Genomic DNA, 72,089 nt, shown 5'->3' with positions numbered 1-72,089 from the left:
GTTTAACAATCCCACAAATCATGGTTATTATATTTGATTAGAATTTCTTATCAAATATGTACCTTCTTTGCATCTCATCTATCTTCTCTCAATTATATATATATAAACGTAAATGTATACAAATACTGAAATTATATAAATAAATAGGTGGAACGTAAACTTGTTGATAATATACAAATACAAAAAATTAATTGTGTATAATTGATGAAAAAGATACAAATAAGGTCTAAAAAGTAAACAAGCCACTACAAACATTGTTACACTAAATCTATATAATCGTATACAATAGAATATGACATTTATTGATAGAAATACAAATCACAAAAAATATACAAATACCTAAATAATGTTGATATTATATAAGTAATAGTTGAAACGTATACTTGCCAATAATATACAAATACAATTCTTTTGTGTATATAATTGTTGAAAATATACAAATAAGGTCTAAAAAGTATAAAAATGTCAAAAAAAATATTGATACGTTAAATTCATAGAATCGTATACAACATAATGTGAAATGTAGTGATAGAAATATAAATCACAAAAAATATACAAAATAAATTATATAAAATACCTCAATTTCTTCACCGTGATTTTGGTTCATTGACCTAGATTCACCATCTTCTGCCAACAATACCGAAGTCCAGCAAAGTGAAAGACATTTAGATTTTTGTCCATTACAGCTATTCCAGTACTGACACTTACATGACGGTCGATACCTGGAATTGATTTTGCACGGTTAGGATTCAAAATTTGAACATTGATTAGGTTGAGTGATTTATGGGGGGATTGAGAGATTTAAGAAATAAATTAAGTGCTTGTGGAAGAGATATAGTGTGTAGATTTGTATAAAAGGAGAAAAGTAATTCTACACGTCATGATACAAAAATGTGGGACTCAACTTAGCCATTTTCTTAAACAATAACCGTTTTCCATAATTAATTTAAATTGTAGTCATATAACATAATTAATTACTCAATGCTAACTTAATTATGTAATTTTTCCTAAAAAAAAGTTATTATATTTAACTCTTTGAAATTATTCATTTATTACGAAATTGCCTAATTATGAACTTAATTCATTAATTGAATTAACAAATGATTAAGTGCTAAATAAATCATTTTTTGAATAAGATCTTTTTAATTCATGTTTTTTTTTTTACAAATGAGTGACACTTTTTTAACCGCAATTTTTTTTTAAATTATTAGTAATTGTATCTGTAGATTTATTTTGACATCTCTAACGCCTTGCTCAGAAGCTCATTTGAATCTTTACCATTTCTCTAGTTTTCAAACTGTAAAAAGAACAAAATAACAGAGAAATTAAAGCTTTAGGCGTGAAGGATCAATATCTTTCGAGAGTTATTGCATGTATATTCTTTAAGGGATGACAACCAATTCTCTATCAGAATACAATAAAGCCTGAAACATATATGCAATTGAATATGATGCTTCTCGAAATGTTCGTATTTATAGAACTTACGAGATGACTTTTAATAGCAGTCGTGTTCTTCATGAACATATGACTTTTCATAATAGTCATGTTCTTTCATGAACATATGATTTTTCATAAGGTGAAATTGTCTGATGGACCCTTACACTTGTCTGTGTTAGTATTACGAACCCTCCTACTCAACACTTTGTCAACTAAACCCTTAAACTCGTTAAAATACTATATTTTAAATCCTTTTCTCATTAGATCAATGTGTGTAATCCAACCTCTTACACGTGTATATTCATGTCATTTTTCAATGACACGTAAGAAGTTAACTATGAAGAAAATAAAAAAAAAAATCAAATATTTAACTTTTCTGAAATTCTGAATTTTTTTTAAATAGTCATGTTCTTCAATCCTCACATATGCTCACAATTCGAACATCAAATTCATGTCAGATAGATGAAATTCTTCTTTATTTGACTTGAAATTTCAATTACAACTTGAAATTTCAATTACAAGTTCACTAACACAAATCTAACGATCCCCAATCACAAATTTGAATTAATTTCACAAATTCATGAGAACCATTTGTTGTCCTTCAAGCTTTTATCATTGGAGTTTTCAACGTTTTCAATACCCACCTTCACCCTTAACGTTAATCCATACCATACCTCCTCTTTGAATCTAACACAAACAGTGGTTTCAACTTTTAAAATTAAAAAAAAAACACTCAAAATTTAGAAAAATGGGGGTTGAAAAAAGAAATTAGGGGCGAGATTTTGATTTGTTGCAAAGAGGAGAGTGGGTTGAAGAAGAAGAAGAAAGAGAGTGTATGATGGGTGATTGCGAAGAAAAACAAGAGAATGGGTGTGGTGGGTGATTTTGTTGAAGAAGAGAAGAAAGTTTAGGGTTAGGGGTGGGAAGAGTGCTGGGGAAGAAGATAAATTGGGGTGGAGCGGAGGTGGAGTAGGGTAGGGTGGGAGAGGGTTAATGAAACAATAAGTTTTTTTTTAATTAAAAAATAGTATTTTTTAAATATAATATAGTGTATTTACGTGTAAGAATTATTATTAATTATTTCTTACTTATGGCCCAAGTTTACCTGTAACCCAAGTAATACCATAAATAATATTTAATAAGGAATAGATCTCGTCTATACATTGATTACTTGATGAACGTACCAAATTAAGTCATAACCTCTATAAATTGGTCCTCCCTCCACCCATTAGGGTTACCACATATTCTTTACAATAATTCCATCGCTGACGGTTGTGGTAACATAAGGCTAGGGCAAGGAGGCAGAAACCAATTTACGACTAACACTTTCGTTTTTCTCTGTGATGATGTCTTTCGCATCAGGTATGTGCCTCTAACGATCTCTATGTAAGATTATTGTGTTCAGGATTCTGATATTATGTATTAAAGTATTTAATCTTACATGTGGTATCAGAGCCTGAATTGTTTGAACGGATAATCTTCGTATATCTTACCTCTTTATAGATAATATTTACATAATATGTATATGTGAAATTATATTTATGGTTCATAATTTGTGGTTCAAAAGTCGTGTGATATGTGAAGATGATTATAAACTGTCGTCGTCCTTTTAGTTTTATTTTTGAACAATTTAGCTTGAATGTTTCATAAAAAACTTTGATCGTTAATTGGTTAATTTAATGAAGTAAAAAAAATTGAAAAGAGGGTTATATGGAGGCCACAACCTTTTGAGAATTGTTTATTATTATTTTTTTAATCTCATAGTGGATCTGCTCATTATTTCCTTATAATTAATTAACTTAATTTCAAGGTATTTCATTATTTATTATTAAATAATAATAATATGTGTACTTAGTGCAATATAGTTTGTTAGTCATCAAAGTGGCCAAACTAGAGAAATTAACGTCTACACATATAATATTTATGATCACTTGACATATGTGGATTAGTACAATTCATTATTTATTGGCATATTCAGTATTCCAAGAGAGACTGGGTCTAATTTTTCAATCTGATGCATGTATTATGTTTCTATAGTTTGTTAGTCACCAAAGTGACCAAACTAAAATGTATAAAATTATTCACATGCACACAATTTTATGATATTATGTATGCATTTGTATCTATATAGTTTGTTAGTCACCAAAGTGGCAAAACTAGAGAAATTTGCGTCTACACATATAATATTTATGATCCCTTGATGTATGTATTATGTTTCTATAATTTGTTAGTCACCAAAGTGGCCAAACTAAAATGTTTAAAATAATTCACATGCACAAATTTTTATGAGATTATGTATGCATTTGATATAACTTGTTAGTAATCAAGTTGGCCAAACTGGTATGGTTAAGAGAAATATGTGTTATGCCATAATTTTCTTAACCTTAGAAAAATCACTTTTTAAAATGTTCCAAGTATAAAACATTTTAAGAAAAATACTTAGAAAAGAGTTGTCACTTAATTTTTTAAAGAAACTAAGAAAACTTAAAATTTTCAAAGATTTAAACAGAAAAAATCATTTGAAAATACCAAAGGGGGTTCGGGGTTCAATTTACACTTCGAGAAGGGTTTAAGCATTCGAAGTGTCCGCTAACATGCGGTTGACCTGCGACTTAACTAAAATATATTTGATTATTTTCAAAAAAATAATGATTTAACATAAAAAATAATAACTTACAATATTTGATTAACTTTGAGAAAATAATTAAATAAATGACACATTTTATATTTCATTTTTATTTTTAGAGAATGGGATCCAAAATGAAACATTTGACTTGACATACAAGTGATTAGAAAATTAATAAAACTAGATTAATTATAATTTATTTGATGGACTATTTTAATAATAATTTAAACCAAATTGGTTAATTTAAGCATGGAGCCACTTTATATTAATTGAAGAATTAAAGTTTCGACTAACCTTTTTGAGAAAATGACTAAGTAGAAAGAAAACATTTTTTAGTTCATTTGAGAAAAATACTTTAACTTAAAATCACTTTAAAATAAAATGTGATCAAGTGAAGAGGCCTTAAAACATATCTTTTTAAGAACAAAGATTTAACTTAATTAAAATATAAAATTCGACCAATATTTGATTAATAAAATAAGTGAACACAACAAGTGAAATGTATTAAAAATAAACCAACACAAAGAAAATGACTCGTCTTTTTGGGGAATCTAATCAAGTTATTTAAAGTTAGAGTTAAATAAGATTAGCCAAAACATAATCAAACAATTAGAAGAGTAAAAGAGATAATGAAATTGGGCCCCTTCTTGGGCCAATTTCGTTGCAAACTTAGGTCTTAACCAAATTCCCGTTTTTGTATACATCGGCTGTATATTAGTGTATATCGGCATGTATATCAGCTCTTTTCGTGTATCTCCTGCTTCTGAACACCTGTATTTTACCTCATCTCTATATTTTCACATTTTTGACCTGTAATTCGCTGTATAATGAGTGTATACTGCTGTATACAATATTTATACTGCCCATTTCTTGGGCTTTTGAACATTTATGAACTAATTTCCAGCAGCGTTGGGTCTCCGGGACCTGTAACAGCTTCCGAATATATAGGGGGCTGACTCGAGAAATAGGGAAAGCAAAGATCGAGCCTTTATGGCTCAACTCGGTAATGCAAGGTAGAAAAGTCCACCATGGACTCAAAGGGATTCACATACACACAAAGAGAAATAAAAGAATTAGGAAAGAGATAAAGCTTTCAACAAATACATGATCAAATGATTTACTCATGACGGAGATAAACATACACACAGTGAACAAGTAAATACAAGTTAGCAAATGGAATAAGAGGATTAGTTGGTGCACTATTTTTAAACCAAAGGAAATTTTGGCATTTTTCATTGCAAATTCAATTGTAGCCAACTTTAGACACCAAGAATTGGGGGTAGGCATCTAAAGATAAGGTATCCCTCTATTACTAACTTAAACAAATCAAGACATATTACGCCAAGAAATTATTGTCACACTTAATCTTTTTTTTTAAAAAAAAACTGACTATTGCACAAATTAATTTTAGAACGACTTGATGTAGCTTAAAGCAAAACAAGAAATTAAGGCATTATGGACCTAATATAAGAAGTAACTGGAGAAACGGAGAAGCTACACTTGACAATAAACCAATTTTTATTTTTATCTAAACCACATTTTGAGTTCATGTTCATCACCAGATTCTCAACAGCCAAGATATCATTCCACGTATATCAAACTATCGGAAATCCTAAATCACTATCCCAATGATATCAAATTAAAAGCATAGCAGAGAGTTGGAATTCACTAGAGGCAGTGGGCAAACATGTCATCCATAATCCTAAATATGACCATTAACATTTGTCCCAAAGCACACGCCTACTTAAATTCTCTTCACAGAAATCAAAGAACATGTTAAAATCTAACTCATGAGCTTTTTGAGCTTAAATAATATCAAGGGAGACATCTTGACATACCAAAAAATAATAATTAACCAAACACCTCAACTCTTTTCTTAATGGACAGCAAGAATTCAACACAAACAAATGAAACTTAGATGACTAACTACACTAATTGACAACAACTTAAGTAATTGGAAAGAAAACAATCATACTACCTATGAATCCAACGAGGGATCATTATAATCAAAATACTATATGTGAACTAGAAAACTTGTCGTGTTGACTTATTCATTCAACTTGATACGAAATAATGAAGAAAAAGACGTCTAATACTAAGCATCAATGCAGGTTCACGATCAGTAGGCATAAGCTAAGGCTGATAAAGATTCAAAGCCAACCTCAACAATGCTATAAGAGCTAATACAATAAAAATAGTAACAGCCGAAAATCGACCTACATACACATTCTAATCATGGTTGAAAACGAAAAAAAAATAACAACTTAATGTAACAGGAACTCCATCTTTTACTGGAAGTTAACATGAACAAACGATGAACAAGCCAATACTACTATACTAAGGTTGGAAAATTAAGATTTAAACGAGCAAAGTAAGTATAAAATTTAATCAGCCACATCAAATAGTAAATTACAGTTAGAATAGGAAAGGACGCAAAAATGAAGAAGTATACCTTTTTCGGAGCAGCGAACCTGACAAACGAGCTGAGAACAACGACTCTTCTACTATGAAACCAATATACGAACAACACGCTAAGAAAATTCGAGCGTCGATCTTCTCAGAACTTAGAATCAGAAAGCTAGATATGAAATTCTTAAGTGTAAAATGTCTATCGTTCAAAAACCAAGCTCAAAACCGTGTCAAAATCCAATTTCCAAAAAAAAAACTCCCCCTATCACTTGAATGCAAAGGATTATTTATAGGGGAAGTTGGGGCCATTTAGGAGGGAAATCCGTATTTTTGAAAGAAAAGTTTGAAATTTTCTTTGCTCTTTTTCGAGGCCAACAGTGAAAGGGATTTGAAAAATCCTGAAAATGAAGAAAAGGGAACAATGACATGATGGATTAGGTTGCTAGGGTTATGGGTTCTGCAGGGTAGTTGAGATTTTTTGCTGGATTTTTGGGTTCTCCGCGATTTTCGCTGAGGAAGAAGATGCGTGAAGATGATGGATGCAGGGGCGGTTGGGTTTGCTGCGTTGCTGGTTGTTTTTGCTGTTGAATGTAATGTTGGGTTATTTTGGAATTGCTGGGTTTCTTTTGGTATTGGATTTGTCTTTGGTGGGCTGATAAAGGCTTAAGGGAATTGGGCTCAAACTTTGGGCCAAAGTTGGTTGAAATTTGGAAGTGAAAATAGGTTAGGTTGGTATTAGGATCAGTTAGCCACGAGGAGTTAAGAAATTAGCCGAATTGAATTTGATTAGCAAATTTGGTTAAAATTTAAATAAGATGAATTAATATTAATTAATTAACAAGCTTCTTAATCTTAACGAAATAAAATAATTAATTCAATTATAAAATAATTAATTTAATTACAAACTAATTAACTTGGAATTATAACTATAACTTAAAGTAAATTAATAAAATATTTAACTAAAATTTAAAAATATTGTGATGATTTTCAAATATTTATAAAATAACGTGATTGCAAAAATATACATATTTATTATTAAAAAATGATAAAATTACTTTAAAAATAATTTGAAAGTATTTTGAATTTCATAAAACTCATTAATTCAAAATTATAACCATCCCTAATATTTAAAATATAAAATCTCTTTTGAGACGATTTTCGAATAATCATAAAATATACTAATTATATACATAATTATGTAAAACATATACATCATCTAAAAATTATGGAAAGTGACAAAACTATTTAAAAATCTTGCAAACTATATTATATTTTTTGGAAATTTTATAAAACTAATTATTTTAAATCGTTTGAAATTGGAGAAGCTCGAAATGATTAATTTATATTGTGAAGGGGTCAAAATTGGGTGTCAACAACATGCACTCATAAAATTGTCATTTATCTATGAAGGTTAATTAAGTGCCTATATATTGAAAAATAAATAGATAAATTAACTTTCACTATTGCTAGAACTTAAGAATTTACCCAAAGATGAATTTATCATTCTACGTATAGTGAAAATTATGAGGTAAATTAATATTTTAGTCAAACATATATTGTATATCCAAACATACCGTATATGTTTGATAAAAATTAATCAATTACCTATTAAAGATAAAAATGACATTTAAATTATGATAATTGTGTCGTAGTATCTACCCAAAGGAGAATTGCAATATGTTTTTATCATTTTATTGAATTCACATTATTTTCTAATTTGTGAGCATGTACATCTATTTTGCAGTTATTTCTCTTCATTCGCATGCTTCGTCTGTTACCGTGTTCAATGGATTGAACTTCTCTGAGTGACATGAACAAGTCCAGTTCCACTTAGGTGTGATGGATCTTGACTTGGCTCTGTTGAATGACAAACCTACTGCTATTACTGATAAGAGCAGTGATGATGATAAGTCTTTTCATAAATCATGGGATCGCTCTAACAGATTGAGCCTTATGTTTATGCGAATGATTGTTGCTAACAACATTAAGAGCACTATTCCACAAACATAAAGTGCCAGAGAGTACTTGAAGTTTGTGGAAAAACATTTTCGTTCTGCTGATAAGTCTCTCGCTGGTACACTAATGGCTGAACTCACGACCATGAAGTTTGATGGGTCATGCAGTATGCAAAATCATATCATAGAGATGACTAACATTGCAATAAGACTTTCGACCTTTGGGATAAAAGTAGATGACACCTTCTTGGTTCAATTTATTCTAAACTCATTGCCTCTTGAGTATGGACCATTCCAAAATAACTATAACATTATTAAGGATAAGTGAAATGTTAGTGAATTGTCCAGCATGCTTACTCAATAGGAGTCAAGACTTAAGAAACAAGGAGGTCATTCCATTAACCTCATGGGTCGGTAAAGGATTTAAAGTGAAAGCCAACAAGTTTAAGAAAAAAAAAAGCGCCTGCTAAAGTTCCACAAGATGCTCATAAGGAACTCAAGGCTGATGTGTATCATTTCTGTAAAAAAGAAGGACACTATCAGAAAGATTGCCTGAATAAAAAGCTTGGTTTGAAAAGAAAGGTACATTTAGTGCCTTTGTATGTTTCAAATCAAATTTAGTAGAAGTTCCTAATATTACTTGGTGGCTTGATTCTAGTGCAACTATTCATGTACCCACTATGTTGCAGGGATTCACTACGATCCAAACTACAAATCCAATAAGAATTTCTTTTTCATGGAAAATTGCATGAAGGCTAAAATTGAAGGCATAGGGACTTATCGTTTGATCTTGGAGACTTGACATCACCTTGACCTATTACAGACTCTTTATGTTCCTTCAGTTTCTAGGAATTTGATTTCTCTTTCTAAGACTTTATGTTTCTGGATTTGATTTTAAGTTTAGACATGATTGTTTCAATTTATATAAGAATACTATTTTTTATGGTTCTGGTGTTCTTATTGAAGGTTTATATAGATTGAAACTCGATAATAATTTTTCTGAATTTCTTCTTACTATTCATCAAAATGTTGGAATTAGCCGTAGTTAACTAAAAGTTCTGCTTATTTATGGCATAAACGTTTGGGTCATGTATCCAAAGAAAGATTAAAAAGGTTAATAAAGAATGAGATTCTTCCGAATCTAAATTTTATCGATCTTGATATATGTTTGGATTGCATTAAAGGAAAGCAAACCAAGCATACTAAGAAATGTGCCACAAGGAGCACTTAACTTCTTGAAATTATACACACAGATATTTGTGGACCCTTGATGCTCCATCTTTAGGTGGAGAAAAGTATTTTATCACCTTTATCGGTGACTTTTCACGTTATGGATTTATCTATTTGTTGAAAGAAAAATCTCAAGCAGCGGACGCTCTCAAAGTGTACGTTAATGAGGTTGAAAGACAATTAGATAGGAAAGTGAAAATCATTAGGTCAGATAGAGGTGGTGAATATTATGAAAAGTATAACGAATCAGAATAATGTCCAGGTCCATTTGCAAAATTCCTTAAGACTGATGAAGTTAGTGGGAGTGTTGAATGACAAAGTATGGAAATCAATGATATAAAGGTAAATATTTCATTGCCTATGAATGTACCTACTTCCGCACCAATCACAAATGTTGTTCCTCTTGTTGAAGAACATTTTAACAATGTTGAACAACATTTGGGTGAAACACTTCAAGAAGGAACTAACTCACAAGTATTTGACGCAAATGAACCACAAACAGTGCCATTAAGAAAACCGGTCATTTAAGATGATTATGTGATTTATTTGCAAGAATCAGATTTTGACATTGGAATACTGAGTCTGATAAATGGATTGATGTTATGAATGAAGAGTTAAAATTCATGGAATACAACAAAGCCTGGGATCTTGTTCAATTACCAAAAAGTTCTAAAAGAATCGGGTGTAGATGGGTCTTCAAGACCAAACGCGATTCTAATAGTAATATTGAACGATATAAAACCATACTTGTTGTCAAGGGATACACTAAAAAAAGAGGCATTGATTATAAAGAGACCTTTTCACTGGTCTCAAAGAAAGACTCATTAAGAATTGTTTTGGCTTTGATAGCTCATTATGATTTAGAGTTACATCAAATGGATGTGAAGACTGCCTTTTTTAATGGAGACCTCGAGAAGGATGTTTATATGGACCAACCAGAGGATTTCGAAATTAAAGGAAAAGATCAAATGGTGTGTAAGGTAAAGAGGTCAATATATGGACTCAAACAAGTCTCACGACAATGACATATAAAGTTTAATAATACCATAACATCTTTTGGAATTAAGGAGATTACCGTTGATCCGTGTATATACCAAAAGATTATTGGGAGTAAGTTTATATTTTTAGTCTTGTATGTTGATGACATTTTACTTGTTGCTAATGATTTAAGCATGATTGTGTGAGATGAATGACTTTCTCTCTATGAACTTTGAAATGAAAGATATGGGTGAGACATCCTATATGATAGGGATAGAAATATTTCACGATAGATTACAAGAATTATTGGGACTGTCTCAAAAGGGCTATATCGAAAGAGTTCTAGAGAGATTTAACATGAACAATTGTTCAGTAAGAATAGTTTCTATTTAAAAAAAGAACAAATTTAATCTTCTATTGTTGGAAGTTTGATATATGTTCAAACTTGCACACGACCGTATATTAACTTTGTGTCAGAATTCTAGGAAGATATAAAAGTAATCCTGGAATTGATCACTGAAAAACATCAAAGAAAGTTTGTGGCATGTTATGAAGCCACAATTCATGCATTATGGCTGTAGAACTTTATTTCAGAACTTAGGGTTGTCGACACCATTACCAAGCCACTGAAAATTTATTGTGATAATACTACATCAGTATTCTTCTCTAAGAACGATAAGTACTCAAAATGTGCCAAACATATGGAATTAAAGCACTTTACTGTCAAGGAAGAAGTTCAGAAACAAAGAGTGTTACTTGAGAATATTAGAATTGATCTCATGATTGCAGATTTGTTAACAAAGGGCTTACAACCAAAAACATTTAAAGAACATGTTCAAAGAATGGGTCTTGGTTGTACTTATTATTAATACATTTATGATGTTTTTGCACTCTGAGCTCAATTATGTGTTTCTGATATACATTAATGAATTTCTTGTTTCTCATAATAGTGTACACATTATTGTTTTGAGATATTACAAGATAAGTCCCTATGAGACATTATTGTGGACCATAATGTTATATATTTTTATAGCTTATGAACCTAGTATGATAAGTTGCTAATGAAGTAGTATATGGAAGGAAGTATGTAGCATAAAATTTATGTACAACCGCCATAACTCACATTAGTAGCTTGTTATATTTGTGGTATGTATGATGGACATTATAGAAGAGATCTATTATATGCGCAACTAATGTTTATGAAATATTAATGTAATATGGTCATTGGGCCAAGTGGGACAATGTAAGAATTATTATTAATTATTTCTTACTTATGACCCAAGTTTACTTATAACCCAAGTAACACCATAAATAATAGTTAATAAAGAATAGATTTCGTTCGTACATTCGTTACTTGATGGACGTACTAGATTAAGTCATAACCTCTATAAATTGGTTCTCCCTCCACCCATTAGGGTTACCACATATTCCCTACAATAATTCCATCGCTGACAATTGTAGTAATGTAAGGCTAGAGCAAGGAGGTAGAAATCATTTTACGACAAATGTTCCACTTTTTTCTGTGATGATGTCTTCCGCATCAGGTATGTGCCTCTAACGATCTGTATGTAAGATTATCGTGTTCAAGATCCTGATATTATGTATTAAAGTATTTAATCTTACATTATGCGCTTGGCAGTGAGTGTATTCACACATTTTTCCAACTCAACAATATTTATGTCACATAGGTTTGGTCAATGATCAGAGAAGTTTCAAATATTGTGTTTGCATAAGTTTAAGGTTCCAGTTGACAAAGTATAGAGTCAAAGGATTCACAGTACAAACTCATACAAGTATAAGGGTCCATCAAATCATTTCGTCTTTTCATAATAGCCATGTTCTTTCATGAACAAATGACTTTCCAAGAAAGTGACTCTTTTTCTGAACAAACACAACCATTAGTTGATCCCTTTCTGAACAGATAAAACTTTTGTTACTCATTTTTTGAACAAACAAAACTTTTGTTGTTCATTTTCTGAACAAACAAAACTTTTTGTTTGCTTCCTTTCTGAACAGACCAAACTATTTATTTAATTTAAAATATAAATATTAAATTCAAATTCCAACAAACAATTTGTTCAAAATAAATCGTTAAATTTAATTAAAGATTCGACCCGAGCCGCGCCTCAAGTACAGGTCCAAGTCATATATATATATATATAGTCTTACTCAATTAAATAAACTAAATGAGTTAGGCCTTAAAAGGACCTAAAAGATGACTTCTCCCACCAATTTCCCTTTATATTACAACTATCCCAACACAAGCAAATGTTTTAAATATCTTTCAAAAATAATTTTCTAATTTTAAAAAATAATTGATGACGACTCTATTTATTTATAAATACTTATACTATTGATATGTATTTGATCGAGTTTAATAATGAAAAACAACACACTTGATGAGATATTCTGATACCATATTATCTTTCTCCAATTAACGAATCAACTATAGCAGAAATGTGCGCCAACTAAAGATAAAATAGAAGAAGTATAACTCATAATTGTCTCAGCGCTTGATCCTAACAAGTGGTATCAGATCCAAAATAATTCGAGGTTATGGAGTAAGTCCAAAGCTAATTTATTCATGTATGATTTGCAAACATGATAACAATTATTCACATATTACTTCTACATAATGTTTTGGTTGATAGGTTTTAAAATGTTGTATAAAAATTATTCATGTATTAATTATATAGGTGTTTGAGTGCGCTTTTATATTCCTACATAGTTAATACCTACATAACTTATGAGGAAATTTATATATAATGTTATAACGATCCGAGTCTATGTAACGACATATTCCCATCGTTATGGATAAACCAATGGAGAAGGAATTTGGGCCAGAAATTTTTTGAGTAGTAACTTGGAAATTTCCAGCCTAGGCCAGACTTGGACAAAATCTAAGTCAGGTGAGGTCTAGGGTAATCCGGTAATGGATGGGGAATTGATTATGAATTTAATTATTTGAGTGGATAGCCAAGATGATAAGGAGCGTTTACGGCTTTACGAAATCGAATTTGGGTGGGTAGAATTCCCGTAATTGATTTTAGTGTGAAAATGTAGTTTTAGAATGTCAAGATTTGAGGGTGTGTTGTGACATTGAGATTTGTAACACAAATTTCGAGTCTCTGTCTTCGTGCAAGTCGCCACAACGGGATTATTCCCGCCATGGCGGGTCAGTCGCGAGTAAAAATGGGAAAAGTCTCAAAAACATTATTTTTCTGCAAACTTCTTTCTTGGAGAGAAAAAATGGCGACCTAGGACTATTTCTTCTGGTTTTTCACTAATTCTCGCGCTAAAGGTAAGTCAATGACTCCCCTAATTCGTAAATTGATTCTTAGAACTTAGAATCCTTGTTATTTATCCTTGAGGGAGAGTTTTGACTTAAATTTAATGGTGGAAAAAACCCTAGTTGGGTGTTAGGATAATGAGATTGGCAAAGGGTAAGTATTTGGATAGAATCTAGGTAAACTAGGCCTCTATTATTGATCATTTGCATAATTTACTTGTTTTAGATCATGAACACACCGAGAGACTACAAAAAGGGAAAACTCAAGTTTCGAGACCGTTCGGAAAGGGAAAGCTCCGTATAAGTGATTTTGGAGCGCATGTGATCGGCCTACAGGTAGGCTATAACTCCCCTCTCTTGGATTGAGCTCGAGAGTGTGAATGCATGTTGAATAGTTGGGATTTGGGTTGGTAGTTATTGAATCATGCATAGGTGTTTAGAAATCATGTTTTCAGCCTATTTCGAGAATTATCGGGTAACTGTGAGCATGCTATGTGTTACTAATTGACCCTCCTTGCTATGTGAAGTACTTGTATGCTTGATTACTGTTTATTTGAAGTATGTTGGGCCTTAGTTTAGGTTTGACTAGTGCTTGCCTTAGAAATGCATGATTCAAAACTAATAGGCCTTAGTTTACCCCGACGTTGCTCGGCCGACTTAGATCCCTGTAGACTGGTGTAGCAGACTCAATAGTTTGGGTCTTAGTTAGGCGATACGCTTACTTCGATGATAGTTATCCTTGTTTCTCCGATGCTACGGCTTCACGAGTTATGCCGGTGACACTGGGTTCTGCTTCGCGATTTGAAGTTGGTTTTCGATTTGGTTCCAAGGATTTACATTGATTGGCTAAGTGTGGACGGCGTTCCATAAACATTTATGATCATGGATCGATTGAGACTCTTTCAGCAGCTACATTGACACCTTTGTCGGGCATCCGGATTCTAGCTCAGGCCTCGACCTCATTGATATTTTCAAAAAGCATCTGATTCAAGGTTTGGCCTCGATCACGTGGATACTTATATAGAGCATCTGATTAGAGGTTCGGCCTCAATTACTTGATACTTGTGATTGGTTACTTGGGTACTTCTGGTGAGCATCCGGTTCGAGATCCGGCCTCTGTACTGTTAGATTCTACTAATTGGGGTTGACGTTCTGGTTCGATGTTCTTTGGTCTTGGGTTCTCATATGCCAGTTCTCTCTAGTTATAGTTATTTTGTGTACTCGTCGGGCTTATGAGGGTCCGTTCGAGTTTTTATTTAAACTTGCGCACAAGTGTACTTTCTGGGCTTATGGAGGTCCACTTAGGTGTAGTTAGCTTATAGATTACTTTAGTTAGTTATTTCTACACTTGTGTGCATTCCATTGTTAATTAGACTTCCGCTCTTGACCTCTGTTTGTGCTATTCCTTCTTTTCATTTTGCCTTTACTCTTCAAGCTCAGTCGGCCTATGATGCCTATTGGGTACCTGTTGTTTTGGTACTCATGCTACATTCTGCATCTGTTTTCGTAATGTAAGTCCGTGCACCAATGGCCAGCGTTTATCCAGTTTGGAGTAGTCTGATCTGGAGACGGGGGTGAGCATACAACGTTTTGTACTATTTCAGTCTCCATCTGTATATATATACTTGTCTTTTACCTTTCGAGACTGTCCAATCTCTGTGGTCCACTTTTGTGACTTGTACTCGTTTTGTTAGTTGCTTTGTACTAGTGACTTCCAGGTTCTGGGAGGGATCTTTATTTATATAGATGTTTTGGTTTGCTTCCGCCTGTTTATATTGTTATCTTAAATTTTGCCTACTCTTGTTTAGTTTTTGCCCTCAGACCCATTACTTGTTGTTCGGGGTTACGGGTTGGCTTACCTATTAGTGGTTATAGTAGGTGCCATCATGACTCGAGAAATCGAGTCGTGACATCAAGTTCCTTAAAAGTGTTCAGGCTTGGTTTCGAGGTAGGTGATGGTATGATTTCCCGTCTGAGTTATATATGCCTAGTAACTAACTGTTCCATTATATTCATGTTTGTATGTGAATAGAGAAAGATGAAATAAATCTATTGAAAAGACTAATTGTGATTTTGTAGCATGCAATGAGTTGTTACATGATTGTACGATACACGTGTGTAAATCATTCATTGTGATTCTAATTGTGATTGTGGTTGATTGAATCGGGTGTCACATTCCGATACATAATTATATCGGGTGTCACGTTTCGCCATATATTGGATCGAGTGTCACATTCCGACACACTAACAATTTGAGTGTGGGTTCCATGAAAGGACCATCATTGACTGTTACATTTGAGATTGATATTGTGAAACTAATAAATTGGGCATGAACTGGTAAATTGATATTCTTTCTGTATATGTGTGGGTTACTATGTTGTAGTTACTTATGTATGTCTCACTTATTGGAAGAGTCGCGTGATCCTATCAGTACACCATTGTTTTTCCACTGATACTGCACTTACTCTTTCTTTGTTGAGTACAATGCTTCTTCAGGTGGCTGGAGATCACTGACTTGCCGAGTTTAAAGGTGAGCTAGTTCCTTCAGGCTACCATAGATTTATCTAGGATCTTAATTCATTTCCTTCGGACTTAGACCTTTCAAACTCTTACTTTATGTTTAGTTGTTTTGGGGTTGCATCCCCTTATCTTAGACCGTTTAGTTAGATGTTTTGGTGCAATGACTTTTAAGTTCTAGGGGTTGCATTTCCGTTTGTTTATGTTGTTTTTGATCGCTTAATGAGGTTATGGGAACTCAAATTTTAAATTGATTATTTAAACCAGTTTCCACATCTTTAAATGCATGTCTTTTGGTTAGTACTATTTAGTTGGGTTGTAGTAATGGTTCTCCCATCAGAGGGTTAGTGTTGGTGTCAATCACGACGGTTTAGATCATGACAGTCTACAACCCAGTCGAGACACAATACTTGAAACCACAAGTGATCCTAAGATAACCTTGGCATAACATATGAAAATTGAAGCGAAAGTTATAAACTAAAAGCATAATTGAAAAAAAGTTCAAGAATAAGGCTATTACAACAAAATACTAATGTCTGAAAGTTTCTAAACTGAATAAAATGATTTTTCGGGACAAGTCCTGGGAGTGTCTGAAAACTAACACAATTGAAGTAAATAAAATATAGTTACTCAAAACTGAAGTCCTCTGAATGCGAGGAGGGCTCATCATAATGTTGAAAGTAGAAAAACTTTGTGAAACGTCTTTCCACAAATCTAAATCAGGGTGCTGAAATCTACATCATGATAAAACGAAGTAGCGCAGAGTAGCATCAATACATGAAATGTATTGGTATGCAAGGGAAGGACTAAGATCAACAATTATACAAGAAACTGAAAGAACTATAAATCTGAGCATGAGTTATACACAAACAATAACTAAATAACTGAGGGTCAAAACTGTGACATATGACATAATATTACTATAACAAAAATATATATCTAAGACCATATTTCCTAAAATCATGAAAGGATGCATATATGAAAATCATGCTACCTGAAAATCTTATAATGATAATATCAAGAAGACATAAAATAAATGGAGTAAATCTTTTAGGTGTGAGTTTTTCTTAACTGACCTACACCATGTAAGCTCATTATGTACCAACTTACAATCCCAGTTGGGGAGGACTTCCCTATACCTTGCCATGATATAGAACTTGTGTGTCTTATGTGAATCCACTAATCTGAACCTCTCAGGACTACATGGTCAACTGGCAAAGCAGTGAAACATAATACTATCGTGGCACACAGTTCTAGAACTTGGACTATCTAGAACCTACATTACTCAGTGCTAAATACTACTCTCAAAATATACTATCTATTTAACTCATAACATATCTATTAGGTTATATAGAAGCTTATAATGAGTTTCATTCAAAAAACTTTTTCTAAAATATATCTTATCGTGAGACTATACTCAAATCTGTGAGATGAAGCTCAAATCATTCTTTCTACAATCATATGTTGAAATCTCTTTCTAAACATATTTTTCAAATCATGAGAAAGTTTTCTAGAACATGCATAACTTGTACAATCTCAAAATAGCTTTCATAATAACATAAGGACTCTAAAATCATGCTTTGAAATATAATGTTCATGAATCATAAATAATATCGTGTCTATAACTCATAAGAATGACCATGAAAATTTCTACTACGTATATAAAGAAAATACAATCATCAAGAATCCATAATCATGAATAAATAATTCAAGAAATCATGCAATTTGGGTCATAGATGTGATGAATTCGAAAGTGGGTTGGATAACCCTAACTATGGAATTAAGTTCATGAAAATTGAGAAATCTTTGACATGAGGATGAAAGTATTCCTCATTGAAGTTCTACATACCTTAATCGCTCCAATTACTGAAGAAAAAACGTGATCTTGGAAGAAGAAGAACCACAAAACCTTTCTTAAACCTTGGTGACGAATTCTTGAGGATCGAATCTTCTTGAAATCTATGAATTTCATGAGTAGGAGATATTTATTTATGTTAAGATGAAGAAATTATGAAGATCTATGGTCAAATCTTACCTTAGATGATAGATGATCCTTGGAGGAAGTTAGTTTCTTGAAAATTTCTCTTTCTAGGTTAATTTTATGAACTAGGTAGGTGAACTACTTCTTGGGGGTTATTAAAAGACCTTAAACGTGTGCAACCGCGCGCGGAAAATGTCTTAGGCGCACAACTATTCGTGCAGGAAGGAAGTAGTTGCTGCCTCGATGCACTATCGTGCAAAAAATACCTCGATCGGCCGGCACATGGTAAGACAGTGTCCAGTAAAGTGGACATAACTTTTTACTCCGAACTCGAAAAGAAGACGCATATACCTTTAATTTGATAGGTTATGGGCCACCTAATTCATTATATTCTGAGAGATATGATTGTTTGAAGTTAACTCTTGCATGAATTAATGCTAAAAACTTATCCGGTAAAAATGCTTTGAACTTGACTTGTTGTTGGAGGTCCCTTATGACCCTAAATAACTTTCGATACCCTTGATACACTTGGTAAAGGACCTTAAAACACATGAGAAAGTAGGACATCACTCGGTTCAAACTCATATACTTACGATGAACAATTCACACTCTAAGAGTAGAGTTATGAGGTGTTACAAATTTAATGGGATAGACGATGGAATAAGTTATGTGGCATTAGTTATACATGTATTAAAATAATAAATTACACATATACCCCTATCAATTTAATTTTAAATGTATATTTATTTACACCAAATTACTTAATTGCTTTTAGTTATTTGTTATTACTTTGTTGTTTTTAGCTAATGGTATTTATTTAATTTTAATGTGTTATTCAGATAATTATTATTTTAATGGGTATAATAAATATTAACTCACTAAACATTTTGGAATTAAGAAATAAGAATTAGTTCACTATTTTAAAAAAAAACTCTATATAACTAAACTGTGTAAAATTAATGCCCGTGTAACTAAATCATGTATAGCTAATACTTGCATAACTAATAACTGCATAACTCTAACCAGTAACCAAATGACCCCTTCGTGTATTGTTGTTACCAAAAGATTAATATATAATGTATCAATAATTAATTCTTAAGATAAACAAGAAAAATAAACATTAATTAGATTGTTTATTCACGTTAAAGCAACGATTTTGATTGTTTATTCATGTTAAACCGTGTCTTTCAGCTTTGCTTTAATTAATCATTCTAGCTGGTTCACTATCAACAACGAGGCTTATTTATATATATATATATATACATACATATATATATATATATATATATATATATATATATTTATTTATTTATTTATTTTTATTTTTAAATTATTATATTTATATTTATATTTATATTATTAATATTTAGTAGCAAATCACGATGTTTAGTTTATTTTTTTCATCGTTTATTTCATTTTCATATATTAGTAATTTTCTAGTCAATATTGATTCGAACAGAAAAACTACAATAAGAATGAGTTACCTGCTATAGCAGAGTGCTCTGTTTATGCTGCTATTCGTTGTCAAAATGCTCAAGAAATTCGTGCTTGAATATCTAAATCAAATACTCAATAGAGCTATTATAATTCTTCAAAATATACTTTTCTCGTTAATCAAACATTTAATAAATAAAATTTCAAGAAAAAATATTCTCATTTTTTTTTCTATTCTTCATACCAAACATACCAAGAGAATCAGAAATTTTGTCGTTGACAGCCTTTAATATTTTGTCCCTATATTACTCTTATTAATTTCTCCCATATCATCGCCGGTCAAGAAATTATTAGTTAATTGCTAGTTAACTACTTCATGTTGATTCATTTTATTTTAATTAATATCACTAATATTGAAAACTTTATTTCATTGGATTTGGACCAAAAAGAAGAAAGAATTTATTTGTGTTCTATATATACTGAAACTGAAAATTTATAATATTCTATATGAGTAATTTTTTTTTCTTAACAATCTTATAATTTTGAGATTAAAATTTAATTTTTCGTTCATTTCTACCTGAGGATTGTTTTTTACATTCTAAAAATAAATGTAATAATTCACCTTATTTTTAGTAATTGATTTAAGATTAAAGGAGTTTATTATCCTATTCGAAATGTGAGGGGATATTGTTCTTCAAACCCAAAATGTTAATGGGGTAATGTGAGTTTTTTAATGACAAATTTGATTGAGTTATTCTATAAAACAGGAATTTTAAGTTATGACTTTATTGATACAAAATAAAGTTAAATACTTTGTTACGTGAATTTCCATAATTGAGAGACATTTTGAGATATTTACTCTTTCAATCAAGTTATCAAGACAGAGTAATTGAAATTCCAACATCTAAATAATTAGTTTTATCCTAATACTATTTTATATATTTGTTAGTATTATAATAATATATATAAATTATATATATTATTATATACTTTCATACCATATTCAATGTTATATCAAAAGATTTTGATACTATTTCCTCTTTTGTCTATCTTATTTTTTTGGTTTGGGGTTGGTGGGTGGGTGGGGGAGGGGCGACTAGGGTTGCTAATTTCATTCTTATTATAGAATTTAAAGATCCTAAATCCTAATGGATCTCTTGAACTACTAGATATAGGATCCCGTGCCAGCACGGGGGTTCAATATATATTATTTTTTTATTTTAATTTATGTCATATTATGAAATTTGAGAAGTTATTGAAATTTTTATATGATTTTAAAAATATTTTAAATTTTTAGCTATTGTGATTTGTAGTACTTTTTTTTAACATAATTTTGAAAATAATATTTATTACTCTGTTTGTTCTAATTTATGTGGCACACGCAGAATTTCAAATATTAACCATTTTTTATATGTCTCTTTAATATATTAAGTTCTTAATTATTGTATTTTATAGTACATTTTGAACCTAATCTTTTAATAATATATGTTATTTGCCATGTCCCAATTTATGTGGCATTAATTGATAGATTTGTTGGAGTCGAGAGATTTATTTTGTTAATTATTGTAATTTATAAAAATTTTTCCGTCAATTTCAAACAATATATGTTGTTGATAGAATACTTTTAATGTAATTTTAAAAAAAAAAATATGTGTGACTCTCCATGTCCCAATTTATGTGGTACATGTAAAGTTTTGACAATTAACCAAAAATTTAATACATTTAAAAAAAATATTTTTAAGTCGTTATATTTTAAGTAATTTAAATTGTTGTATTATTTATTACAATTTATAATACTTTTAAAGTAGTTTAAATATTGTACTATTTATTATGATTTATAACACTTTTTTTTTAATTTATGTCATATTATGGAATTTGAGAAGTTATTGAAATTTTTATATGATTTTTAAAATATTTTAAATTGTTAGCTATTGTGATTTGTAGTACTTTTTTTTAACATAATTTTGAAAATAATATTTATTACTCTATTTGTTCTAATTTATGTGGCAGATGCAGAATTTCAAATATTAACCATTTTTTATATGTCTCTTTAATATATTAAGTTCTTAATTATTGTATTTTATAGTACATTTTGAACCTAATTTTTTAATAATATATGTTATTTGCCATGTCCCAATTTATGTGGCATTAATTGATAGATTTGTTGGAGTCGAGAGATTTATTTTGTTAATTATTGTAATTTATAATTTGTTTTTCGTCAATTTCGTCGACTATTTTTTTTATTAATTATTGTAATTTATTGTTTCTTTTTCGTCAATTTCAAACAATATATGTTTATCATATAATCCATTTTATGTGGTACCAATAGAATTTAGAGAGTCAATTAAATTTTTTATATAAATTTTAAATAATTAAGCTGTTAATTATTGTGATGTATAGTATTACTTATATTATTTTTAAATATATTTAAATATTATATGTTAGGTTTTTTATCCTAATTTATATTGCATTGATAGAATTTAAAGTTTCAAATAATTGTTAATTATTGTAATAGATAATATGGAGTATTTAAATCATTTATAGTATAGTAATTAATATATAATATGTAGTATTTAAGTGTTATATTATGGAATTTGAGAAGTTATTGAAATTTTTATATGATTTTAAAAATATTTTAAATTTTTAGCTATTGTGATTTGTAGTACTTTTTTTTTACATAATTTTGAAAATAATATTTATTACTCTATTTGTTCTAATTTATGTAGCACAGACAGAATTTCAAATATTAACCATTTTTTATGTCTCTTTAATATATTAAGTTGTTAATTATTGTATTTTATAGTACATTTTGAACCTAATTTTTTAATAATATATGTTATTTGCCATGTCCCAATTTATGTGGCATTAATTGATAGATTTGTTGGAGTCGAGAGATTTATTTTGTTAATTATTGTAATTTATAGTTTCTTTTTCGTCAATTTCAAACAACATATGTTGTTAATTGATAGAATACTTTTAATGTAATTTTTTTAAAAAAATATGTGTGACTGTCCATGTCCCAATTTATGTGGCACATGTAAAGTTTTGACAATTAACCAAAAATTTAATACATTTAAAAAAAAATAAAATAAGTCGTTAAATTTTCAGTAATTTAAATTGTTGTATTATTTATTACAATTTATAATGCTTTTAAAGTAGTTTAAATATTGTACTATTTATTATGATTTATAACATTTTTTTAAAATTTATGTCATATTATGGAATTTGAGAAGTTATTGAAATTTTTATATGATTTTAAAAATATTTTAAATTGTTAGCTATTGTGATTTGTAGTACTTTTTTTTAACATAATTTTGAAAATAATATTTATTACTCTCTTTGTTCTAATTTATGTGGCAGTAATATATTAAGTTGTTAATTATTGTAATTTTTAGTACATTTTGAACCTAATTTTTTAATAATATATGTTATTTGCCATGTCCCAATTTATGTGGCACTAATTGATAGATTTGTTGGAGTCGACAAATTTATTTTGTTAATTATTGTAATTTATAGTTTTTGTTTCGTCAATTTCAAACAATATATGTTGTTAATTGATAGATTTTTTGGAGTGGACTATTTTTTTTATTAATTATTGTAATTTATTGTTTCTTTTTCGTCAATTTCAAACAATATATGTTTATTATATAATCCATTTTATGTGGTACCAATAGAATTTAGAGAGTCAATTAAATTTTTTATATAAGTTTTAAATAATTAAGCTGTTAATTATTGTAATGTATAGTATTACTTATATTATTTTTAAATATATTTAAATATTATATGTTAGGTTTTTTATCCTAATTTATATGACATTGATAGAATTTAAAGTGTCAAATAATTGTTAATTATTCTAAAAGATAATATGGAGTATTTAAGTCATTTATAGTATAGTAATTAATATATAATATGTAGTATTTAAGTGGAAGGTGGTGGGGCCAACTTATATAGTTTGATAAATATATTGGATATTAATTGTGATTTATAGTATAGTAATTAATAATATATAATATGTAGTATTTAAGTGGAAGGTGGTGAGGCCCACTTATTTATTTTATAAATATATTGGACATTAGTATTGATCTTATTGGACCATTGGTAGTCATTCCTAGACTCTTCTATAATATAGTAATATAGTACTATTATCTTATTATATTATCGAAACAAAAATGAAATGTCTAATGTTTTTTCATTAAAAAAACTTATTCGATTATTACGAATCGAACAAATGAAGCGCGCTTTGCAATCCCACAACAACAAAACATTTTTCAATCTTTCATATACTAGGAAATTTCACTCGAAGAGGGGGTAAATAAACATTTCAACAGTTAAAATTGGGAATTCTGTACAATGATCTCAACAATACTGTTACCGGCACATAGTCCCCAAGTTGCTTGAACAAAATCGAATATAATAGGGCAGGTAGAAGAATTATATGAAAATAAAAGTTAATCAGGATAAAAATATATTTGCACAAGTGTCACATAAAAGTTATTTTGGACAGTAAGAGTGAGGACATGAAATTTAACATTATAAGAATAAATATGTGCCCCAAAATTAATTAATAAGAATAAATATATTAAATAAAATAAGGCGCGGATTTTTTTTTTTCGATAAGTACAAAAACAAATATGATCCTTTTTCCTAAGCAAAACTAAAAAAGTACTGTATACGGCGGCTTCTAACTTTTCTTGGAAAATTATATTGTTCCTGTCATTTATTACTTTATAGTTTAATTATTTGAAATTCACTTTACAACATCTAAATTAAAAAAAAATAGGGAAAAAGGACAAATATACCCTCAAACTATCGTAAATGATATGCAGATATCCCCGTCATACTTTTGGGACATTGGTACCCCTACCGTCCAAAAACTAGGGCATATATGCCCTTCACTCTAACAGAAGATTAAATAGGGACACGTGGCACAATCTTATCCATCGATCTGATGTCGGGTCGGTGGATAAGATTATGTCATGTGTATGTCAGTTAGTATAAAGGGTATAAATGCCCTAGTTTTTGGACGGTAGGGACACCCATGTCCCAAAAGTATGACGGAGGGTATCTGCATACCATTTAAGATAGTTCGGGGGTATATTTGTCCTTTTTTCCCAAAAAATATGATTTGAAGCTCATTTGGATACTGTTTAGGAAAAGATATCTAAATACACTAACTTATTTTGTCATATTCTTTAAAATTCTATATCATTTGAAAAAAATACAAAAATCTCTACTCTCTCCTATTCTCGAATATATATATTATTTTACGTTCGATATATTGGGGTCGGGTACATCACTTTACGTGGTGTATCGGGACGTTGAGTCATATATCAGATACTAAGAGACGATGTATCAGGACGTTGAACGATGTATTTGAAACTGAGATGCGATGTATACTGACGTTTTGGAATGTATCCGATTTCATCAAATATAAGGGATGTTTGTAATTTGAAAAAAAAATAAGAAATATGATTTAATTAGCTCTTAACACCTATGAAATTTGTGTAAAATTTTTTAGTAATATTTATGTGATACTGTTTGAGGTTGCACTCAAACAAAAAGTATTTAAAATTGATTTATTAAACTTGAATTTTATTTTAAAAAGGGAAAAGGCTCAAATATGCCATTGAACTTTCAGAAAAGGTTCATTTATGCCATCCGTTAAAAGTTTGACTCATCTATGTCATTACCGTTTAAGAAAAGGCTCATTCATGCCATTATTATTTAACGGTGGTTTTGCAAAACCATTTTTTACACGTGACCAATTATAATTCGGCCACATCATTATTATTTTATAAAAAAAAATCAAAATTCTGAATAAAAATAACCCACCCAAATTTTAAAAAAAATCCCTATAACCCATCAGTAACCCAATTCTTTCATTCAATTTTTCAATAAAAAAAGCCCTAAATTTCGGAGGTTCCATGTCAAGTTCAACTTTCGATCGACAAGCTTTTGCGATCGACCAAGATAATTGGAGCGATTGAGTAGCTCACGAAATTTCGGAGGTTCCATGTCAAGTTCAACTTTCAGTTTTCTTCACTGTACATTTGCTTGAGCAAATATGTAATAAACTGAAATCTGATGTTGTACAACAATGTCCTATTTCTATTTGAAACGCTCGAATAATGCCACTATTTGTTATGTTTTTTTTAAAAAAAACCTATGTCGATTTGGTCTAAGAAATTTGGACTCGAGGAGTTAACATCATGTTTGTTTTCGCATGTTACCATGCTAGTGTGCTTTTTGGATTGAAAAATTGAATGAAAAAATTGGGTTAATGATGAGTTATAGGGATTTTAAAAAAGATTTGGGTGGGTCTTTACTTGAGTGGATTTTTTTTAATTCAATTTTTATTTAGAATTTTGATTTTTTATTTATAAAAAAGTAATGACGTGGCTGAATTATAATTGGCCACGTGTAAAAAATGGTTTTGTAAAATCATTGTTAAAAAATAATGACATGAATGAGCCTTTTCTTAAACGGTAATGACATAGATGAGCCAAACTTTTAACGGATGACATAAATGAGTCTTTTCTGAAAGTTCGATGACATATTTAAGCCTTTTCCCCTTTTCCCTTTTAAAAATAATAAATTTTTCAGTGAAAAAGAATAATCACTTGGAATACTTTTAAATAAAAAATTAAATTCCATTTTCGTTCTGCAATTTAAATTAGAATAATAAAAAAATATAAAATATAGGAGTATTTCATTGTACCAAAAAACATTTATTTACTTATGTATCTCACACCACCAAAAAAAATAAATACTCCCTCTATCTCAATTTGTGTCACTTTTCATTTTTCGAGAGTCGAACTGTTTAAGTTTGACTAAAAATTTGCGTATGAAATCTTCAAAAATTTTTTAAATGAAATTTATATATTTATAAATTACATAAAAGTACTATAAGTCACAATAATTGACAATTCAAAATATTTAAAAGATATATGAAAAATTTACGATTAAAGATAGATTTATTTGAATCTCAAAATCAGAAAAGTAGCACATAGATTGAGACGAAGGGAGTACCACTTTTACTATTACTTACGTGCTGTTTTCTTTGTTCCTATTTATAGAATATATCTTTTTTTTTAATCAATTTTAAAAAATAATAAACATTCAAAATACAATTAATATCTTACTTAATTTAATATTTAGTCAAACTAGGTCACATATATCGAAAAAAAAAAAACTCATATTTTGGTTGGAACTTTTATGATTCTATTGTACCCTACAGTTGTCGATCCTAACAATCCGCGTGACTGAAATTTGTCTATAATTTTCAGTCCTAAAATACCCCTAATCTTTTCTATCAATTCCACTTTTCCGTTACAAAAATTTTGATGCATTTATAGCCGTACGATTATACTAAATACTTCCAAAATAAGTGGCTTCAGCTTTGATTCTTCTCAGTTTTCTTCTTCCACCTACTGAATATTCATCTTTTGGCAGAGTTTTTAAGTTTTACAGTGATTTTTCGATCTGCTGAGTTATCCATATATATATTTTTGTTGAGTTTACAGTGAATTTTGTGTTGTCGGATCTACTGATCATCAAGATTTTTGGGTTTGGGTAATCGCCGGCGGCTATGTCAGGTCCATTAGATCGATTTGCGATGCCCTGTGAGTTGACCTTCTTTCGTTTTTTAATTAATTTCTTTACTGATTTTCAACTGCATTGCTGAATTTTAGTTACATTTTTATTTTTTTGAGTTTTCATGATTGATGAAATTATTTGGAGTAATTATGCATCAATGCCGAATTAGTATTTGGAGGTTTCGTGATATATACACTGACAATAAACTTGCTGTCACTCTATTGCTTTTAGGGTTTGAGGAGATTTATTTGTTACACTATGTTTTAGGTGATTGTAACCTTTTAGGGTTTGAGAGTGGTTATGCTTTTGAAGTTCACATTATATGATTGACTGAAATCGAGTTGTGGGTAGGTTTCTTGGTTATTTTTGAGGAACTACAAATTGGGTGTTTTTTTTTTTTTTTTAATGTTTGTGGTGGGGTTGAGTTTGCTGAGTTTGTGGAATTGCAAAATGAAGGATAGTGCTCCAGTGTTGATTCAGAGATTATTTTGGATGCGAAACTGAAATGAGATTAAATAAAAGGGATAACCCGCATGCCTTCTTGCAAGGGTGTGGTTTGATTGTGGTGTAAGGCAATCCTCAACTTTGGTCCAAAGACTTTGGCAATATGCCCTTGTTGGTGTTCTTCACTTTTTGCCGCTCAGTCATTTTTTTTTGTTGACCGTCCGGGCCAGGACTAATTCCACGTGATACCTGCCACCTCCCACCAACAACAGGTGCCAGGTAACTCTATCACCAAGGCTAAGAGAGATGGAAATAATCACTTAGTATTTTTTTTGTGTCCGCTGTGTTTTGAACTTGAGACCTCAGGGTTCTCAACCACTTAATTGATCACTAGGCCACACCCTTAGGTGCCTGCTCAGTCATTTTCAGTTCCCATTTAGGAACGTGCGGGACTTCCCTCGTGCACTTCATGTCAACGGGAATCTTCTAGCACTCTATTTAGGTGCTTTCTTGATGGAACTCAATCGACATACAGTTTCATGCCATTCTGCTCTTCATATTTGTAAGCTATTACAGTTGGTTCTGGAAAAAAGTGTGAAATTTTATCCAGAATAAGCTTTTAGGATGAAGAGGACTTTTCAACCTTAATTCTTTAAAACCAGCCAACTATACCAAATCCTTAATTTAAGGAGAACATTTTTGATTAAAATCAAATGAATATAGGGGATTCATAGAGCTGACTGGATTAGATTGGAATTTGATTGACCTTGTTCTTTTAATTCAAATGGAGTTTCATAGGAAAAAAAGTCTCTCAACCTTAGTTGGCTACATGCTCAAGTCAAATCAATTCATGCCATTAACAAATAGGGTCTAGTTCATATGTTTCAAATTTCATCCTTTTCTGTGTTATGTGATTGATTTTCCTATTGTTTCCTTTCCACTGTTGACAGGCTTTGAGGGGTCGTCCACACACGATGAGAGAAGAGAAAGAAAATCTGATTTCGAGAACTCAGAGGATGAGAGGAGGACAAGAATTGGCACGCTGAAAAAGAAAGCATTAAATGCATCAACAAAATTTAAACATTCTCTTAAGAAGAAAGGCAGAAGAAAAAGTGATGGACGAGTGAGTTCAGTTTCAATTGAGGATATTCGTGATGCTGAGGAGCTGCAAGCTGTTGACCAATTTAGGCAAGCACTGATTTTGGATGATTTGTTACCTGGGAGACATGATGACTACTATATGATGCTAAGGTGATACACTGTTATCTTTACTTTCTTCAAGTATTTATGCATTAACTGATTAAGATATATCCTGCTTTCTGTTTTCTTGTGATAGTTTTTCTGTTAAGTATATTATGATTTGCTTGTATAGAGAGAGTTTCAATACCGCTATCCTAAGTTGCGCGGACTCTTCACTTTTGATGCCGCACACCCGTGTTGGATTCTCCAAAAATACACTACTTTTGATGAAATCCGACACGCACCCCTTGACATTTTAGAAGAGTCCGAGCAACATAGCCGCTATCATGTCCAAAAAGTTAATTGCAAGTTAGAATGTGTACATCAAGCTTGTTTGTAGAACTGTGAATCAGGGGTAAAAATGAGTACGGGCAGAAAAAACCAATTTATGAAATTTGATTTTTGTTGGACCATCACATAGTTAGAGCAGGTTCCTGTGCTTCCAATTCTTGATTAAAAGATAATCTTCTTTTTAGTGCTCTTTTTTCTTTTGTTGGTTTGTTCTATTTTTTGATTTGTTAACTCAATTTATGGAGCCCGGTCAGACATTTCATCTCTGCTTGCATTCCTGGAGCTGTCTATTACAAATGACACATGAAAGTAATATTTTGCTCTTTAGTTTGCTTTGGTCAAAGAGGTGCTCTGTGAAATTTACTCTGGATATCAAATCTCAACTTTCTCAATGAACTTCTCCATCAGGCCTGAAGGACTGAAACAAATTATCAGAGACATCATTTCTGTAAGTTCCTAGAAAATTCCAAAAATGCTCCCAGGCACTAGTTTCGAGACAATCTTCTGACGTCCCTTCTGGACTTCGGAGGTTTTTCTTTTCTCCGGTGGACTTCTTCCACCGGAATACTACTCTTTTTTTTTTCTTTCTTTCTCGTTCTTTCTTTCTCTCTTTTTTTTAAACTCCATTGCTGTTCAGATGGACAACAGAGTTTATTTCAGATCTGGGGGGAAGTCTTACGACATCACGGAGTCTAGATCAAAAGCTGAAGTATGGTATGACTGGGTTGAAGATGCTAGGCATCACATGAGGAGAATGGTTCTTAGCAGGGGAGCACTCGGTTGGGTCTGCAAAAGGCTAACAGAGGCTTCAGGGATCAGAGGGAAAGCAGCCAAGTCATGGAGATGCAGGGATTTCTCAACGAACTTCTTTATAGCTTTGAAATTCAATCAATACGGGAGATACCTGTCTCTAATTTCAGTTAAAGGTAGTGACAGAGCAGTTATTATACTCCCAGAAAGTGCATTCAATGAGGGGTGGGGAAAGTTAGCTAAGAAGATAGAAGCATTTATTAATAGGGGTATAAAACAAACAAAAGCATTTAAATTATCAGGGGAGGCAGACTATGCTGCTAACAAGGGGGGAAGGAGTTATAGAGACGTTTTGCAGAAAAGTAAATGGACCAGAATTGAGACAGAGCTAGCAGAAGAAGGCAGCATGTTGCAAGCTCGAGTCCAATTAGAAGACGAAGACCTATTGGCACGTTGTCTAGTGGGGAATTTTTTTGGAGAAGATGATACACCCACTAGAAATGATGTAAGAAGATGGGCTCAACAGACTTGGAATGGAGCGCATGGAGTCCAAGTCTATGATATGAATGGAATTTTATTTCTTTTTGAATTCCAGTCCAGTAAAGCAGCAGAACACGTTTTGATGGGTGACTGGAGAAGACAAGGGAGCAGATTAAAGCTTCAATGGTGGTCGCCGACCATTGGGGCTTTCCCAATAACCCATGAGTTCGAATGGTTTTGGATTCGAGTTCTAGGGTTGCCTCTACATCTCTGGTCCAGGCCAATAATGAAGGAAATTGGAGATCGGTGTGGCGGCTGGATAGAGACAGAAGAAGAAACCGATCTCAAAAATCATCTCCGTTGGGCTAGGATTCGTGTCAAAGGTCCGGCAAAAAAAAATTCCGGCATCCATCGAGATCGCCGATGAGGAGAACATCTTCTCTCTACCTATATGGGTAGAATCGCCGGTGACTTTTCGTAAAAAGTATGATGAGGGAGCGTGTACAAGTAAGGAAAGAGACGAGGGTGGGTATCGAGGGAGGAACCCATCAGATCTGTCTAGGTGCAGAGATATTCATAGGTCTGAAAAGCTGCCTGTTAAACCTAACAGAGAAGAAAAGGTTTTTTTTGGTGAAAGAAGTCACGTGGGTGAAAAAGTCATAAAGGGGGCCACTTCAAAACAAATAGAGGGCCACTTGGTTTTAAACCCTGGCCCAAGTCATTTGGGCATGTTAAAAGCCCAATTTTCAAAAGACTGCCCGACAGAACCTGAACCTTTTATTTGCAATGTAAATCGCTGGGAAAAAAATCATGAAATTATATACTCCTCAACTGATCAGAATCTGATGGAAGAAACAAAGGTGAAAGATTCAATTAGCAATTATATACAATCGAAAGTCAACACACAGGTGAATGCTGAAGAATCTCCACAAATTTCGGAAGAGCTAAATGAAGAAGAAGCTGAGTTATATGGGCAGAATAGTTCAAAACAAATCACAATTCTGGGTGACCCAACACCCATTCAATGTGATGCTTCGGAATGCAGCAAAGAAGTCGAAGGCAAGGCAACAGAATGGGTACAGAAAAATCTGCTGAGGCTAAGCAAAGAGTTTGGAGTAGCTTTCGAGGGGTGCACAGAGGAAGCTTTCAATTTACTTTTGAAAATTGACCAGAGGAGGCTCAAAGAGTTAACAAAAATAGACCCCATCTCGGGGACATGTGAGAACCAGATGGTGCCCAAAGAAGTAAGGAATCTTATCTTTGATGTAAATTACAAAGATAAAGAGTCCAGGAGTGCAACAAGGAGTAGAGGGAGAAATGCAACCTCACATTTATCATGAAGCTAAAAATATTTTCATGGAATGTGAGGGGGCTCAACATGGATACCAAGAGGAGTCTGGTAAGAAGTAGAATACAACAAGAGGGGGTGGACATAATAGTGTTGGTGGAGACGAAACTTAGGGGGGAGGTAGGGGAGTATGTGCAGCAGTTGGGGGGAAACAGATGGATGGGAGGAATGTGGATGGAATCTTTAGGTAGTAAGGGGGTATCTTGATAATGTGGGACAAAAGAAATTGGAAAGGGGAACCAGTAGAAAGAGGAAACCAAAGCATTACCTGCAGTTTCAGTGGTTTAAATCAAGACCTCATCTGGTTCATCACTGCAGTATATGCATCATGCGATGGGAGGGAGAGAAAGGAACTGTGGGAGGAGTTGGGTGCAATGAGGAGCTTCTGTGAAGGGCCATGGGTGGTATGTGGGGATTTCAACACCACAAGGTTTCCATCTGAAAAGACCAATTGTAGCAGAATTTCCGAGGCTATGTCTGATTTCTCCAGTTGCATCAATGAATTGGAACTTGTGGATCCCCCTTTATTTGGGGGACCCTACACATGGAGAGGAGGGGAAAATCAGAAAAATGCTTCAAGAATCGACAGATTCCTGTACTCTTTTCCTTGGGATGAAATGTTCACCCAAATTAGACAAAGTACTTTACCTAGTTTGGGGTCTGATCATAATCCAATAGTACTGATCTGTGGGGATGAGGTTTTCAAAAAATCATATTTCAAGTTTGAGAAGTGGTGGTTAAATGTGGAGGGCTTTCGAGACAAAGTTAAGGAGTGGTGGGGTTCCTTTAATGTGACCGGCAGTCCTGACTTTATACTAGCCTCAAAATTGAGCTTCTTAAAAAAGAAGCTCAAAGAATGGAGCAAAGAAAATAGAGGCAACTGGAGGGTCAGAAAAGAACACCTACTGGAACAAATTGGCAGGTGGGAAAACATTCAAGTGCACAGAACATTAACAGATGATGAGCAACTTTTGAAAGCTCATAGAGCAATGGAGTATGAGGAAGTAGCTAGAAATGAGGAAATCCATTGGAGACAAAGATCCAGAATTCAGTGGATAAAGAATGGAGATAAGAACACCAAGTTCTTCCATAGAATGGCGACATCCCACAAAAGAAACAATACTATAGAATCCTTAGTGATTAATGGAGAAGAGTCTTCAGATCCTGTTGCAATCAGAAATGAAATTGTGGATTTTTATCAGATTTTGTACAAGGAGACAGAAAGTTGGAGACCATCTTTGAACATCTTAGATGTTCAAACAATCACTGAAGAAGAACAAATATTGTTGTCTAGAGGCTTTGAGGAGGAAGAAGTTTTGGAAGGAATAAAACAGTGTGCTGTTGATAAAGCACCTGGACCAGATGGCTATACAATGGCTTTCTTCAGTGTTTTTTGGGAAACTATCAAAGACGATGTGATGCAAACTTTCCACAAATTTCATGCTCATCAAAAGTTTGAAAAGAGTTTTAATGCCACTTTTGTAGCTTTAATTCCAAAGAAGGTGGGGGCAAATGAGCTAAAGGATTTTAGACCTATCAGCTTGATCACAGGGGTATACAAGATCATAGCTAAGGTGCTGGCAGAAAGGTTAAAAAAGGTGATCAGTAAGCTAATAAACAAGCATCAAATGGCCTTTATCAAAGGAAGGCAAATCATAGATGCTGCACTTCTAGCTAGTGAGTGCATTGATTCTAGAATTAGAGGTGGAATCCCTGGACTGATGTGCAAGCTAGACATTGAGAAGGCATATGACCATTTGAACTGGGAGTTTCTAATCAATGTCCTAAGGCAGATGGGGTTTGGATGGAGATGGTTAAGCTGGATAAATTTCTGCATTAAAACCACGCGGTTCTCCATACTTGTAAATGGAGAACCAGTTGGTTTTTTTCCAGCAGAAAGAGGCCTGAGACAAGGGGACCCACTATCCCCTTTTCTATTTATCTTAGCCATGGAAGGTTTGGACAGATTGATGAGAGTTGCTTCTCAGAATAACTGGATAAGGGGCTTTTCCATAAAGAACACGGTAAACGATACAATTGAACTAACACATCTTTTGTATGCAGATGACACATTGGTATTCTGTGAAGCTGAGCAGGAACAAATTTGCTACTTAAGAGTGATCCTGGTGGTCTTTGAGGCTTGCTCAGGATTGAAAGTAAACTGGAGAAAGAGTAGCATTTTTCCAATTAAGGAAGTGCAACAGATTGAGGATCTTGCAAGCATCTTGAAGTGCAAGATAGAGAAGCTCCCAACAGTTTACCTTGGGATGCCTTTGGGTTCTGAGCACAAAGCAGGAAAAATTTGGGATGGCATTATTGAGAAAACAGAGAAGAAATTGGCTATATGGAAATCTCAATACCTATCTCTGGGAGGTAGAGTTACATTAATTAACTCAGTTCTGGATTCTTTACCCACTTATGTGATGTCCCTTTTTCCTATTCCTAGTAGCATAGTGAAGGTTTTAGATGCACTCAGAAGGAACTTCTTATGGCAAGGGAACAAGATAGAAAAGGGATTCAACCTGGTGAAATGGCCTGTAGTACAACAAAGCAAGGAAAATGGGGGGCTGGGAGTGAGAAATTTAAAAGTTCATAACATGAGCCTCCTCTCAAAATGGTTGTGGAGATATAATCAGGAGGAGCAGGCTCTATGGAAAGAGATAATAAACCACAAATATGGGCAAGAGGATTTCTGGTGCACTAGTGAAGTTAATGAAACTTATGGAGTTGGGGTGTGGAGGACCATCAGAAACCTTTGGGAGAGTCTAAAGAACAACTCAAAAATTGTGGTGGGTAGAGGAGACAAAACAAAGTTCTGGCTAGATGATTGGTGTGGAAATGGGATTTTGAGGGACTTGTTCCCTATTCTTTTCTCAATATGCACAAATACCAACAGCAAGATAGAGGAGATGTGGTCACCACAAGGTTGGAATATAATATTTAGAAGACTGCTAAATGACTGGGAGATTGATGGAATGGCGGAGTGTTTGGGCTTGATTGGTGGATTCCCAGGTACTACTCTAGAGCCAGACAGATTAGCATGGGGACATCACAAAGATGGGGTATTTTCAGTGAATAGATTATACAACTGGGGACTTAAAAGATGTGCAGGAAGATCCATTGGACCTTGGAACACAATATGGAAAAGTGTGGCTCCTGCCAAGGTGAAGTGTTTCACTTGGTTGGTTGCTAGGAAAAAATGTTTGACTCATGAGGCAATGCAGAAGAGGGGCATCAACATAGTATCCAGATGCCTCCTTTGTAAAGAAGCTCTGGAGACTAACAAACACTTATTCATGCACTGTAAGGTAACTGCTCAGGTGTGGGCTCTGTTTACAAGCATAGCCAATGAATATTGGACTATGCCTGAACACACCTCTGACCTTCTTAGCTGCTGGATCAAAAGGGGAGGCAGCAAAAGTCAGAAAAGATGGTGGAGAACAGTTCCAGCATGTATATGGTGGATTATATGGAAAGAAAGGAATCAGAGAATTTTTGAAGGAAAGGAGTGTACAATACAGAAGATCAAATGGAAAGTAATTACTACTTTAGGTTTTTGGTGTAAAGAACAAGATATAGAAGAGGAGTTCCAATTAGTGGACTTCATAGGATCTCTGTAAGTATTTCTTTTTAGTCTTTTCCTTTTGTTGTAACAGTCTTTTTTTTGGAGGTGGCCAGCATAGCCCTTAATGCTGAGGAATATAAAAAGTTACCAATTTCAAAAAAAAGAGTGGTAGACATTGTGAGTATACCGAACACAAAAAGGAAAATAGTGGTAAAGACATTGTGAGCATAGGTTAATTCTCTCAGAATAGGCAAAATGGAAGAGGATATATTAGATTTAAGGACACTTTTGATTAAGAACTATCTTGTAGCTTACCTATGAGTTTCTTGCAGATTTCTGAAGGCAAGGAAGTTTGATATTGATAAAGCAAAGCATATGTGGGCTGATATGCTTCAGTGGAGGAAGGAATTTGGTGCTGACACCATTATCCATGTAATCTTATTTCTCCAAGTGATGGATTGTCACAGTATTTCTTCATATATCAGATGCTAGCGACTTCATTTAATCTGAAATATTTCCCACACCAAATTTCCATCAGGATTTTCAATTCCAAGAGCAGGATGAAGTTTCGAATTACTACCCCCAAGGTTATCATGGGATCGATAGGGAAGGAAGACCAGTATACATTGAAAGGTTAGGGAAAGTTGATCCCACCAAACTTATGCAAGTCACAACAATGGACCGTTACATCAGAAACCATGTAAGAGAGTTCGAGAAAACTTTTGCAATCAAGTTTCCAGCATGTACAGTTGCTGCAAAAAGGCAGATTGATTCAAGCACTACTATTTTGGATGTCCAGGGAGTGGTATGTTACCTAGTATTTGTTTTCTTGTGCTAACGTGTCGTGATTTCTGATTACATTTTTAGCACTGTAGGGTTTTCATCTTTTCATTTTCTTTTGTTGATTTCTCAGGGTTTGAAAAACTTTACCAAGAGTGCTAGGGAACTCATCATGCGACTTCAGAAGATTGATGGTGATAATTATCCGGAGGCATGATTATATTCCTATCTCAGTAAGCACTATAAGGTATTTCATTTTTTTAGGTTCATTAACACATTTTGCTACATTTTGGCTGGTGCAGACACTTCATCAAATGCTTATCATCAATGCTGGACCTGGCTTTAGGCTGCTGTGGAGTACTGTTAAGAGTTTTTTGGATCCCAAGACCACCTCGAAGATACATGTTTGTCTATGCTCTTCTCCTGCACCTTAAAATGCTGTAATGTCAGTTATTTGGCTATATTTACTTATTTGCTTGTGTTGTCAAATTTCTTTTAGGTTCTTGGGAACAAGTACCAAAACAAATTGCTTGAACTAGTTGATGTTAGGTAAAGGGGTTAAGAATTCTTTTCTACTGTACAAGGAAAGAATTGTTTTATTTCTGCTTCTGATGGTACTTCAGAAAGTTCACTTCTTTAAAAGTTGTATTATTGATTTTTGTTTTGTGCAGTGAGTTGCCAGATTTTTTGGGTGGAACCTGTACATGTGCAAATCAAGGAGGTTGCCTTCGCTCAGATAAAGGGCCATGGCAAAATCCAGAGATATTAAAGGTTTCATTCTAGGACCTTCACATCTGAGAGAAATTTTATTTCGAAAGATGTTCTTTTACCCACCTTTTTAGGATAGAATGATCTTTTTTCTTTTCCTCGCATTTATTTTCTGCACTTCTCTTTGCTGTAAACAAGGGTGGCCTGCTTGTTCTTCATGTTTTAAATAATCAACAAGCATTGCTCCCTTGATGAAGAGTATGTCAACTTTAAATGACTGGGAAAATGGTGCTCCCTTCTTTGATGCCAGATGATTGGTGAAGCACGGCGTGCCAGGCAGGTTGTTAAAGTTGTAAACAGCGAAGGAAAGGTAGTTTATGCTAAGCCTCGCTTCCCCATGGTATGACTTCTACTCTCTTTCCTAAATTATGAGAATACTCTAAATTTTCAACTGTATTTGAAGATTGGTACATGTATATTGAATTTTAGCAGTCAAAAGGTAGTGATACCTCCACCGCAGAATCGGGATCTGAAGCAGAAGATATTGCTTCCCCTAAAGCTGTAAGGAATTATTCGCATCTTCGGCTTACTCCTGTCCGTGAAGAGGTATATTTCTTCCCTATTCAACTGATTTCATGAGTTAACCTTTCTTTTAATGGAGAGAACCTAAAAAATATTCTCTTTCGCTGAGGCCCAGAATAATATAGGATTGCATTCCCTTAGATTTCATGAAAATATCTCCTTCCCCATTCCCCTCCTGAATAATTTCTTTATATGCTATTCTTACCATGATTCTGTTCTTTTTACGTCAAACAGGCCAAGGGTATTGGAATGTCTGGCAACACTACAAACTTTTCAGGATATGATGAATATGTTCCCATGGTTGACAAGGCAGTTGATTCTGTGTTGAAGAAGCAAACATCCTTTCATAAAGCCTCCATTGCCAAAGGTTAGACTTATTCAAAGAACACATGCATTTGCACACGCAAGGAAAAGAAAAAGTGAGGAAGCACAAGAGTCTCTGAATCTTTTAGTTAAACTGTAGGGGTTGTTTGGTTGGGAACAAGTTATCCTGGGATACGTTATCCCACATTCCCACCATATATATGGGATAACTTATCCCATCACTATAGTATAGATGGGATAAATAATCCAAGGACTACCTAATACCTCCAAGCAAACGCATGACAAAATAATGCATTTTATTCTGGGATTATTGTTATACCTTATACCTCACACCAAACGACTCCTTAGTATGCACCTAAACAATGGGGTAAAAAGAGCTCACTGTAGTTCTGACCCTGTAGTTTGGATGCACTGTGCGCCTGTTTGTGATTCGATATAACGTGTGTATATTTATGTATTTATTCACATGTATTTTTTCGTCTTAATTTGGGTTTTTAGTTGCATGCAGTACTCAGGCCCAGCGCCTGCTTGTTACCACCTGCATCCAAGACAACCTGTCTTGGGTGCAAATAGTGTGAACGTTATGCTGTCTGTTTTGCTTTAAGCTCTATTTTGGTCGTAAAGCTGGAATTTGCTGACATCTGTGGTTAATATGGGAATTTATGCTGCCTGTTGACCATATTCTTTTTTTATTAGTCCGTTCTAAGTTGTCAAATTTATACTAACATGATGTATATGACTATTTACCTTTTATTCAGGGATACTTCCACCAGCAGATTCTCAAAAGCCTGCAGGTGGTCTTAGTGCTCAGCTATTAGGACTTCTTATGGCCTTCTTCACGACTGTGGTGATGCTTTTCCGTTCAGTGCTATGCCACATGACTAAGAAACTTCCAGATCCATCAATTGGTCAAGACCAAGCTGTTCAAGAATTCACCTTTGATGCCAACAATAATGAGGAGTTTCGGCCACCTTCACCAACTCCAGCCTTTACTGAAGCTCAACTGCTTTCTGTTGTTCTGAAGAAGTTGGGTGAACTTGAAGACAAAGTAAGTACACTTCAAGAAAAGCCATCTGAGATGCCTTATGAGAAAGAGGAACTGCTAAATGCTGCTGTTTGCCGTGTGGATGGCCTGGAAGCTGAGTTAATTGCAACCAAGAAGGTAAATGTTTAAAGATATTGAATGTGAATAAGAGTGAAACCAGTGTTGCTTCACCAAAACTTGCAAGTTTCATGTTTACAAGCTCAGCTGGTGTTTAGCTTGTGTGATAAGGCTTAATAAATTTAGTCTAAAGTAGGTTATGGGTTGGTCTTATTAGAGATTCTTTATCCTTTGAAGTGCTTGCAACTTGAAAGTAATATTCCATGATTGTGCTGACATAAGGTGCTGCCAAACTTATGATTTGCTTCAGCCAGCATTCATTGCGGAATGTTGTGGGCTGCTGAGGATACCATTATCTACATATAATGTTGGCTTGCTGAGAATAATAGCCTCTAATTATCACATATCTGTTTCTCTTGGTTTTTGAGTTGATGATATTATTTCTTTTTTAAAAACAGGCTTTGCATGAGGCTTTGATGAGACAAGAGGAACTTCTTGCATACATTGATGGTCAAGAAGCTGCAAAATTTCAGGTGAGTTTCCAGATTTATTTGGTAATTAGACAGCACTAAATTATGAATGAGCCTAAGTAGGATGAAAAGTTGATATCATAGTGGAAACTTACACCCGAGGAAAAGTCTAGGTGCGTATGAACTAAAAGAATAAAAAGGCTTTGAGCAGCACTTCATGTGCACCTTCTGTATTTGAGTGTGTTTTTGTTAAGAAATTATACGATTCATTGTTGATTTGTATCTCTGCTGTCTTGTTCTGCAGAAAAAGAAGTTTTGCTTTTAAGGATCCCTTGGAAGGTGGTGGAGCTCCGACTTTCAACAAAAGTATCCGAATGTGATGAGAACATACTTGTAATATGAACAAGCAGGCATGGATCCTAAGCATTGTGCAGTGGATTTGATCGTATAATGCACCTAAGCATTGTGCAGTGGATTTGATCGTATAATGCACCTTTTTTATCTTCTGAAAATTTTGCTTTTGGCACTATGAATTTTACCATCTTTCGTGTTGGTTGAAATGGCCAGACCTACTAGGAGTTGTAACAACCTTTAGTCCCCAAAGTGGCAGAACATTTACTAATTGTGTTTAAGGAGGACAATAGGGTGTTTTCACAAGTTGATGCATTAAATTAGAGTAACAAATGTGATGAATGTTAATGCAAAACTAATTAGGTTCCTTGTTCACTCCCTCCACTGCTGGGATTAAAATCTGATAACCATAACATACCTTGCACCTTCGAAAATATCGCTGTCGAAATCACAAAGTTTAGACTTTAAAAGAGATGTATGAAACACTCACAAAGTGTTGAGTGTCTTTTTTGACATTTCAAGCTCAAACTATTTAAGATTATCAAACGATTAAATTCAAAAAAACATTGTCTTCACTTTATTCTTCTATAGCATAACAATATCTACGTTAGTGGTGTTTTAGACCTTTTTTGTCATTAAAAGTAATAGGCAGAATGACCTGAGAGATCCTTATACTTGTTTTCATTTGTCAGTTGAACCCTTATACTCATTACTTTGCCAACTGAACCTAACTTACTAAAACACAATATTTTAAACACTTTTGACCATTGACCGAACTTATGTGACACTAATATTGCTGAGATGGAAAAATACTTGACTGCACGCGCCTTAAAGCGAGTGAATATATATTTTTTAATTAAAAATCATTAAAAAATAATTTAAATTAAAAAAGAGAAAAAATCAACCCATCAGCCCCTATCCCACCCCACTCCCTCGCCTGCAACTTTCTTCTTCCTTCAGCCCCCACCCCCACCCTCTCCTTCTTCCTTGAAACCACCCACCACCCCACCCTACCCCATCCCCTTCTTCTTCTTCTTAACACCCGCCTCTCACCCCACCTAACCAAATCTCTTATCTCAACCATTTTAGTTTCTTTAATTTTAAAATTCAAATTTCTTCTCTATGAATCTTGGTCGATTTACACACTTCTAAAATCTGGGTTTTCGAATGTTGTTTGTGAAAGATTGAAGTTTAGATAATTTTGAAATCTTGAAGAGTAATGATGTATACTGAAAAGTTGAAAACTTGAAGAATAACAAATGAGTTTTGTGAATTTATGAAATTAATTCAAAATTATGATAGAAAATTATTGGGTTTGTGTTGGTAAGCTTTTAGAGTAAAAAAAAATTCATGTCAAATAGGAAGAATTAGACCAATTTGACATGAATTTAGTGCTCAATTATGAGCAAATATGAAGAACATGATACTGAAAATTTTAATGTGCAAACTTATTTTTTTTTAGCTTTTAATTTCTTAAGTGGCATTAAAAATGACATGGAATTCTACAAAATGACCTGAAATTCCATGTGTAAGCGGTTGTGCTACACTCACACACATAGCATAAGAAAGGGGTTTAAAGTTTTGCGTTTTAGTGAGTTTAAGAGTTCAATTGGTAAAGTCGTTAGTATAAGGGTTCAACTAACAAATGAAACCAAGTATAAGGGTCTCCCAGGTCATTCTGCCAAAGTAATATGAGATAATTTACAACTAAAAAACGATACTATAATTGTTATACTCAATCATGTGAAGTTTTTAATTCTACTTTTAAATATTTTTACTATTTCTAGAATAATTTTGATAGTTTATGTAACAATTGAGTCAACTGAAAAAGAATACCAAAGCTAAATCAATAAGAATTTACTTAAGATCTAAACACTTGTGATTTTGTGCGACATACAACAGTTTATATATGCCTATCTATTCCGTCAACTAGAGAAAATAAGAAGAAAAAATGTACTTTTTGAAAAGTTATGAAAATAAATGACATATAAAATATATATGTATATATAAAAGGAAAAATTACGTGGAAAGACCATCCTTAAGACTTAACTATATAAATAATAGTACTTTTTCAGTATTATAAATATGAAAGTTTTTTTTTACATATATAGCAGTTTTAAAGAAGTTGAAAAGATAATTATTATTAATAATATATAGATATATTAATTATTTTCTTACGTTAATTCAAAAAGTGTTCTTACACATCTAAACTACCGTGAAAAAAAAAAGGAGAATCTTAAATCATTCTCTCTTTGTATTTACAAAATTCTAAACATTTTAAATACATTCAAGTCATTACTAATCTGTATAATTCTCTAAGAATTATTCCATTGTTGGTCGAGTTTAATCTTTCATTTGAGGTACGGTTGGTAACTACTGGGTAGTTGTCGAAAGTGTTCATTCGTCTGCATCTCTTCAGATTTAATCTCAATTTTTATTTTTTTGACATAGTTCAGGTATGAATATTATATAATATTATTGAGTTTTATCAATTCTTTTTGTACATTGTTTCTCATAAACTTCATCTATATTATATAATTGGTATAAAGTATATTACATTTCTAGAAATGTGAGGATCTTGTGGCTATATCAATTACATGTTATGGACAGGAAAATGACCTGTCAGAAAAAGAGATTGGTTGATTGTCTTGTAAATCTTCATTTTCATCATCCCGACACAAAGCACTGGTTGTTGTAGTATAAAATATAGTTGCTCATTGTATAAACTTGTTGTGCTTCCTACTTCATTGGCCTAAAGCTTCTGCAATACTGGCTGTGATAGTTAATATGCTGCCCACTCGATAACTTGGCTACCATATGATGCTTAAAAGAACAATTATACAGTAACTTTACCTTTCCATGTTCATTCTCAAAGTATAATACACAAATTAGTCACTAATTAATTATTTTTAGAGTTTAAGTTTTATTCATGGAGGATGAAAAGTACCTAATACAATCAGGTATTGTACAGTCAATCTATATACTGATCATGCGCAATTTTTTTTTTGTATTTCTAATCTAAATAGATAAAATCCTATATTTTTGACAATATAGAGAAGCTGATATGCTGACATTATTTTTTTTTAACTAGGTTCACAGTCAGAAGTTAGATCTCAATGAAAACATGACTATATTTGATATCCAAATTAATAGGTGTGACATGTCGAGTTGTATGTTCACTCTTAAGGTTTAATTTGATTCACAAATTCTTCAGATAGTATATTGCAGTAGCTTGCGTCATCCTGCATACTTAGTATAAATTATTTAGTATAATAACAATAAACTTTATAATTATACCAGATTGTGTTTACAATATACTTAGGATAGATACTTGATCTTACTTTGTGTTGCATTTCTTTATCTTTTTATGCTTTTTAAGGCCTTTTGTTGACGTGATATATAGGTCGGATACATCAGTTTACATGATGTATTCGAATGCTGAGCGATATATCTAAAATCGAGATGCGATGTATCGATACAATATCCCTACTTGGTCACTTTAGGAACTGGAAATTCCTTAGGACCAGAATGCCTAAGTGTTTAAATTGGTACTTCAGTTGCCAAGGGAATCAGAGCTCTGCTCGATTAATTGGCCCTGCTTTTGTCAACAAATGACATCTTTTTTTCTTCTTTTTCTTAGTTTACAATGGCCGTACTTATCCTGGTGGCAACTTATAATGCAAAGCATCTAATTTAGTATCTAAGTATATCCAAATTCACTTTGAAAGAAGAATAAGAAAACACATTATTTCATTTCAATTTGCAAGTTTCTTGACAACTATATTCGAAATGACATGTGATAGATATATATGATATAAGTTTAATCATACAACAAATGAAATAAAAAACAGGAAAAAAGTCTTCAAACATGAGAATCAACACATTAATTGTTAAAAAACAGAGTAAAATAAACATAAATACTAGCCAACTATGTTCTAAAAGAAGAAGGCAAAGCTAAAATTGAGAGCTAAATTTTAAAGGCTAAGTTGCCTGTGGAATGTTTCGGCATGTCTGCTTATTGTGATCTTGTTGTCCACACATTCCACATGTAATTCTTGACTTCTTTGGTCTTGATTCACCACCGTTTTGTACCTTATCTTTTGTGGCCTGCCGAGTTTGACTTTTCCTTTGGGTGGTAGTACAATATTCGCTGCAACATCCGGAGGAATTTCCCATATACTCTCGTCAGGAATAGGATACACTGGAACTTCATATGTGTTTAATATGTTATCATTCTTGTAGTATACAGAGCAACATTCACATTCACTCGTGTAGTATTTTCTCACAATAGACAAATCATGCTTACACGACATAACATTCATTTGAAATTGCCTACACGTGCATATCCTTTCACGCATATTGACTATATGACGTTTACCTCCATCATAAACTGTATACAAATATTCAGTTGATGGGACAACCTATTGGAGTACAAGCTAATCAACACAGAAATTTGGAAGAAAGAATGAAAAAGAAGAAAGAAATTCCAGAGAAAAGAGAAGCTTCGGAGAAGTCGAAGATGTTGTCCCAAAATCAATTGTTTGATAACCATCTTGCACAAACACATGGAACACCGAGGACCATTGATCAATGATGTACTGGGCACAATCTTCACCGTCTAGCTGTAGCAATGCTCATGATCAACACACAAAAAAATATACTTAGTATAAATTGTTATTCCTAGACTAGTAATAATAGGACAAGTGTAACTACTTTTCCTTTATTTTTATTCATTATCTACATAGAGATGTATAAATAGGAGTAATGTACAGATGAAAACAACAAGAAAACTTTCTTCTCAAGTTTCTATCTTCCATTTTCTAATATGGTATCAGAGCATTAAGGTTTTCAAGATTAAGATCTCCATTTTTCCAGTTTTCCTTCATCTTTTTCTTTCTGTTCATCCTTGCAATGGTTGAGACCACTGTTGCAGTCCAAACTGGAAATAAAGCTGGAAATGGAAATCAGATCGATATCAGTTATCCTTTTTATCTTTACTCTTCAGATTCACCAGGGATGAGCCTAGTGAACTTCATCTTTGATGGAAGGGGTTTCCAGGGATGGAGGAGGACCATTCTCATAGCTCTCTTAGCCAAAAATAAGCTGAGTTTCATAGATGGTACCTGCAAAATTCCAGATCTGGATTCATCAGAATATCAACCATGGAGTAGATGCAATGACATGGTTACTTCATGGCTACTCAACTCCTTATCTAAGGACATAGCTGACAGTGTGATTTATTCAAAAACAGCTAGAGATCTGTATATAGATCTGGAACAGAGGTTTGGACAATCAAATGGAGCCAAACTCTTTCATTTGCAAAAGGAACTTAGTGATCTTGTTCAAGCTAATTCTGATGTTGCTGGATACTACACTAAAATGAAGAGACTATGAGATGAGTTAGATTCATTAAATTCAGATAATATGTGTAGTTGCAATTGTGTTTGTGGAGGAAAGCAGAAGTTGTCTAAGTCTCTAGAAGATGAGAGACTTATCAAGTTTCTAATGGTGAAGCCTATGCACCAGCAAGAAGCAGTATACTAATGATCAAGCCCCTTCCTAATCTCAACCATGCTTATTCTCTGCTCCTACAAGATGAAAACCAGAGAGAATCATATGTGAATGCACACATTCCAACTGGTTCATCTTCATTCATGGTCATAAAGCAGGGAGTTGGAAATCAAGGTTATGCAGATGCACAAGGATATACTGCTAATCAGGCCTATGTCACTCAGAAACCTCAATCAAGGAAATTGGGATAACAACTCTAGTACAAGGTTTCCATCAAAGATCACTAATCTTTTTTTGCACTCATTGTAAGAAGACAAACCATGTCAAAGATAATTGCTATCGATTAATTGGATTTCCTTCGGATTTTAAATTCACTAATAGCAAAGCAAAGAAATTTTTACCTACAATCAAGAGTAATGCAGCTTTAGCAGAAGAACCAGAGGGAGTAAACTACAATCCTAACATGGGAGGAATTATGGGTCACAATCCTAACAGTTCAGGTCACTTTCTGACTAAGGATGAGTACTCACAGGCTGTTCAGTACTACAGAGGAAACAAATGAGGAGAGTCTTCAGCCTCAGTCATTCCAAGTGATGCTACTATGAGTGGAAATGCTAATGCATCAAATGGTATAACTTATACTCATGCTTTTACTTGTCTTGCTACATTAAATTCCAGCTCTTGGATTATAGATTCAGGGGCATCTGAGCATATGTGCTTCAATCCTAAAGTTTTCATGTTTTTGACTCCGTTACCTTCACCTATGTTTGTCATTCTTCCTAATCTCACTAAAGTCAATATTACACAGAGAGGTAATACTTCTATCTTTGCCGATGTAGTGATTCAAAATGTTTTATATGTGCCTTCTTTCAGATACAACTTATTGTCTGTTGATAAGTTTGTCAAACAATTTCAATCTACTCTTCTATTCACTCCTATTGGATGTCTTTTGCAGGCCCCTTTTATGAAGAAGGCTCAAGTTTTTGGTGAAGCTAAGGATGGACTGTTCTTACTGCAGCCTGATAGTTCTAGCAATAGGGGTTGTTTTAGGAGTCATCACAATGTCTTAGGATCTAATGTATCTTCTAAATCTATTTCAGTTTCTCTTTCAGTTCCTATTTCTGTCAAATCAAAATCTGATGTAATGCTATGGCATAAGAGATTGGGGCATTTGCCTTTTCATGCAATGGAAAACATCAGTTCTATCTTGTGATGTTTGTCCCTTGGTAAGGCAATCTAGGTTATCTTTCCCCATAAGTCATATCAAATCCAAGAGGATTTTTTAACTCATCCACATTGACATTTGGGGACCTTATAAAGACTCTACTCATAATGGTTTCAAGTATTTTCTTACTATTGTTGATATTTTAGTAGAGGAGCTTGGACTTATTTGCTGAAAACAAAGGCTAATGCTTTTCCTGTTTTAAAGACTTTCTTAGCCATGATGGAGAGACAATTCAGTGTCAAGGTTAAGGTTATCAGGTCAGACAATGCTCTTGAGTTAGGAAAGAGTATTGAGACTTCAACTTATTTATCATTTGAAGGGATAGTGCATCAGACTTCTTGTGTCTCAACTCCACAACAAAATTGGGTTGTGGAGAGGAAACATAGGCATATATTGGAGATCTCTAGGGCATTGTTCTTCCAGTCAAAGGTTCATATTTCATATTGAGGTGAATGTTTGCTTACAACTACTCATCTTATTAAAAGATTTCCTTCTACTGTTTTGAAAGGTAAGTCCCCATATGAAGTTCTATTCAAAAGCAAACCTGCCTATGAAAGGCTAAGGATTTTTTGTTGTTTGATCTATGTTTCTACGTTAGCTAAAAATAGAAACAAATTTCAGCCTAGAGCAACACCTTGCGTTTTTCTAGGGTATCCGGACCATCAAAATGGTTTCAAGTGTCTGGATTTAGAAACTAAGACAATTTTCATTTCTAGAGATGTGAAATTTCATGAGGATGTTTTCCCTTTTGCTTCCAATATTTCACAACAACAATCTGTTTTTCCTCTTTTTTCTCCTTCTTTTCACATACCTAATCCTACTTGTGATGATATTTCTTTTGCCACTCTTGAACCTACTTCTGATTCACTTCCACCCCTGAATAGTCTTTCTCCAGTCACTCCGAGTCAACCACCTAGCCCTTTCTCACCTTCACTATCATCTCCTTCAAACAGTGATCATCCAATCTCTCCTACCATTCCTCAATCTCCCTCTAATCTCTCTTCTCTAATGTCTCCGAGGAGAACTACTAGAACTTCTAAGAAACCACAATATCTTAGTGATTACATATGCAATAATGTGATTCTCACTAATGTAACCCAAGCTTGTTTTTCTACCCCTGTCCACCCTTCTACTTTATCCTTTTCAGCCCTTTCATTACAGAATCAACATATTCTTCAATCTCTTTCTCTCCTCTCTGAACCTACTAGCTACTCCCAGGCTGCTAATCATCCTGGTTGGAGGGAGGCTATGCATAAAGAAATTGAGGCTTTGGAAAGGAACAAGACTTGGGACATTATTTTATTGCCACCTGGTAAGAAGGCCTTACCCTCTAAATGGGTATATAAGATCAAACATTTATCTGATGGATCGATTGAAAGGCTAAAGGCCAAATTAGTCATACGGGGTGACATTCAAAGAGAAGGGATTGATTATAATGAAACATTTTTCTCTGTTGTCAAGATGACTACTATTAGGTGTCTTCTTGCTGTCGCCGTTAAGAAATCTTAGCCTATTTTTCAGTTTGATGTAAATAATGCCTTCTTGCATGGTGATTTGCAAGAAGAGGTTTATATGAAGTTTCCCACAGGGTTAACCCCACCTAGTCCCCACCATGTTTGTCGACTCAGAAAATCTCTTTATGGTTTGAAGCAAGCTTCACAGCAGTGGTATGCTCGACTTGCAGGGGCACTCAGTTTTAAAGGTTTCTTTTCATCTCTCAATGACTGTTCTCTATTTTTTAAACATTCAGGGAATTCTATCACTTTATTGGCAGTATATGTGGACGACATAGTCCTAACATGCAACAATTCGACTGAGATTTCAGACATCAAGTCATTTCTACATTCAGAGTTTTGTATCAAAGACTTAGGCAACCTTCATTATTTTTTGGGCATTGAGATTATACAAGAAACACAAGGCATAATTATGAGTCAATGCAAGTTTACCCTTGATTTGCTTTCTGAATATGATTGCTCGCATGTTGGGAAGGTCTCATCTCCTGTGGATCCTTCTATCAAATTAGTTGTTGCCTCTAGTTCTTTGCTCACTGATCCTACTGTTTACCTGCGACTCGTAGGGAAACTAAATTATTTGACACATACTCGCCCGGATCTCTCCTTTGCGGTCTTGATTCTCAGCCAATTTATGCAAAGTCCTTGTCTTGATCATCTTACAGCAGCTTATCGAGTTCTTCGATATCTCCAAAAATCTCCTGGTCAGGGTCTTCTCTTGAACTTAGATCCCTCAATGTCTCTCCTTGCTTTTTGTGATGCAGATTGGGCATCTTGTCCTGACTCACGTCTCTCAGTAAGTGGTTTCTTCATCAGTTTAGGCGGCTCTCCCGTCTCTTGGAAATCAAAGAAACAAATTTTTGTCTCTCTCTCTTCCGCTGAGGCGGAGTATCGCTCCATGAGACGAGTCACTGCTGAAATAACCTGGTTGATTCGTCTCCTTACGGATCTCTCTATTTCGCCAATGTTACCGGTTCCTATTCACTCCGACAGCCAAGCGGCCCTTCATATTGCTCTCAACCCAGTCTTTCATGAGCGCACTAAGCATGTAGATTTGGATTGTCACTTCGTCAGACAATAATTTCTTGCTGGTTTGATCTCTCTCACCTTCATCCCTTTAGCTTCTCAACTTGCTGATTTCTTCACAAAACCCTTATCCGGGATTCCTCACCGCTTTGCACTCGACAAGTTGGGTGTTGTTACACTCCCTTCCAACTTGAGGGGGGATATTGGAGTACAAGCTAATCAACACAGAAATTTGGAAGAAAGAATGAAAAAGAAGAAAGAAATTCCAGAGAAAAGAGAAGCTTCGGAGAAGTCGAAGATGTTGTCCCAAAATCAATTGTTTGATAACCATCTTGCACAAACACATGGAACACCGAGGACCATTGATCAAAGATGTACTAGGCACAATCTTCACCGTCCAGCTGTCCCTATTTCCAGCTGTAGCAATGTTCATGATCAGCACACAAAAGAATATACCTAGTACAAATTGTTATTCCTATACTAGTAATAATAGGACAAGTGTAAATACTACTTTTCCTTTATTTTTATTCATTATCTACATAGAGATGTATAAATAGGAGTAATGTACAGATGAAAACAACAAGAAAACTTTCTTCTCAAGTTTCTATCTTCCATTTTCTAATACAACCTACATTTTAAAATTATTTTTAGAGGTAGCACACCAACTTTTATACAATGTATAAAAAAGAAATATCACAAATGGACCACATACCATCATTCCCTGTGATTCCTTCATTTTCTCCCTCATTATGTGTTCATATTTTGTGATGAGTGTTGTGCCTATTGCAATTGCTTCATTTCTGTTTGTATTGTTTCAGCGACCAATCATCTTCATCAAGTAATCCAACAAATCGTATATAACAAGATCTCTGGCCTCTTTATCAGCTGCATTCACAAATTCTGCAATATTTGAAGTCATCACCATGAATCTATTGACATGGAGTGTGCAATCGACCATCTGTGATATACAATTTCAAATAAGTATTTTTTCACCCTCTTGTCAATGTTATAGGTCTTAGCCATGTATTGATTGAATTCCTCTGTTGTGTATGTGTTAGCCATTGCAAAAAATATTTTTCTTAGGACCTTATAGTGCTTCATGAAATTTTTCTTAATATTGCCCCAAAGGTGGTATAAGCATACACAATGAGGCACCCCTGGATACACAACATAAGTGGCGTTTAGAATGCTTTCATGCCTATCAGATACGATACACATACCTTCTCTTGTTTCATAGATCTCTCGGATCCTTTCGAAAAACCATTTCCATGAATTGACTACATCAAAAGCTAATGAAAGTATTTTACCTGATTCATTGATAAAATACATATATAATGAATTAGGCTACAAAATCATGTTTAACTATTTGTAATAGTAGACTATATATAATGTGAATAAGTAGATAACATTCAGGAAAAAATTATCCTAACTCATTTAATAACCAATAGACATTCAATTTAAACTAACCTGCTGCATCCTGTGTGCAAGCCGTCAAAATTGTACCCCTATAGGATGCTTTTAAGAAACTACCATCAACAACAACAACATGCATGCAATATTCCCATCCTTTAATTGAGGCATAAAGAGCCATCCTCTGTCTTTTTCAATCTTGTAGCAGACCCAGGATTTGTATGCTTCACCATGTACAAGTAGCTAGGCAACTTTCCATACGAATTTTTAGGTTTACCTCTTAATATCTCTAGTGCCTGTTCTTTTGCCCTTCATGCCTTCATGTAGTTCAAATCAACACCATATTGATTTCTAATGTCACGTTGTATATCGGCTAGAGTATATATTGTCTTAGGCTTGTCGACATTGCTCGTTATCAAGCCTCCAACAAACTTTGAAGTAGCATGGCATTGTGAAAAAAGTCTTGATTCATTTCCACATGTGTGAACATTGTAAAATTTTCTCACCTTGAATATATTTGAATTATTAAGGCTGGAAGACTTAAAATACCATGAAAATTGATCATCAACACACGAGATAATACCAGCAAAATTGGTTGACATCATATTGTGATTGTAGCATATTATAGAATAATATTCCAAGGATCATTAAGATCAAGAATTCTGAAGTTTAGTAGTTGTAAATACTTGATATGACGCTTTTGAGATTTTACCGTGAATTCTTTCTATTAATTACATGATTATTATACCAAGTGTTTTAGATTGAAATACACTTTTTAACAAGTAAAACATACCAGAATATAATTTATACCAAGTATTCTATACTAGAATATACTTTATACCAAGTATTATATACTAAAACATACTATATACCAATTATCTAACATAAAAGTTTATGTTGGCATCAACAAACACAACAACAAGTACTACCACAAATTTGATACCAACTTATAAAAACAATTGTTACTATTCGTTGAAGTTCATTTATTACCTCGTCGTACTCGAACGCTTAACTTTGAACTGAAAAATTCTCCTTGATGACAATGTGATTCAAAACATCTTGGAGTATCTCCTTGGTCATATACAACTGACCTTTCTTAATGTCTTTGTGAACTCTTATGTTGTGTGAACTTTGTTGTCGATTATACCATCTTCGTCAATTTTCAATTCATCATGCGAGTAATTTTTGTCTATTCAAATACGTGTTTGAGTGAGTTCAACACGTTCTACCAGTTGCATATCATGGGTACAATTAGAACTTGAGTTGATAGGATTCGAATTTGACAAAATCCCGTCACCGTTTTTTTCCTTCAATGTTATGCACAAAGGAAAATCTGTGAAGGAATTTTTTCTTTTCAAATTCAAATACCATCTCAAACTTCTATCGTTGTATATCTTCACTGGAGTATAATTTCGCTTCACGAAATATTTAATTTCAATTGTATCAGTAGAAGCATAAACCCCAAGTATCTTTGTTATTTCATCAAGAATGGTATCCAAATTTGAATCCACTTTTAGTGTCACACCATCAACTATGAAATTATTGAAATTGTGTTCAATATCCCATTTACCGTGGTGTTGAACCAAAATTGCAATTTCTTCTTCCATGTCAAAAATTTCGTTATGGGTAATATGAGTAATTTTCAGTTTAAGAAAAACAAACGTAATCTCCCAAATAACAGTCATTTAATTTGTAGAAGGAAGATACGACTGATGTAGTAAAATTCTTATGAATGACCGTTATTTTAATCTTACAAAAAGGAACTGAAGAGTTCATAGTGCCTTAAATCTCTAACATATTTTAACACGATAAATTCAAAATGCAAAAAAGCTAAGGAAGTAAATATTAAATTGCCATAAATGTTATTCACTGAATACAACCATATGTAACTAGAAAACTTGTCCGCGCTTCACGCGATATAACTGTAATTTAAAATATATTTTTTTATAAATTAAGTAGAAGTAAAAGGCAATTCTATTTTGATTAGAGCCGAAATTTGTTTAGTGAAGAAGTATAGATTTAGTTGGTTGTTGACCGACGGAAAACATGGAATCTTACAACTTTCATCACCCTTATATTTAGCTCTCCAAAGAGCAAAAATCCAATTTATAAGCCCCCTTTCTTTATTTAAGGAGATTCTATCAAATTATCAGCCCCGATATGGTTCTTCATTCTTTAGATAGCCGTGTGAGAGCTCTGAAATTCCATTCAGTTCAGGTCCTTAGTTCCAGTCGAATCGTGAAAGTCCGTCCCAACAATTGTTGCAGAGGATATAAATATGAATATGAAAAAAATCCATTTTTCTGTAGGCATCCATCGGGTCCGAGATTATATACTGCTGCAGAAACTGAATCGAGGGGGTTGGTTGTTTCCTCTTAAATAAAATAATTAAGAAAAGAAATTATATCTTCACATTAAGTTGATATCAGAGAAAACGATCAATTATTTTTTTAAAGAAAAATTGACACAATAATGTTCTAACATTTTTAAAAATCGAATTACCAAATTAAGAATTTAATACAATATCATGTCCATTCCCAATTAACTTTAATTCAAACACAATATCATTCATATATAAAGTAATTAACTATTATTTAAAAATCAATCGAAGAATCAAATAGATAATATATAAGTATTCACGAATTTTAATTTCACGCAGATAAGAAAAATTGTGCATACATTATTTATGATAGCTCTCATAATAATTTATTGAAAATTCTACTTCTAATAATTTTAAATTTATAATTTCATTTTTTTTAAAAAAAACTAAAATTCTTAACCTAAAGTAATCTAAGAAGAGAAAAAGATGGATCTTATTTTCCATTTCAATAAAAGAATTAACCTAATTGATTATTTTCTTTAAATTGGGCATAATTCAAAATTTAAAAAAAATACTCAAAACCCTATATACCAATAACTAATATTTTAAAATAAATAAATAAAAGAAAGTAAAAAGACCAAAGACAGAAAAAAAGCAAAGGAAATGATATAAATAATATTAATAATGAGATTAAGGGAAAAATTAATAGCATTAATGATGAAATATTTTAAAATTTAGAAAAATGCATTTTAGTTAAACTTCCAAGACAAAATTTTGAGAAATTATTTTTTTTAAAAATAATATAAGAAAAAATGTCTCTTGTAGCCATTTCTAGACCAATAGTCGAAGCAGATGGGCAGGGAGCCCTGCAAAGGGGTAGGCAAACCATTCCTGGTAGAGAGCCAATCTACCAGTCACTAATGGAATTCCTTGGTAGGCCCCTAATAAGCTAGAGAAAGGGGGTCCTACTTGTTTTTCAAATAAATCAACATTTTTTTATTTATTATAAAGTTAAATAAATATTTGAATTAAGAAGAGTGTCATCATTTTCTGTTTTTAACTTTATTATTTGGTATGGGTGTAATCGTATAGATCTTTAGCAGAGAGATGATCTAATTTATTTATAAAAAATAAAATCAAATCACATTAATAAAAACTAATATATTTGTTACAAAGATTATAATAACTAATTTCTTGTAATAAATAAATAAAAGAAAGTATTTTTAAAAAAAAAAAAGTGATTTAAGGAAATGATATAAATGACATTAATTATCATATTAAGGTAAGGAAGTAATTAAGAAAATTAATATGATTATTGATGAAAAAAATTAAATATGATTACCTTTGATATTTTTGTAAAATTTTAAAGTTTTTAGTCTTTAAAATTAAAAAAATGTTAACAGAATTAATATATTATATTCATTATTTCTAAGAATATAAAGTATAATTAAAGATAAATAAAAAAAATAAAAAAAACATTAATTAAGGTGGTACATAAGAAAAAACACAGAAAAAAAATTAAATAATAAAATTTACAAAATTCGAAATTAGAAGAATAAAAATTGAAAGAAATAATGTGAGCACTAATTTAGGATCTTTTCAAATCACAATAATAAAAATAAAACAAACATTAATTAAAGATACATAAGGAAAAATGAAACAATTTTTTTTTTTAAAAAAGAACGGAAGAATAATAATAATGGAAAGTAATTGAAAGAATTATAATTACAACATGGATTTCTCCTTATACTTTTCCTAATTTAATAATTAAATATTTAAATTGATTCTTTTTGTAAATAATTCTTCTTATCACTTATCATTTTTTCTATAAGTTTTTCAATCAAAATGATTGAATTTTTTTCTCAATACAAATTTTCTTGTAGAAAACATTATAGTGCAACATCCTTTTAAGAGAACATTTGCTACATGACTTTTCTTCTTATATCAATATCTTGAAGAATCATGAGATACTCTCTCTTTCTCTTTTCACAAAGAAATCATGTTCTATCATCAGAAGAAGAAGTGACAAGGTTAAGGTGTCCATTTTTATTGAGTTTAATACTTAATTTTTTTTAATTTTGTAGGCTAAATATAAATAATTTTGAGAATTTCTTTTTATATGTATATATATTTGTAATTGTACAATGATTTTGAAACGTAAGATTTTTAACATATTTTAGATTCTAATAACTTTAATAATATTCCTAATAATTTTATTTTTGTGCTTTTTTGGTTTTGATTATTATTTTTTTATTTTTTTATTTTTTTTTATCCTTAAGCTTTAGACACAATTATATGCTCAGTTATTAGTAATATATTTGATTATTTTTTTAAAAAAAGAAAAGAATATGGTGCAATTTGTAGTTAGTCTATCATATAGAATATCATACTAAATAGGATATTAGATTAACTCTTGCATAAAATTAATTTCAATTTTTTCATATATCTAATGCTTACCGCGTCAATGATCTAACTATTATTTTACGCAAAAACCAACGAAATATTATCCATTCTGAGATCTGTTCTCTTCATCTCTAAATGTCCTTTCGAGGAGCTTTGTTGTTTCTGTTTTTTCTTCTTCCGTTGCTTGTTATCCTTCTTCCCTACATGACTTTTCTTTTATTTATTTGGTTCGTTGTTGAATTTTTTTTTCTCTTTGATGCGTGCATGTTCAATGAAACTTGTTTGATGTTCCTGAAAATTAAAAAGTAAAGAAAGGACGAAAAACAATTAAAACGTAGAAGATGTTTGAAACACAATCATAAAAATGAATGAAATATTGAGAAATGAGCTTAATCAAACCATGCATTTTTTTACTACTCCGTCAATAATGAGCACATCAATATCAGTTGGTGAATAACTTTTACCATATTTTTGAAATAATTCGTGATCATCTACCCTATTTTAAATATTAGAGAAAACTCTTGACATTCTCTCATATAGGTTATCAACAATTATTTATTTCTCTTTTAATTTCTAATATTTATGTTCTACAATTATGGGTATTAAAAACGACATAATTGCCACTAATATATTTAACATATTTGTTTCTTTATCTTATTCAATAATTTTTTTTAATAGTTAATAGACGAAATAGGAAAAAAGTTAAAAAAAATGAGAAAAAATATAAATAAGAATACTGGTCATAGAGAGGTGCCACATAAGATTGCTTACATTCAACTTTATATAGATGTATAGATTATTTATATAAAAATGTTTACTTATGTTTTTTCCCATAAAAAGTATTAAATAAATTTAAGTTTTTTTTTTTTTTTTTTTTTTTGACCTTAGACCACCTATTTTATTGAATCGTACCCTTACACATTTGGTGTTACTGAAGAGCTAGTTTCTAGATGTTGAGTATTTGAATTTTGCAAAGGATCTGACACTAAACTTAACATCTCTATTAACAAATAATATTCTGTCTTTAAGATCATATATAATATACCCATTTTTATACATAACTGTTTGCACTAAACAAGAATTTAAGAGATATATTGAGTTGAACCCCAATTTTTTGATGTATGATTCATTTGATTCAACAAAGTACTGCAAAAACTTGTTAAGTAATTCTGTACCATTATCAGATCTATTAGTTTTTACAATTCTATCAAACTGAGTCTTTACAAAGCTTAAAACATATTATAAAGCAGCACACATCAAACTTTATTTTCAACAAGTAAACTATGTCATTCTTGTAAAATCATCATACTTGACGCAACTCTGTTGAGCTAGAAGTTGATCAATCTTAGATAAACTCACAGAGGGACTTGAGGATACACTTTAAATCAAAAATAAATTTTATATATGATAAACAAATATATTTTCTAATTAAACCTTTAGGTTTTGGAGATATTGAATACTTATTTAAAAATTGACTTTTGGGTCTTTAACACCAATTTAAACATGGAAAACTATACAAAATAGATCCAATAGTGAAATATTTATTCAAATTGAATCAAATCCAAACTATTTATTCTTAATGGACTCATGATCCAAACTATGTACCCACTTACCTTACTTACGGATGTTGTGCAAAGTGTCCAATTAAATGACGACATTTGTCATTTGTGCCAAAATCATCATTCTTAAATAATGAATTTTGAGAAAAACAAAAAGTAGTCAATAAATCGATGACATGTGACATTTTTTCCCATATAATTACAAAAAAATAATTAATGAAATTATTTTCATCGTCTTCTACAATCTAACCATTTGCAGAAATGCCCCCCCCCCCCCCCTCCCCACCACACACACCCCGCGTCCTTCTCAATCATATACCAAACCCAATTCATAAGGCATAAAGTTTTCAACTTGTCCATAAAAGTTCTGATATTTATAATATCCGTAAAAATCTTAAATCTTTAAATTGAAATTCTTCCCAAAAGTATTCAATCTAGGTCAATTCAAATAGCTTAGAAGAAGTAGCCCACCAAATCACTCCTCAAAGAACAATACATTTTATTATAGAAGAATAAAGCTAAGTCATGAATTCGGATTCTTCTTAATCAATAACAAAGCAGTAAACTTGAATTGAAATCATTAAAATTAACTAAAAAAAATAAGAAAGCACTTAAAGTGAAGTAGAGTTTGAAAGCCTGTGATGGAAGAGGCGTGAAAAATCAAACCCACTTCCATATGACAATATTAAATTCCTCCAAAAAAATTCATGATTATTTCAATATTTAATTTTTAAAATAGGTCTTTTCTTAAATTTTAAACCATTCCACCATAGATGGAGTTAAACTTGGAAAATGGAGGTTGAAAATGGGAAGAAGAAGAAGAAAAATAATAATTGAAAATTGACTAAATAAACTTTCCACGCACAATAATCGAGTGTATCACACTCTCTATGATGTGTACGTGAAAAGTGTCAAAATGACATAACAAAACCTTACTTGAGGTGTCTAAAATGAACAAAGTCTTAAAGTGTCTAAATGAAAATTGATGCCAACTTTAGGGGGCCATCGATGGGTTAGACCTTCTCCTTTTTTATTTCGCGCATGATGTCAACATGACATCAACATTACTACTATGAGTTAATCCTCTGTGATACTCCGTCGGTATATTGATACCCTATTGGTATCGTATAAGATTGGACTTTTTTTTTTAAGAAATAAATAAGAAACAATTAAGAGAAAATTATTAAAGTCACAATCTTATTTATTAAACTCTAAACTAGTAGAAAATATATTCTTTGTGATACTCCATCGGTATATTGATACCATATCTGTATCATGTAGGAATGAGCTTAATCCTCTATGATACTCCGTCAATATATTGATACCCAATCAGTGTCATATAGGATTGAGCTTAATTCTCTATGATACTCCGTCAATATATTGATACCCTATCGGTATCATATTGGATTGTACTCTTTTTCTAAGAAATAAATAAGAAACAAAATTATTACCTTTCAGTTGGAAAGAAAATGTTAAGGGGAAGGGCAAAATGGTCAATTCATAATTAAAAGCAAATTCACAAGAAATGTGACATTACAGGCATAACAAATGTCTGGTCAATGTCAAAGAATTAATTCAGAAAGCTTTTGGCCGTGATTTTTGTACAAATTGTAGTTCTTTGAGTCCTATTTTCAATGGAACAAGAATATCGTGATTTTTTTGCTCCTATTTCGAGTTATAAATTTTCTGTCATAAACGCGCAAAATTGAAGAGCTGAGCAAGGCATATTTGTGGCTCACTTTGAAGCAACATCGGTAAGAATCCATAAATCTTTTGGTATTGATTTATAGACATGTATTTCTTTGAGTCGTCTTTCTAATGGAAAAAGAAAATCGTGATTTCAGCACTCTTACTTTAAGTTATGATTTCTTTACGATAGACGCATGAAGCTGAAGAGCCGAGAAAGACAGAATTGTGAGCTGACTTAGAAGCAATATCTGTACAAATCCATAAAGTCATTGGCCATATTTTTTACACACGTTGTAGTTCTTTGAGTCGTGTTTCCGAAGGAATAAGAAGCTCGTGATTTTGGCATTTTTACTCCGAGTTATGAATTTTCTAGCACAACCACGCAAAGCTGCAAAACAGATATATCATATCAACCTGTGAGAGGTCGATGTTGTTTCGTGAAATGCTATGATTTCGGAATATGCTGCCAAGAACCCGAAAATCCTGGTGCTTATGTACTCTTATCCAACATTTATGCCGGTGCTGGAAATTGGGACAAAGTAGCATTGATAAGAACTTTTTTGAATGATCAACGAATGAAGAAAGTCCCTCGTTGTACCTCTGTGTAGAGGCGGAGCTAGGTGGGAGTTCATGGATTCGGACGAACTCAGTAGCTTTTCCGTAGACACTGTATTTTTACTAGAAAATTAAATAAATATATATATGTATATTAACTTGTGAACCCGGTTCAATGATAAAAAAAAGACCGTGAAACACTAGTATTGTGGATACGAACCCCCCTAAATCCAAACCACCCAAACTCTTAATTATGGCTTCACCTCTGAGTTTCTAACAGATAGAACACATCCCCAAAGCAACGAGATTCATAAAATGTTGGATGAAGTATTTTTATTGATACAAACTTTAACATGGAAATATTTATTCATTTATTAGTAATACATGGTAACTAAACAACCCTTAATTAACATTCCATATTTTTATTGAACGAAAAACCATCCCTAAACAAATAATTCTTCTTTTTCTTGTTTTCATCAGTCTATATAATATGATCAATTATCACTGCAGACATCTTTCAAGTTATTTTTCGAAAAAGTATAAGCATCTTCATCTTTATACATGAACTTAGCTACTCTTGTAAGATTAATTATAGGCATGAGCAAAACTCTTGGTATAATAGTCACATCCACTTTGAAGTATTCTTCATTCAAATCCTTCCAATAATTTTCTATTTTATTTCTTAATTTTATGTGTGCTTCTTCCTTTGTAACATCATATTCATTCATATAACATTCTATACTTGAAGCTGCATTTCCTCGTTTTTGTTCTTCCTAACACGAATAAAACAAACAAAATTAATCAAATAAATGTGAGTTTAATTAAAGTAAATAACTTTTGAATCCTATGGTCTTATATTAAAAATATGAGGATATACTAAAATATCCTTTATTTTTGTGGATTTAAAGGTCAAACCCATCATTGGGCCCCAAAAGTTGAAACCAAGTTTCACTTAGCCACTTCAACTGGACGATGTTTATTTTAGACACCTAATATAGGATCTCATTAGGTCATTTTGATACTTTTTGCTGACATGTCAAAGTTAGTGTGATACACTCAACAATAGCGCGTGAAAGACTTAATTTAGCCTATTTTTATTTTATTTTTTTCTTTTTCTTCTTCTCCATTTTTCAAGCCACCACCTCCCATCATTTTTTCAACCTTAAACTCCTTCAATGGAGGTCGAATATTTTTATTCAAATCCATTTTCAAGTCATTCTTTTTTTGCAAAAAGGATAGGGGCATTTGGAGAAGACAGGCACGCTGACATGTCAAAATTATTTAAAAATTACTTTTAACATCAATGACAAATGTCGTCGTATAATTCGTCACTTTACATGTCATTCGCGAGTGTAACACATATATCATATATTTTTGTTGATATTAAAAAAGGTGTCAAAATGACATAGAGGGACCCTACATGAGGTGTCTAAAATGAATATCGCCCAGTTGAGGTGTCTAAGTGAAACATCGTGCCAACTTTAGGAGGCCACCGATGAGTTAGGCCGGATTTCAATATATCATGTGAAAAATTGGAATTAAAGAGTTATAAAAAAAAAGACATTCTTTTTAAACTAAATTTTGCATAAAGATGAGAAGAATTTTTTATTTTTGTAAGGAGAAAGATCTTTATACCTCATGTGATGAAAGATCATTGAGTAATCTTGTAATGCAACAAGAAGCAACAAGTATTGGAGGTTCAGTTGCTATCCAATCAAATACATCTTTAGTTGTAATATTTCCCATGGCTAACCAAGAAGTAGTTGCTAGCAATAGGTAACCACTTGATGGAATTCCATTCTTCATATATTGCTCCGTTCTTGGTACTTCCTTCTCATTATAGTACCATTTTGCCTCTTGAAAGTAAGCCCTCAACACCTTTTTTATCTAAAAAACAATAGTGAAAAAATTAAAAATCAATGGATAGAGTGTTTTTCAGAAATATTAAAAAATGTATACTAATTACTTGGAACCCAAGTAATATTTTTTTTAACTTGGGACAATTCTATCGCTCAACCAGTCATGCTTTTTAATGAAACATTTCTATTTTTTTATGCTCTTCAAAGAGTTGTTAATCAATTTAAGCATATGTTTCCTATCTTCTTTATTTATTTATATTTATATAAATACCTCTATTATTGAATAGTCTACTAGAATTGACTGGTTTTCATTTGCCAACTCTTTCTCAATTTCTTTGTAAACATCTAGAAGATGACAGTAAAGAATCTTCATATATGATGGTAATTGTGTTGAAGCATCAATATTCCACCTATATATATATATATATATAATTAAGAGCAATTATAATTCAAAATATTGTAAGCTATCAATATATACATGATATATAACATAACAAGAAGAATTATTACCTTTCAATTTGCCCTTGTAAATTGAGTAAGTTCATCTAGTGTGCCTTATATTGGGTTAATACCTCAAATGGTCACTCAACTATCCACTTTTGCCTCAGAAAGTCACTCAACTTTTAATTTTCACTAAAAAGTCACCATGTGAGTGATTTTCTGAGGAAAGACTGGATAGTAGAGTGACCATCTGAGGTATTAACCCGCCTTATATATCACATGTGTCATCAATAATACAAGTGATGTATGAAATTTTTGCTAATATTTTCCTTGCAACGCTATAATGAGGCCAAAAATAAACGCCTAAACTCCAGAAGCTAAGTATGCCTCTACCAATCTGCCTCTTATATAAGGTAATGCATTCACCATTTCCAATTCTTTCCAATCTGTCTCTTATATAAGGTAATGCATTCACCATTTCCAATTCTTTTCACCACCTACAAAAACAATAACATACTCAGTGTAGTCCTACATAATGGGGTATGAGGAGAGGAGAGTGTATGCATACTTGACCTCTATTCTAGAGATAAGGTAGAAAGATTATTTCTGATATATAGACCTCCGTCAATAAATAATAGTCTAGAAAAATAATAATGAATAAGTACAAGAGACAATAGATAGTAAAAAAAAATAACATATAGCTAGTAACAGAACTCTACTACAACAAAATAATACAACAAATTAATAAAGTACACAAAATAATAGAAGAACAAGAAACTACTAGAGTAATCCTACAATTACTAGCTATAGTAAGGGCAACAAGACAAAATACTCCCAACAACTAGTATATATATGAATGCACTCCTACCGACTAACCTTCTATCGTAATTCTTATACTCCATATTTTCCTATCTAAGGTCATGTTCTCGTGTAAGTTATAATTATGTCATGTCCTATCTAATTATCTCTCCGATTATATTTAAAATGAAGTTGGAACATAATCTTCGCAAATAATATGTTTGATCAAAATAAATTTAACTTGAAGATAATTGCACGTGGCGAGTTATGTACCTTGTGATATCAGATAGCTCCTTTTTATGCAACCTTTGTAAGATGTTGAAGTCTAATTTGGCAAAGTTTAGTAGGACTTGATTGTGATTTTGATTTTGTTGGTAAAATGATATGTATTTCCTTCTTTCTACCCTTACTATGCCATCTTTAATTGTAAATTTGAGTGCGTTAGCGACTCGTTGTGCAAGATGGGAGTTGCTCAATTTAGGCAAAATTAGTTTCAATTGAGTGATGGCGAAATTTAGTGCTTCATCAAGAATTTCTTCACCATGTACTCTGAATTGTGCTGCCTCATATAAGCTCAACATTCCATGCACATTGTTAATCAATTCTTTCTTGAAATTTCCTTGGTCGTTAGTGAACTTCCTAAAAGCATCTGCTTCAAATTATATGTATTATATTATGAGAAAGTAAAAGAGGACATGACATTCTTGAACTATCAATGAACATTCAATAAGTTTCGATGATTGAGTCAGGTCGAGTCTTGGGTCAAGGTCACAGTTAGGAATCGGGAGTCGGTTCATGGGTTGGGGTTAGGAATTGGGGTCACGACTTCAAAGGTTGTAGTCAAGAGCCATGCCCTAGGTCGAGAGTCAAGTCCTAGATCGGGGTTGAGAGTTTAAGTCACAGTATCTGACTCTCGACCTCAGCCCTAGGACCCGTCTCTTGAACCCAACATAGGATCTGACTCATGATCTTGGCCCGAGACCTTAGATCGACCTCAACTCGGAACTTAACTCTCGGTCCCAACCCAAATCTGGGACCCGACATGAAACCGGACTTTTGATCTTAAACCCAACTCGAGATCCAACTCTTAACCCTGACCCGAGACCCAACTCTTGACCTCAACTCGAGAATCGAGTCCCAAGTCAAGATCTAATATCGAGTCGAGATTCGAAGGCATATGCGAATCGAGGTCAGATCATAGGTCTTAGGTCGGGGTCGGTGGTAAGGTTTAAATAGAGTCTTGAATTTTTATTTTTATTTTAAATTTTATATAGGAAAGTTATTTTCCTTAAGTTTGAAAAATATAATATTTCATTTGATTTTTTTTCCCCAAAATGATATATACTATATAATATCGCTACTCACATATGCTTAACTTAAACTATATAGTTTATCGATACACATACATACATGCATAATATAGTATATAGAATATTATGTCCAATATTCCTATTTTTTATGTGTGAATGATAATTACCACATGAGTTGCCTAAGTAATCGAAAGCATAGAGCAATATCATGAAGATCACCAATCCATTCTTCATAATGAGGGTACATGCAACTCAATGATTCCTCAATCTCATGTTCAAAATGATAAGCTACACCAAGAAGTTGGATTGTGTTGATGAGATCAAGTTTGTGCAAAGATTTTGAAGGAGCCATCACTAACATCTTTCTCACTTCTTCTTTTAGGTCTTCATGTTGCTTCTCTTCCCCTTCGTTGGCTCTCTATTAATTTGAGAATATATGTGTTATCATCATATGAATTTGTTTCGTATATTGATGGTATACAAAATATTTATTTACCGGAAGATCAACATAGATAAGAAAATGGTCTCCCCAAACAGTAGGATGATGATTGCCATAACGACGTGTAATTATAACCTCATGATCCATTGCAACGGTTTGTGTGCACAACAACATTATTCAAAATCTTGAACACCCTTGATGAATTTTCTGATTTTGCCACTGGATCAACATGAATGCAACACTCAAAAGTTCCATTAACTCTTTTTAAGATGGTCTAGAAATTAATCACTTAGTCCATATTAGGTGAATTATTGGGGTACGTTACGCTCCTTCAGAAATTATTTAAAGACATAAATTAAAGACTACTTTCTACAATTATCTTTTTGATTATTATCAAACGTAACTATTTTCCTAGAAAATATAAAGTAATTAAGAACCTCATTCAATGAAAGTTAAATATGGAAAAAAAGTCTCAACAATTCTCTTGAATTTTGAATAGTTCACTTATTTTAAATTGTATAAAAAAAATATATCCAAAAATTCTAGAGAGAGTATTTATTACGAGTAGTTTAGGATTATCTACACTACTACTAATTAATTACAATTATTAATCCCTAAATATTTTTCTCTATACATTGAATTTTGAAATATCGACTATCCATACTAACTACTAGTAACTTTTTAAGAAGAAAAAATAGTAGTACTCCACTTATTAAGCTACTTCTAGATCTGGAAAATTAAACTGTTACATGAAATGATCTCAATATTATTAGAAAAATAAAAAAAAATTGGGCATATACCTTATAAATCTTGTCTCTACTGCCAAGTTGCAAATTAAAGTTTTCTTCACTTATCAATTCACTAAAGCATGGTGACTCCATTCCTATTTATAATGTTTTAGAACATGTGATGATGATTTCAGAGGTTTTGTAAAGTGGCCACAATGGTGTGGAGTCCATTCTAAATCCACTTTTACTTCTTTACTGTATAAAAAATAAACATCGATGTTTATTTGTTCATTTTGAAAAATTAATACATAATCAATCACTTAGTTTCTAATCTGCTTTTATTATTAACTATAATTATCTATCAAATTATTGAATTTATTTTATTCAAAGAGTGATTCGATAAAATTGTTATTTTATTTATTATTTTTAAAAGATGCGTCAAATCAATTCTAAAAAATAAAAATAAATGAAACGGAGTACTTGGTTAGAAATTATTATTCTCAGGGAGGAGAAGTTTATGTATGTGAAGGGAGCACAACTCCTTTATTCATTTTTACTCCTTTATTTTAAAGTTTATACGTTCTTAATTAAGAAGTGATGATTAATATTAAATTTTATCATAATATTTTTATTTTGATTTTTAATCTTAAATTTTTTTAAAATAATTTGAAGAATAAATAATTAGTATTAAGATTAAATATGAATTTTTTTTTTTATTGATATGCTAAAAATGCCACTACCAAAAAAAAAATTAAATCAACGGAGTATGTAGGTTTTATCAATGAATTATTTTTTAGGAAGCCGATCGATAGATGTCTGTTGATTATTTTTTGCGATAAGAGCAAAAAAAAAATATATACAAAAATATTTGTTAAAAAGAAAATCAACGGAGTCTCTCAATTTTCGTAAAAAAGTAATAATGAAAGTATTTCATCAAAACACATGTATAGTTTACCTGTAGATTTTTCAATGTCATGGTAAAATACTTGAGTTTAATTTCAAGTAGCTATATTTTTTATATATTTCTAAAAAAATCGAGCAATCTTTATAAAATCGCCAAAGTCCTTTGGTTTATTTTTCTTGAAATTTATATCAATTTTTAATTTAAGAAAATAAATGGACGTCCCTCAATTTTAACAAGGAAATCGAGGGATTCCATTGATTTCCTTAAACCAACCCACAATTTTTTGCCTAGTCGAGTTTGTCGGTTGTAGGTCAGTTATAAGCAAAACATCGAGGTCGTCCATCGATTTTAACCTTCAATTTTCAACTTTCTTTTTTGTTGATATGACAATAAAATGAAAAAAATATTTTAATATAATGGATAAGTTAAAATAAAGGAGAAATAACGTGTATAAGCAAATATATACTAGTTAATTAGTTAACATAGTTTTAGTTTGTCTTAATTACAATTCACAACCTATTTGTAGTTATAATTACACGGCTCAACTTTTTAGTGTTGTATAATTTGCACGTTTGTATAATTCAGAATTTGTATAATATAATTTGTATAACTTTTGTATAATTTGAAATTTGTATAATATAATTTGTAAAACTATTTACACTTATGATGTTTGTAATTGTATAAGTTAGTTATTTCAAGTTTATACAAAAATAACTGAATTATACAAATGTACCTGCGAATTATACAAATGAAACCGCTTAAACAATATCTACAACCCATAAATATGCAAACTATAAATATGAAGCATAATTAAGTTTATTATAGTGGCTATTGCGAAAGTTCCCCAATAATAAATTGACAAAATATTTTAATCCGATCTGCTATTATATATGGAAGGTTTTTCTTCCATAGTAGAGGAGTCCGAACCTAAATAATTTATAAAGGACTAATTAATGGGTAAAAAATAATTTGCATTAATTATCAATATATGCGTAGAATTTGTTTCACTATATGGATTCTCTGTAACGGTACCCATTATAATTTATAGCACATGAATTTTATGCGCTATACATATAACACCATATATATATATATATATGTATGTATGTATGTATGTATAATAAAAGACTCCCCCCTCCCCACAGACGCTACCCTATATATTTAACCCATTTATTAATTTGCTACCCTATATATTTATGTTTGCTATGGAGCATCAAATTGTATAATTCGCTGGCTTCACTTCAGATTTGTATAATTTCGCTGACAGACCATTTGTATAAATTGTTGTCGGCCTCTCGTTTGTATAAATAGTTGGCAGCCTCTTAAGATCAATTTTATGTGTTTGTATATCTGCATAAAATTTGAATTTGTATACAACTGAATCGAAATAAAACATTTGTATATCAAATCATTTGTCCTGAAAACAAGCTATTTGTTCTAAAAGAAAAGCAAGCTAAGACGCTTTTTTCGCGGCAAGAGCGGTGTTGTAGCATCAACATCTCATCTGAAAACTTTTCCTCTTCCATTAGCATAGCTAAATTTGAATAGGATGAATCAGCCTCAGGAAAAGTAAGCCCCCTTTCCTTGATTGAATTTGGCTTCGCTGCGCCCTGAATCAATCAAAAAGCTTATTGATTTGATTCATCCCATTTCATTTATTTGGGCGAGAGGGAGGCTGTGAGTCACCTGGGCTACGGATTTTTCCGTTGGTTGATTCTCGAAATTGAAAAAAAAAATCGGGTCCAGACCCACAAATGAATAGGAAGCGAGGCGAGGGTCCTTCATTAAAGGGGGGAAAAGAGGGGTGGGCTTTGTTCTGGGGGGGCCGCCTTGCGCAGCTTTAGAAAGGAGAGAATGACTTTCTGAAATTCTCTCCAACCCTTTCTATCTATCTTTAGAAGTAGGGCGAGAGAAAGTCAATATGATATTTGCGTTGGTTTTTCCAACGAAACTAAGCACTTTTCTTCTTTCTCATTCGGAAGGCTCTCTCTCTCGCTTTATACAAATATAAATTATACATTGTATTTTATATAATCTGTGTTTGTATAAAGCGAGAAAGAGAAAAAGACAAAAGAGAACTGGGCAGGGAAATATTTGTATTGTATAATTATAAGTGTATAGGACGAAGATATATGTATTCGCATGTGTATATACAATTTTCTCTCACTTTATACAAACAAAAACACAATTTATACATTTCTCTTTGTATAAAGCGAGAGAGGCGAGGGAGAGACTAGTGAGCGAGAGAGGGAGAGTGGCAAGCGAGAATTTCAGGGAGAGAGGCGGCTGACAACAGTTTGCTGTGAGGCACAATTAAATCAAACTGTGGTTATAACATTTAATTTGAATTAATAGTTTGTCATTATATATAATTTTCCCTATATTTAACCCATTTATTAATTTAATAAAAAGGCCCTCCTACACTATATATTCAACCCATAATTTAATAAAATCCCCCCCCCCCCCCCCCCACTCTACATTATATATCTAAAACTCATTTAATTTAAGCAGTTCAGATTTGTCAATTTAGTGGTTAATTAAAACGGATGGCTTTTTATTTCTTAAAAAATTGGCTTTAAATTTTTTTCAGCAATATTTATCATAAATAGTAAATACCTCTTGAATGTAATTAATTTAGTGACTTTGTAGTTGTAATGACGAGTGAATTTTCTGTTTCAAAACTACAAAAAAAAATAAAAAAAATTGTTAGTTAATTATTGGGAAAATGTACAAGTACCCCCTAGACTATGATTGAAATTTTGGAGACATACTTTAACAAAACTAAGGTCCTATTACCCCCTAACCCATTTTTTTTTTTTAATTTTGTGCACCTTTTTGACTTACGTGACATCCAAATATCTCTCACGCGCCTCAATTGTGTGGAGTCACGGAGTGTGTGACAAAAATTGTACAAAATTCCAAAAAAATAAGTTCAAGGGGTTAATAAGACCTTAGTTTAGTTAAGGTGTGTCTTTGAGATTTCGATCATAATCTAGGGATACTTATGCCTTATCCCTTAATTAATTATTGGGAAAATGTACAAGTACCCCCTAGACTATGATTGAAATTTTGGAGACATACTTTAACAAAACTAAGGTCCTATTACCTCCCTAACCCATTTTTTTTTTTAAATTTTGTGCACCTTTTTGACTTACGTGACATCCAAATATCTCTCACGCGCCTCAATTGTGTGGAGTCACGGAGTGTGCGACAAAAATTGTACAAAATTCCAAAAAAATAAGTTCAAGGGGTTAATAAGACCTTAGTTTAGTTAAGGTGTGTCTCTGAGATTTCGATCATAATCTAGGGATACTTATGCCTTATCCCTTAATTATTATCATTAATAGAGTGATCGTCTAACAAATCAACTCTTGCATAAGAAAACTGAGGAGAATATTGATAGATCCGCAAGTTAAGGTTTTACTATCGATTTATTTACTATTACTGATAGCATAAGATTATTCCAAATATTTTCTTATAAAAATTATACATGAGTCCGGAGTAGGGCAAGTTTTTTCCTAAAAAAAACATAAACGGTATATCAATTTTTTTAAAAATCAAAACGGTAAAATCGCTACCTAGAGAGCGCTATCTTTTAACGCCGTGCATGCCGTCAAAAACTTCATTCAAAATCTCTATTGGAGCAGTGATTTTGTAAAAAAAGAAAAATTAAAAATGAATATCGCTGCCTCAGCAGCGTTTTTCTAATTTTTTTTGTAAATTATCCAAATTTTTTAAACATTAAGGAAAATTGGCAATTTTTAAACATCAAGGAAAATTGCTGCCAAAGAAGAGAATTTTTAAAAAATAAAATTAGAAAATTGCTGCCATTGCAGCAAATTCAGTTTTTAAATTAAAATGGCTACAAATTTTATTTTATTTTAAAGAAAACGTTGGATAGAGATTTTAGAGTTTTTTTTTTTTTTTTTAAAAAAACGCCGCTGAAGCAGCGATTTATGATTAAGCTTTTTTTTAGGATAACGCTGCTAAAGCAGCGATTTTACAAAAAAAATAAAAAAATTGGCCAAAATCGATGCTGGAGCAGTGATTTTGAATAAAGGTTTTAACGGCGTGACGGCGTTAAAATATATCGCTCCTTCAGTAGCGATTTTGCCATTTTTATTAATTTTTTTTTTGATATATCATTTATGTTTTTTTGAAAAAAAAACTTGCCCTTTTGACTTCGGACTCAATTATACATAACCAAATAAAACTTTATCATTGAACTTGTGAAAAATTAATTGATATTTGTGGCCAAACGCCTATAATGTCAGGTTGGCTAAATTTCACATACCGACATACGAGTAATAAATTGAGAAGAAATATATTTTGCGCAATTTCCATCATACACTCCTTGAGTCGAGGGTCTATGGGTAAGTACCTCTCTATTTATGAATAGAGGTGCTTATGGTTGAATAAAGATCAATTCGAATAGAAAAAATCGAATCAAATCAATTTTATTTGAATTTGATTTTATATTTTTCAAAACCTATAATATTTAGTTTGAAATTGTGAGTTTGGCCAAATTTTCAAAATTTGTTTATTTTCAAAAGTATTTTTTCACTAAAAAAAAAAAACTTTTCATTAGTAGGAAGTTCAATTTCTTTTGTTTTTCAGTCTTCACTTAATAGTTAAGAGGTATAGTTGATCACAGTGTTTTAAAAGACTCTTCTGGAACTCGTCTCGGCTCACCCTGTGGCGGGGCTCTAACAAAACGCCTTTAGACTTAAGTGTGGGGTTTAATTCTGTAAGACTTACACCCTAAGCGTTCGATTGTACGCCCTAACACTACAACATTTTAGGCCTACGGCCACACTAAATCTGGACAACGCTTGTAAAGTGTTGCCTAAAATATTTTTGGGAACACTTTTAAAGCGTAGCCCAAGTTTTTAACTTTAGGCTACGCTAATATTGGCAACACTTGTAAAGCGTACTCTTTAATGGTATAGGCTACACTTTATAAGCGTTGTTACAATATAAGATAATTGGCAACAACTATTTACATATATGGCCACACTTTTAAAGTGTCCTATTTTTATTATTGTAAAAACAACACATTACAAGTGTGGCCTTCAAATTTTCACTAAAATATTATATTCCCTCCAACATTTTTAACTCTCCCTCCCATTTTTATTGGCCAAAAATAATAATTAATAAAACATTAAAAATTCATAACACTTTTCTATCTGAAGTCAAAGAACACATTTTTTTCTTTCTCCAAAAACGCTTTTCTCTGGAAGAACTGAAGAGCGGAAGATGAAGAACGGAACTAAAGATTTCTCCGATTCTCTTCTCCCTGAACTGAAGAGCTGAACTGAAGAGTTGAACGGAAGATCTGAGCTTTGCTGAGCTGAGCTGAAGATTTCATCAAGTGTAAGTACCTATTCCTTCTTATTCTCATTATTTTTGTCAATATGTTAGAGGATGATGGTAGAATCACAGTGTATTTGTGTACAGATCCCAACTTGAGCTAAAAAAAATTGCCCTTTTAAGTTTGGTATAGTTTTGCCGTATGATTTTGCCACTGCCACAAATTTCACAGTGTATTTGTGTACACATTCTTGTGTTCAATGCTCTTAGTTGTTCAAGAAAAGAAGGGGGTGGGGGGTTCTTTTTAACTATAGATACTAATAACATCGACCGGTGTTACCACTTTTAAATCTTTTTAGCTAGAGGGTGAGGGTATGGGTGGGTTGGGTTGGGTTGGGTTTGGGAGATTTACTTTGCTGATTAGTGAATGAGGTCCTTTGCAGGTCAGTTTGAGTGCTTTTGCTTTCTTGTTTTCGGAGCTTGTTCAGTACAATCAGACTCAAGTGGACAACATTACTGAATTAGAGCGAAGGTGATTTTCAACAACTCTGTTATTTTGTTTATTTTCCCTTGTATTGCTGAATTATAAGGATTCTCTATGAAATGAGCTTAAATGAAAATTGGGTATTGATATAGTCGAACCCCGACTTGTTTGACACTGAGTTGTAGTTGTTGTTGTTGCTCTTGTATTGCTGAAATTAGAGGGGAAGTTACTTGTATGCTGTGGGCTTCGAGAAATTCTAGTATTGGAATGGACCCGAATATGTAGAAATGGTTGTGAAAGATTCAGACACTAATTATTTTGGAGGGGAAGCTTAGTTGATTGATGACCATTTTACGTTATTGTTGCTCTAAACATGGAGTTGTGCTATAGTGCTTAAGAGTATTTTTTATGGTATCAGGTCATTATAGGGTAAAAAAGGAATCTCCATATTAGTAGTGTCAAATGAACGGGATGATCACTTTTGAGGTAAGGATTAGCTATTTTAACTGTTTGTATGCTATGGTTGCTACTGTTACATCCATTTTATTGAAGTCTTTCCTCATCAATAGGGATAAAATTGCTATATTTGCTGACACCTCGTTCTTGTGGATGGAACTGTTGGTTTTGATCATTAGTTACCTTTATTTTTAAAAAAATTGTTGGTTCTGATCATTTAGTGCTAAAGAAAAGGCATTAAAGGAAGAAGGTGGAATATTAGTTT

The 72,089-nt window shown here is 32.4% G+C and overlaps 2 protein-coding genes and 1 pseudogene across 2 annotated transcripts; 2 read left to right on the top strand and 1 right to left on the bottom strand.

Annotated features, from left to right (window-relative positions):
* The first annotated feature begins 27,268 nt into the window (after positions 1-27,268).
* On the top strand, positions 27,269-40,192 carry LOC125828947 (phosphatidylinositol/phosphatidylcholine transfer protein SFH6-like). The gene is made up of 15 exons (XM_049508255.1): positions 27,269-27,478; positions 28,847-29,147; positions 35,902-36,001; positions 36,108-36,374; positions 36,483-36,560; positions 36,652-36,753; positions 36,849-36,898; positions 37,021-37,120; positions 37,368-37,457; positions 37,550-37,663; positions 37,874-38,006; positions 38,722-39,125; positions 39,524-39,598; positions 39,840-39,991; positions 40,029-40,192. The coding sequence occupies exons 1-14, from the start codon at positions 27,445-27,447 to the stop codon at positions 39,858-39,860; spliced, it is 1,869 nt and encodes a 622-aa protein (XP_049364212.1). The 5' UTR covers positions 27,269-27,444; the 3' UTR covers positions 39,861-39,991; positions 40,029-40,192.
* A 4,605-nt stretch (positions 40,193-44,797) lies between these two features.
* On the top strand, positions 44,798-45,280 carry LOC125828893 (uncharacterized). Its single transcript, XM_049508207.1, has one exon. It carries the CDS (start codon positions 44,798-44,800, stop codon positions 45,278-45,280), a length of 483 nt encoding a protein of 160 aa, XP_049364164.1.
* Positions 45,281-53,932: 8,652 nt separating this feature from the next.
* Positions 53,933-64,116, bottom strand: LOC125828892 (terpene synthase 17-like; annotated as a pseudogene).
* Positions 64,117-72,089: the final 7,973 nt, after the last annotated feature.

The sequence above is a fragment of the Solanum verrucosum genome, unplaced genomic scaffold (genome assembly GCF_900185275.1).
Source record: "Solanum verrucosum unplaced genomic scaffold, falcon-dt-bn FXZP01000067.1, whole genome shotgun sequence".
Taxonomy (NCBI): Eukaryota; Viridiplantae; Streptophyta; class Magnoliopsida; order Solanales; family Solanaceae; genus Solanum; species Solanum verrucosum.
Note: the sequence above shows the minus strand (reverse complement) of the source record. Positions and strands in the feature narration are given on the sequence as shown.

Coding starts and splice junctions, on each gene's coding strand:
- LOC125828947 (XM_049508255.1), top strand. CDS start 27,445: ATGTCAGGTCCATTAGATCGATTTGCGATGCCCT. Junction 27,479..28,846: donor AGATCGATTTGCGATGCCCT/GTGAGTTGACCT, acceptor CACTGTTGACAG/GCTTTGAGGGGTCGTCCACA. Junction 36,754..36,848: donor AGACCACCTCGAAGATACAT/GTTTGTCTATGC, acceptor AATTTCTTTTAG/GTTCTTGGGAACAAGTACCA.
- LOC125828893 (XM_049508207.1), top strand. CDS start 44,798: ATGGTTGAGACCACTGTTGCAGTCCAAACTGGAAATAAAGCTGGAAAT.